Below are 69,489 nucleotides of genomic sequence, written 5' to 3' on the forward strand. Positions count from 1 at the left end.
AGAGCCAGAAGCATTATGAAAGGTCAGAACTGGAATCAGTACGAGAGGTCAGAGCCAGAATCAGTCTGAAAGGTCAGAGCCAGAAGCAGTATTAGACGTCAGAGCCGGAATCAGACTGAGAGGTCAGAGCCAGAATCAGTATGAGAGGTAAGAGCCAGAATCAGACTGAGAGGTCAGAGCCAGAATCCGTCTGAAAGATCAGAGCCAGAATCAGTATGAGAGGTCAGAGCCAGAATCAGTCTGAGAGGTCAGAGCCAGAATCAATATGAGAGCTCAGAGCCAGAATCAGTATGAGAGGTCAGAGCCAGAATTAGTGTGAGAGGTCAGAGCCGGAATTAGACTGAGAGGTCAGAGCCAGAATCAGTCTGAGAGGTCAGAGCCAGAATTAGTATGAAAGGTCAGAGCCAGAATTAGTAAGAGAGGTCATAGCCAGAATCAGACTGAGAGGTCAGAGCCAGAATCAGTGTGAAAGGTCAGAGCCAGAATCAGTATGAGAGGTCAGAACCAGAATTAGTATGAGAGGTCAGAGCCAGAATCAGTATGAGAGATCAGAGTCAGAATCAGTCTGAGTGGTCAGAGCCAGAATCAGTATGAGAGGTAAGAGCCAGAATCAGACTGAGAGGTCAGAGCCAGAATCAGTCTGAGAGGTCAGAGCCAGAATCAGTATGAGAGGTCAGAGCCAGAATAAGTATGAGAGGTCAGAGCCAGAATCAGTCTGAGAGGTCAAAGCCAGAAGAAGTTTGGGATGTCAGAGCCAGAAGCAGTCTGAGAGGTCAGAGTCAGAATCAGTATGAGAGGTCAGAGCCAGAATCAGTATGAGAGGTCAGAGCCAGAATCAGTCTGAGAGGTCAGAGCCAGAATCAGTGTGAGAGGTCAGAGCCAGAATCAGTAGGAGAGGTCAGAGCCAGAATCAGTATGAGAGGTCAGAGCCAGAATCAGTGTGAAAGGTCAGAGCCAAAATCAGTATGAGAGGTCAGAGCCAGAATCAGACTGAGAGGTTCGAGCTAGAATCGGTATGAGAGGTCAGAGTCAGAAGCGGTATGAGAGGTCAGAGCCAGAATCAGTATGAGAGGTCAGAGCCGGAATCAGACTAAGAGGTCAGAGCCGGAATCAGTATGAGAGGTTAGAGCCAGAATCAGTATGAGAGGACAGAACCAGAAGCAGTATGAAAGGTCAGAGCCGGAATCAGTATGAGAGGACAGAGCAAGAATCAGTATGTGAGATGAGTGCCAGAATCAGCATGAGAGGTCAGAGCCGGAATTAGTATGAGAGGTCAGAGCCAGAATCAGTCTGAGAGTTCGGAGCCAGAATCAGTCTGAGAGGTCAGAGCCAGAATCAGTCTGAGAGTTCGGAGCCAGAATCAGTCTGAGAGGTCAGAGCCAGAATCAGTATGAGAGGTCAGAGCGAAAATTAGTATGAGAGGTCAGAGCCAGAATCAGTCTGAGAGGTCAGAGCCAGAATAAGTCTGAGAGGTCAGAGCCAGAACCGGTATGAGAGGTCAGAGCCAGAAGCCGTATGAAAGGTCAGAGCCAGAATCAGTATGAGAGATCAGAGCCAGAATCAGTTCGAGAGTTCAGAGCCAGAATTAGTATAAGAGGTTAGAGCCAAGATCAGTCTGAGAGGTCAAAGCCAGAATCAGCCTGAGAGGTCAGAGCCAGAAGAAGTATGAGATGTCAGAGCCAGAAGCAGTCAGAGAGGTCAGAGATGGAATCAGTATGAGAGGTCAGAGCCGGAATCAGACTGAGAGGTCAGAGCCAGAATCAGTCGGAGAGGTCAGAGCGAGAATTAGTATGAGAGGTTAGAGCCAGGATCAGTCTGAGAGGTGAGAGCCAGAAGAAGTATGAGATGTCAGAGCCAGAATCAGTCTGAAAGGTCAGAGCCAGAAGCAGTATGAGACGTCAGAGCCAGAATCAGTCAGAGAGGTCAGAGCCAGAATTAGTATGAGAGGTTAGAGCCAGGATCAGTCTGAGAGGTCAAAGCCAGAATCGGTATAAGAGGTCAAAGCAAGAATCAGTCTGAGAGGTAAGAGACAGAATCAGTATGAGAGGTCAGAGCCAAAATCAGACTGAGAGGTCAGAGCCAGAATCAGTGTGAAAGGTCAGAGCCAGAATCAGTATGAGAGGTCAGAGCCAGAATCAGTATGAGAGGTCAGAGCCATAATCAGTCTTAGAGGTCAGAGCCAGAATCAGACTGAGAGGTCAGAGCCGGAATCAGTATGTTAGGTCAGAGCCAGAATCAGTATGAGAGGGCAGAGCCATAATCAGTCTTAGAGGTCAGAGCCAGAATCAGACTGAGAGGTCAGAGCCGGAATCAGTATGTTAGGTCAGAGCCAGAAGCAGTATGAGAGGTCAGAGCCAGAATCAGTATGAGAGGTCAGAGCCAGAATCAGTATGAGAGGTCAGAGCCAGAATCAGTCTGAGAGGTCAGAGCCAGAATCAGTATGAGAGGTCAGAGCCAGAATCAGTATGAGAGGTCAGAGCCAGAATCAGTATGAGAGGTCAGAGCCGGAATTAGACTGAGAGGTTAGAGCCGGAATCAGACTGAGAGGTCAGAGCCAGAATCAGTCTGAGAGGTCAGAGCCAGAATCAGTCTGAGAGGTCAGAGCCAGAATTAGTATGAAAGGTCAGAGCCAGAATTAGTAAGAGAGGTCAGAGCCAGAAATCAGTCTGAGAGGTCAGAGCCAGAAGAAGTATGAGATGTCAGAGCCAGAATCAGTATGAGATGTCAGAGCCAGTATCAGTATGAGAGATCAGAGCCAGAATCAGTATGAGAGGTCAGAGCCAGAATCAGTATGAGAGGTAAGAGCCAGAATCAGTCGAAGAAGTCAGAGCCGGAATCAGTATGAGAGGTCAGAGCCAGAATCAGTCTGAGAGGTCAGAGCCAGTATCAGTCTGAGAGGTCAGAGCCGGAATCAGTGTTAGAGGTCAGAGCCAGAATCAGTATGAGAGGGCAGAGCCAGAATCAGACTGAGAGGTCAGAGCCAGAATCAGACTGAGAGGTCAGAGCCAGAATTAGTGTGAAAGGTCAGAGCCAGAATCAGTATGAGAGGTCAGAACCAGAATCAGTATGAAAGGTCAGAGCCAGAATCAGTACGAGAGATCAGAGTCAGAATCAGTATGAGAGATCAGAGCCAGAATCAGTATGAGAGGTCAGAGCCAGAATCAGTCTGAAAGGTCAGAGCCAGAAGCAGTTTGAGACGTCAGAGCCAGAATCAGTGTGAAAGGTCAGAGCCAGAATCAGTATGAGAGGTCAGAGACAAAATCAGTATGAGAGGTCAGAGCCAGAATCAGACTGAGAGGTTCGAGCTAGAATCGGTATGAGAGGTCAGAGTCAGAAGCGGTATGAGAGGTCAGAGCCAGAATCAGTATGAGAGGACAGAGCCCGGAATCAGACTGAGAGGTCAGAGCCGGAATCAGACTGAAAGGTCAGAGCCGGAATCAGTATGAGAGGTCAGAGCTAGAATCAATATGAGAGGGCAGAGTCAGAATCAGTCTGAGAGGTCAGAGCCAGAATCAGTATGAGATGACAGAACCAGAAGCAGTATGAAAGGTCAGAGCCGGAATCAGTATGAGAGGACAGAGCAAGAATCAGTATGTGAGATGAGTGCCAGAATCAGTATGAGAGGTCAGAGCCGGAATTAGTATGAGAGGTCAGAGCCAGAATCAGTCTGAGAGGTCAGAGCCAGAATCAGTCTGAGAGTTCGGAGCCAGAATCAGTCTGAGAGGTCAGAGCCAGAATTAGTATGAGAGGTCAGAGCGAAAATTAGTATGAGAGGTCAGAGCCAGAATAAGTCTGAGAGGTCAGAGCCAGAATAAGTCTGAGAGGTCAGAGCCAGAACCGGTATGAGAGGTCAGAGCCAGAAGCCGTATGAAAGGTCAGAGCCAGAATCAGTATGAGAGGTTAGAGCCAGGATCAGTCTGAGAGGTCAGAGCCAGAAGAAGTATGAGATGTCAGAGCCAGAATCAGTCTAAAAGGTCAGAGCCAGAAGCAGTATTAGACGTCAGAGCCGGAATCAGACTGAGAGGTCTGAGCCAGAATCAGTATGAGAGGTAAGAGCCAGAATCAGACTGAGAGGTCAGAGCCAGAATCCGTCTGAAAGATCAGAGCCAGAATCAGTATGAGAGGTCAGAGCCAGAATCAGTCTGAGAGGTCAGAGCCAGAATCAATATGAGAGCTCAGAGCCAGAATCAGTATGAGAGGTCAGAGCCAGAATCAGTGTGAGAGGTCAGAGCCGGAATTAGACTGAGAGGTCAGAGCCAGAATCAGTCTGAGAGGTCAGAGCCAGAATCAGTATGAGAGGTCAGAGTCAGAATCAGTCTGAGAGGTCAGAGCCAGAATCAGTATGAGATGACAGAACCAGAAGCAGTATGAAAGGTCAGAGCCGGAATCAGTATGAGAGGACAGAGCAAGAATCAGTATGTGAGATGAGTGCCAGAATCAGTATGAGAGGTGAGAGCCGGAATTAGTATGAGAGGTCAGAGCCAGAATCAGTCTGAGAGGTCAGAGCCAGAATCAGTCTGAGAGTTCGGAGCCAGAATCAGTCTGAGAGGTCAGAGCCAGAATTAGTATGAGAGGTCAGAGCGAAAATTAGTATGAGAGGTCAGAGCCAGAATCAGTCTGAGAGGTCAGAGCCAGAATAAGTCTGAGAGGTCAGAGCCAGAACCGGTATGAGAGGTCAGAGCCAGAAGCCGTATGAAAGGTCAGAGCCAGAATCAGTATGAGAGATCAGAGCCAGAATCAGTATGAGAGTTCAGAGCCAGAATTAGTATAAGAGGTTAGAGCCAGGATCAGTCTGAGAGGTCAAAGCCAGAATCAGCCTGAGAGGTCAGAGCCAGAAGAAGTATGAGATGTCAGAGCCAGAAGCAGTCAGAGAGGTCAGAGATGGAATCAGTATGAGAGGTCAGAGCCGGAATCAGACTGAGAGGTCAGAGCCAGAATCAGTCGGAGAGGTCAGAGCCAGAATTAGTATGAGAGGTTAGAGCCAGGATCAGTCTGAGAGGTCAGAGCCAGAAGAAGTATGAGATGTCAGAGCCAGAATCAGTCTGAAAGGTCAGAGCCAGAAGCAGTATTAGACGTCAGAGCCAGAATCAGACTGAGAGGTCAGAGCCAGAATCAGTATGAGAGGTAAGAGCCAGAATCAGACTGAGAGGTCAGAGCCAGAATCCGTCTGAAAGATCAGAGCCAGAATCAGTATGAGAGGTCAGAGCCAGAATCAGTCTGAGAGGTCAGAGCCAGAATCAATATGAGAGCTCAGAGCCAGAATCAGTATGAGAGGTCAGAGCAAGAATCAGTGTGAGAGGTCAGAGCCGGAATTAGACTGAGAGGTCAGAGCCAGAATCAGTCTGAGAGGTCAGAGCCAGAATCAGTCTGAGAGGTCAGAGCCAGAATTAGTATGAAAGGTCAGAGCCAGAATTAGTAAGAGAGGTCAGAGCCAGAAATCAGTCTAAGAGGTCAGAGCCAGAAGAAGTATGAGATGTCAGAGCCAGAATCAGTATGAGAGATCAGAGCCAGAATCAGTATGAGAGGTCAAAGCTAGAATCAGTATGAGAGGTCAGAGCCAGAATCAGTTGGAGAAGTCAGAGCCGGAATCAGTCTGAGAGGTCAGAACCAGAATCAGTGTGAGAGGTCAGAGTCAGAATCAGTATGAGAGGTCAGAACCAGAATCAGTGTGAGAGGTCAGAGCCAGAATCAGTATGAGAGATCAGAGCCAGAATCAGTATGAGAGGTCAGAGCCAGAATCAGTGTGAAAGGTCAGAGCCAGAATCAGTATGAGAGGTAAGAGCCAGAATCAGTATGAGAGGTCAGAGCCATAATCAGTCTGAGAGGTCAGAGCCAGAATCAGACTGAGAGGTCAGAGCCAGAATCAGACTGAGAGGTCAGATCCGGAATCAGTATGTGATGTCAGAGCCAGAATCAGTATGAGAGGTCAGAGCCAGAATCAGTATGAGAGGTCAGAGCCAGAATCAGTATGAGAGGTCAAAGCTAGAATCAGTATGAGAGGTCAGAGCCAGAATCAGTCGGAGAAGTCAGAGCCGGAATCAGTCTGAGAGGTCAGAGCCAGTAAAAGTCTGAGAGGTCAGAGTAAGAAACAGTATGAGACGTCAGAGCCAGAAGCAGTCTGAGAGGTCAGAGCCAAAATCAGTCTAAGAGGTCAGAGCCAGAAGAAGTATGAGATGTCAGAGCCAGAATCAGTATGAGAGATCAGAGCCAGAAGAAGTCTGAGAGGTTAGAGCCTGAATCAGTATGAGAGATCAGAGCCAGAATCAGTATGAGAGGTCAGAACCAGAATCAGTGTGAGAGGTCAGAGCCAGAATCAGTATGAGAGATCAGAGCCAGAATCAGTATGAGAGGTCAGAGCCAGAATCAGTGTGAAAGGTCAGAGCCAGAATCAGTATGAGAGGTCAGAGCCAGAATCAGTATGAGAGGTCAGAGCCATAATCAGTCTGAGAGGTCAGAGCCAGAATCAGACTGAGAGGTCAGAGCCAGAATCAGACTGAGAGGTCAGATCCGGAATCAGTTTGTGATGTCAGAGACAGAATCAGTATGAGAGGTCAGAGCCAGAATCAGTATGAGAGGTCAGAGCCAGAATCAGTATGAGAGGTCAGAGCCAGAATCAGTCTGAGAGGTCAGGAACAGAATCAGTATGAGAGGTCAGAGCCAGAATCAGTATGAGAGGTCAGAGCCAGAATCAGTATGAGAGGTCAGAGCCGGAATTAGACTGAGAGGTTAGAGCCGGAATCAGACTGAGAGGTCAGAGCCAGAATCAGTCTGAGAGGTCAGAGTCAGAATTAGTATGAAAGGTCAGAGCCAGAATTAGTAAGAGAGGTCAGAGCCAGAAATCAGTCTGAGAGGTCAGAGCCAGAATCAGTATGAGAGATCAGAGCCAGAATCAGTATGAGAGGTCAGAGCCAGAATCAGTATGAGTGGTCAGAGCCAGAATCAGTCTGAGAGGTCAGAGCCAGTATCAGTCTGAGAGGTCAGAGCCAGAATCAGTGTTAGAGGTCAGAGCCAGAATCAGTATCAGAGGGCAGAGCCAGAATCAGACTGAGAGGTCAGAGCCAGAATCAGACTGAGAGGTCAGAGCCAGAATCAGTGTGAAAGGTCAGAGCCAGAATCAGTATGAGAGGTCAGAACCAGAATCAGTATGAGAGGTCAGAGCCAGAATCAGTATGAGAGATCAGAGTCAGAATCAGTATGAGAGATCTGAGCCAGAATCAGTATGAGAGGTCAGAGCCGGAATCAGTCTGAAAGGTCAGAGCCAGAAGCAGTTTGAGACGTCAGAGCCAGAATCAGACTGAGAGGTCAGAGCCAGAATCAGTCTGAGTGGTCAGAGCCAGAATCAGTATGAGAGGAAAGAGCCAGAATCAGTCTGAGAGGTAAGAGCTGGAATCAGACTGAGAGGTCAGAGCCAGAATTAGTATGAGAGGTTAGAGCCAGGATCATTCTGAGAGGTCAGAGCCAGAATCAGTATGAGAGGTCAGAGCCGGAATCAGACTGAGAGGTCAGAGCCAGAATTAGTATGAGAGGTTAGAGCTAGGATCAGTCTGAGAGGTCAAAGCCAGAATCAGTATGAGAGGTCAGAGCAAGAATCAGTCTGAGAGGTAAGAGCCAGAATTAGTATGAGAGGTCAGAGCCAGTATCTGTCTGAGAGGACAGAGCCAGAATCAGTCTGAGAGGTCAGAGCCAGAATCAGTCTGAGAGGTCAGAGCCAGAATCAGTCTGAGGTCAGAGCCAGAATCAGTCTGAGAGGTCAGAGCCAGAATCAGTCTGAGAGGTCAGAGCCAGAATCAGTCTGAGAGGTCAGAGCCAGAATCAGTGTGAGAGGTCAGAGCCAGAATCAGTATGAGAGGGCAGAGCCAGAATCAGTATGAGAGGTCATAGCCAGAATCAGACTGAGAGGTCAGAGCCAGAATCAGTGTGAAAGGTCAGAGCCAGAATCAGTATGAGAGGTCAGAACCAGAATCAGTATGAGAGGTCAGAGCCAGAATCAGTATGAGTGATCAGAGTCAGAATCAGTCTGAGTGGTCAGAGCCATAAGAAGTAAGAGAGGTAAGAGCCAGAATCAGACTGAGAGGTCAGAGCCAGAATCAGTCTGAGAGGTCAGAGCCAGAATCAGTATGAGAGGTCAGAGCCAGAATCAGTATGAGAGGTCAGAGCCAGAATCAGTATGAGAGGTCAGAGCCAGAATCAGTATGAGAGGTCAGAGCCAGAATCAGTATGAGAGGTCAGATCCAGAATCAGTCTGAGAGGTCAAAGCCAGAAGAAGTTTGAGATGTCAGAGCCAGAAGCAGTCTGAGAGGTTAGAGTCAGAATCAGTATGAGAGGTCAGAGCCAGAATCAGTATGAGAGGTCAGAGCCAGAATCAGTCTGAGAGGTCAGAGCCAGAATCAGTGTGAGAGGTCAGAGCCAGAATCAGTATGAGAGGTCAGAGCCAGAATCAAACTGAGAGGTCAGAGCCAGAATCAGTGTGAAAGGTCAGAGCCAGAATCAGTATGAGAGGTCAGAGCCTGAATCAGTATGAGAGGTCAGAGCCAGAATCAGACTGAGAGGTCCGAGCCAGAATCGGTATGAGAGGTCATAGCCAGAAGTGGTATGAGAGGTCAGAGCCAGAATAAGTCTGAGAGGTCAGAGCCCGGAATCAGACTGAGAGGTCAGAGCCGGAATCAGACTGAGAGGTCAGAGCTGGAATCAGTATGAGAGGTCAGAGCCGGAATCAGTATGAGAGGGCAGAGCCGGAATCAGTCTGAGAGGTCAGAGCCAGAATCAGTATGAGAGGACAGAACCAGAAGCAGTATGAAAGGTCAGAGCTGGAATCAGTATGAGAGGACAGAGTATGAATCAGTATGTGAGATCAGTGCCAGAATCAGTATGAGAGGTCAGAGCCGAAATCAGTATGAGAGGTCAGAACTGGAATCAGTACGAGAGGTCAGAGCCAGAATCAGTCTGAGAGGTCAGAGCCAGAACCGGTATGAGAGGTCAGAGCCAGAAGCATTATGAAAGGACAGAACTGGAATCAGTAAGAGAGGTCAGAGCCAGAATCAGTATGAGAGGTCAGAGCCAGAATCAGTCTGAGTGGTCAGAGCCGGAATCAGTCTGAAAGGTCAGAGCCAGAAGCAGTATGAGACGTCAGAGCCAGAATCAGACTGAGAGGTCAGAGCCAGAATCAGTCTGAGTGGTCAGAGCCAGAATCAGTATGAGAGGTCAGAGCCAGAATCAGTCTGAGTGGTCAGAGCCGGAATCAGTCTGAAAGGTCAGAGCCAGAAGCAGTATGAGACGTCAGAGCCAGAATCAGACTGAGAGGTCAGAGCCAGAATCAGTCTGAGTGGTCAGAGCCAGAATCAGTATGAGAGGTAAGAGCCAGAATCAGACTGAGAGGTCAGAGCCAGAATCAGTATGAGAGGTCAGAGCCAGAATCAGTATGAGAGGTCAGAGCCAGAATCAGTCTGAGAGGTCAGAGCCAGAATCAGTCTGAGAGGTCAGAGCCAGAATCAGTCTGAGAGGTCAGAGCCAGAATCATTATGAGAGATCAGTGCCAGTATCAGTATGAGAGGACAGAGCCAGAAGCAGTATGAAAGGTCAGAGCCGGAATCAGTATAAGAGGTCAGAGCCGGAATCAGACTGAGAGGTCAGAGCCAGAATCATTCTGAGAGGTCAGAGTCAGAATCAGTATGAGAGGTCAGATCCAGAATCAGTCTGAGAGGTCAGAGCAAGAATTAGTATGAGACGTCAGAGCTAGAAGAAGTCTGAGAGGTCAGAGCTAGAAGTAATATAAGAGGTTAGAGCCAGAATCAGTATGAGAGATCAGAGCCAGAATCAGCCTGAGAGGTCAGAGCCAGAATCAGACTGAGAGGTCAGAGCCAGAATCAGACTGAGAGGTCAGAGCCGGAATGAGTATGAGAGGGCAGAGCCGGAATCAGACTGAGACGTCAGAGCCAGAATCAGACTGAGAGGTCAGAGCCAGAATCAGTATGAGAGGGCAGAGCCAGAATCAGTCTGAGAGGTCAGAGACAGAATCAGTATGAGAGGTCAGAGCCGGAATCAGACTGAGAGGTCAGAGCCAGAATCAGTCGGAGAGGTCAGAGCCAGAATTAGTATGAGAGGTTAGAGCCAGGATCAGTCTGAGAGGTCAGAGCCAGAAGAAGTATGAGATGTCAGAGCCAGAATCAGTCTGAAAGGTCAGAGCCAGAAGCAGTATTAGACGTCAGAGCCAGAATCAGACTGAGAGGTCAGAGCCAGAATCAGTATGAGAGGTAAGAGCCAGAATCAGACTGAGAGGTCAGAGCCAGAATCCGTCTGAAAGATCAGAGCCAGAATCAGTATGAGAGGTCAGAGCCAGAATCAGTCTGAGAGGTCAGAGCCAGAATCAATATGAGAGCTCAGAGCCAGAATCAGTATGAGAGGTCAGAGCAAGAATCAGTGTGAGAGGTCAGAGCCGGAATTAGACTGAGAGGTCAGAGCCAGAATCAGTCTGAGAGGTCAGAGCCAGAATCAGTCTGAGAGGTCAGAGCCAGAATTAGTATGAAAGGTCAGAGCCAGAATTAGTAAGAGAGGTCAGAGCCAGAAATCAGTCTAAGAGGTCAGAGCCAGAAGAAGTATGAGATGTCAGAGCCAGAATCAGTATGAGAGATCAGAGCCAGAATCAGTATGAGAGGTCAAAGCTAGAATCAGTATGAGAGGTCAGAGCCAGAATCAGTTGGAGAAGTCAGAGCCGGAATCAGTCTGAGAGGTCAGAACCAGAATCAGTGTGAGAGGTCAGAGTCAGAATCAGTATGAGAGGTCAGAACCAGAATCAGTGTGAGAGGTCAGAGCCAGAATCAGTATGAGAGATCAGAGCCAGAATCAGTATGAGAGGTCAGAGCCAGAATCAGTGTGAAAGGTCAGAGCCAGAATCAGTATGAGAGGTAAGAGCCAGAATCAGTATGAGAGGTCAGAGCCATAATCAGTCTGAGAGGTCAGAGCCAGAATCAGACTGAGAGGTCAGAGCCAGAATCAGACTGAGAGGTCAGATCCGGAATCAGTATGTGATGTCAGAGCCAGAATCAGTATGAGAGGTCAGAGCCAGAATCAGTATGAGAGGTCAGAGCCAGAATCAGTATGAGAGGTCAAAGCTAGAATCAGTATGAGAGGTCAGAGCCAGAATCAGTCGGAGAAGTCAGAGCCGGAATCAGTCTGAGAGGTCAGAGCCAGTAAAAGTCTGAGAGGTCAGAGTAAGAAACAGTATGAGACGTCAGAGCCAGAAGCAGTCTGAGAGGTCAGAGCCAAAATCAGTCTAAGAGGTCAGAGCCAGAAGAAGTATGAGATGTCAGAGCCAGAATCAGTATGAGAGATCAGAGCCAGAAGAAGTCTGAGAGGTTAGAGCCTGAATCAGTATGAGAGATCAGAGCCAGAATCAGTATGAGAGGTCAGAACCAGAATCAGTGTGAGAGGTCAGAGCCAGAATCAGTATGAGAGATCAGAGCCAGAATCAGTATGAGAGGTCAGAGCCAGAATCAGTGTGAAAGGTCAGAGCCAGAATCAGTATGAGAGGTCAGAGCCAGAATCAGTATGAGAGGTCAGAGCCATAATCAGTCTGAGAGGTCAGAGCCAGAATCAGACTGAGAGGTCAGAGCCAGAATCAGACTGAGAGGTCAGATCCGGAATCAGTTTGTGATGTCAGAGACAGAATCAGTATGAGAGGTCAGAGCCAGAATCAGTATGAGAGGTCAGAGCCAGAATCAGTATGAGAGGTCAGAGCCAGAATCAGTCTGAGAGGTCAGGAACAGAATCAGTATGAGAGGTCAGAGCCAGAATCAGTATGAGAGGTCAGAGCCAGAATCAGTATGAGAGGTCAGAGCCGGAATTAGACTGAGAGGTTAGAGCCGGAATCAGACTGAGAGGTCAGAGCCAGAATCAGTCTGAGAGGTCAGAGTCAGAATTAGTATGAAAGGTCAGAGCCAGAATTAGTAAGAGAGGTCAGAGCCAGAAATCAGTCTGAGAGGTCAGAGCCAGAATCAGTATGAGAGATCAGAGCCAGAATCAGTATGAGAGGTCAGAGCCAGAATCAGTATGAGTGGTCAGAGCCAGAATCAGTCTGAGAGGTCAGAGCCAGTATCAGTCTGAGAGGTCAGAGCCAGAATCAGTGTTAGAGGTCAGAGCCAGAATCAGTATCAGAGGGCAGAGCCAGAATCAGACTGAGAGGTCAGAGCCAGAATCAGACTGAGAGGTCAGAGCCAGAATCAGTGTGAAAGGTCAGAGCCAGAATCAGTATGAGAGGTCAGAACCAGAATCAGTATGAGAGGTCAGAGCCAGAATCAGTATGAGAGATCAGAGTCAGAATCAGTATGAGAGATCTGAGCCAGAATCAGTATGAGAGGTCAGAGCCGGAATCAGTCTGAAAGGTCAGAGCCAGAAGCAGTTTGAGACGTCAGAGCCAGAATCAGACTGAGAGGTCAGAGCCAGAATCAGTCTGAGTGGTCAGAGCCAGAATCAGTATGAGAGGAAAGAGCCAGAATCAGTCTGAGAGGTAAGAGCTGGAATCAGACTGAGAGGTCAGAGCCAGAATTAGTATGAGAGGTTAGAGCCAGGATCATTCTGAGAGGTCAGAGCCAGAATCAGTATGAGAGGTCAGAGCCGGAATCAGACTGAGAGGTCAGAGCCAGAATTAGTATGAGAGGTTAGAGCTAGGATCAGTCTGAGAGGTCAAAGCCAGAATCAGTATGAGAGGTCAGAGCAAGAATCAGTCTGAGAGGTAAGAGCCAGAATTAGTATGAGAGGTCAGAGCCAGTATCTGTCTGAGAGGACAGAGCCAGAATCAGTCTGAGAGGTCAGAGCCAGAATCAGTCTGAGAGGTCAGAGCCAGAATCAGTCTGAGGTCAGAGCCAGAATCAGTCTGAGAGGTCAGAGCCAGAATCAGTCTGAGAGGTCAGAGCCAGAATCAGTCTGAGAGGTCAGAGCCAGAATCAGTGTGAGAGGTCAGAGCCAGAATCAGTATGAGAGGGCAGAGCCAGAATCAGTATGAGAGGTCATAGCCAGAATCAGACTGAGAGGTCAGAGCCAGAATCAGTGTGAAAGGTCAGAGCCAGAATCAGTATGAGAGGTCAGAACCAGAATCAGTATGAGAGGTCAGAGCCAGAATCAGTATGAGTGATCAGAGTCAGAATCAGTCTGAGTGGTCAGAGCCATAAGAAGTAAGAGAGGTAAGAGCCAGAATCAGACTGAGAGGTCAGAGCCAGAATCAGTCTGAGAGGTCAGAGCCAGAATCAGTATGAGAGGTCAGAGCCAGAATCAGTATGAGAGGTCAGAGCCAGAATCAGTATGAGAGGTCAGAGCCAGAATCAGTATGAGAGGTCAGAGCCAGAATCAGTATGAGAGGTCAGATCCAGAATCAGTCTGAGAGGTCAAAGCCAGAAGAAGTTTGAGATGTCAGAGCCAGAAGCAGTCTGAGAGGTTAGAGTCAGAATCAGTATGAGAGGTCAGAGCCAGAATCAGTATGAGAGGTCAGAGCCAGAATCAGTCTGAGAGGTCAGAGCCAGAATCAGTGTGAGAGGTCAGAGCCAGAATCAGTATGAGAGGTCAGAGCCAGAATCAAACTGAGAGGTCAGAGCCAGAATCAGTGTGAAAGGTCAGAGCCAGAATCAGTATGAGAGGTCAGAGCCTGAATCAGTATGAGAGGTCAGAGCCAGAATCAGACTGAGAGGTCCGAGCCAGAATCGGTATGAGAGGTCATAGCCAGAAGTGGTATGAGAGGTCAGAGCCAGAATAAGTCTGAGAGGTCAGAGCCCGGAATCAGACTGAGAGGTCAGAGCCGGAATCAGACTGAGAGGTCAGAGCTGGAATCAGTATGAGAGGTCAGAGCCGGAATCAGTATGAGAGGGCAGAGCCGGAATCAGTCTGAGAGGTCAGAGCCAGAATCAGTATGAGAGGACAGAACCAGAAGCAGTATGAAAGGTCAGAGCTGGAATCAGTATGAGAGGACAGAGTATGAATCAGTATGTGAGATCAGTGCCAGAATCAGTATGAGAGGTCAGAGCCGAAATCAGTATGAGAGGTCAGAACTGGAATCAGTACGAGAGGTCAGAGCCAGAATCAGTCTGAGAGGTCAGAGCCAGAACCGGTATGAGAGGTCAGAGCCAGAAGCATTATGAAAGGACAGAACTGGAATCAGTAAGAGAGGTCAGAGCCAGAATCAGTATGAGAGGTCAGAGCCAGAATCAGTCTGAGTGGTCAGAGCCGGAATCAGTCTGAAAGGTCAGAGCCAGAAGCAGTATGAGACGTCAGAGCCAGAATCAGACTGAGAGGTCAGAGCCAGAATCAGTCTGAGTGGTCAGAGCCAGAATCAGTATGAGAGGTCAGAGCCAGAATCAGTCTGAGTGGTCAGAGCCGGAATCAGTCTGAAAGGTCAGAGCCAGAAGCAGTATGAGACGTCAGAGCCAGAATCAGACTGAGAGGTCAGAGCCAGAATCAGTCTGAGTGGTCAGAGCCAGAATCAGTATGAGAGGTAAGAGCCAGAATCAGACTGAGAGGTCAGAGCCAGAATCAGTATGAGAGGTCAGAGCCAGAATCAGTATGAGAGGTCAGAGCCAGAATCAGTCTGAGAGGTCAGAGCCAGAATCAGTCTGAGAGGTCAGAGCCAGAATCAGTCTGAGAGGTCAGAGCCAGAATCATTATGAGAGATCAGTGCCAGTATCAGTATGAGAGGACAGAGCCAGAAGCAGTATGAAAGGTCAGAGCCGGAATCAGTATAAGAGGTCAGAGCCGGAATCAGACTGAGAGGTCAGAGCCAGAATCATTCTGAGAGGTCAGAGTCAGAATCAGTATGAGAGGTCAGATCCAGAATCAGTCTGAGAGGTCAGAGCAAGAATTAGTATGAGACGTCAGAGCTAGAAGAAGTCTGAGAGGTCAGAGCTAGAAGTAATATAAGAGGTTAGAGCCAGAATCAGTATGAGAGATCAGAGCCAGAATCAGCCTGAGAGGTCAGAGCCAGAATCAGACTGAGAGGTCAGAGCCAGAATCAGACTGAGAGGTCAGAGCCGGAATCAGTAGGAGAGGTCAGAGCCAGAATCAGACTGAGAGGTCAGAGCCAGAATCAGACTAAGAGGTCCGAGCCAGAATCGGTATGAGAGGTCAGAGCCAGAATCAGACTGAGAGGTCAGAGCCAGAATCAGACTAAGAGGTCCGAGCCAGAATCGGTATGAGAGGTCAGAGCCAGAATCAGACTGAGAGGTCAGAGCCAGAATCAGACTGAGAGGTCAGAGCCAGAATCAGACTGAGAGGTCAGAGCCGGAATCAGTATGAGTGGTCAGAGCCAGAATCAGTCTGAGTGGTCGGAGCCAGAATCAGTATGAGAGGTCAGAGCCAGAATCAGTATGAGAGGTCAGAGCCAGAATCAGACTGAGAGGTCAGAGCCAGAATCAGTGTGAGAGGTCAGAGCCGGAATCGGTATGAGAGGTCAGAGCCAGATTCAGTATGAGAGGTCAGAGCCAGAATCAGTCTGAGAGGTCAGAGCCAGAATCAGTATGAGAGGTCAGAGCCAGAATCAGAGTGACAGGTCAGAGCCAGAATCAGTGTGAAAGGTCAGAGCCAGAATCAGTATGAGAGGTCAGAGCCAGAATCAGTATGAGAGGTCAAAGCCAGAAGCAGTATGAGAGGTCAGAGCCAGTATCGGTATGAGAGGTCAGAGCCAGAATCAGTATGAGAGGTCAGAGCCCGGAATCAGACTGAGAGGTCAGAGCCGGAATCAGACTGAGAGGTCAGAGCCAGAATCAGACTGAGAGGTCAGAGCCAGAATCAGTATGAGAGGGCAGAGCCAGAATCAGTATGAGAGGTCAGAGCCGGAATCAGTATGAGAGGTCAGAGCCAGAATCAGTCTGAGAGGTCAGAGCCAGAATCAGTCTTAGAGTTCGGAGCCAGAATCAGTCTGAGAGGTCAGAACCAGAATCAGTATGAGAGGTCAGAGCCAGAATTAGTATGAGAGGTCAGAGCCAGAATCAGTCTGAGAGGTCAGAGCAAGAATTAGTATGAGACGTCAGAGCTAGAAGCAGTCTGAGAGGTCAGAGCCAGAAGCAATATAAGAGGTTAGAGCCAGAATCAGTCTGAGAGATCAGAGCCAGAATCAGTCTGAGAGGTCAGAGCCAGAATCAGACTGAGAGGTCAGAGCCAGAATTAGTATGAGAGGTTAGAGCTAGGATCAGTCTGAGAGGTCAGAGACGGAATCAGTAGGAGAGGTCAGAGCCAGTATCAGTCTGAGTGGTCAGAGCCAGAATCAGTATGAGAGGTCAGAGCCAGAATCAGTCTGAGAGGTCAGAGCCAGAATCAGTGTGAGAGGTCAGAGCCAGAATCAGTATGAGAGGTCAGAGCCAGAATCAAACTGAGAGGTCAGAGCCAGAATCAGTGTGAAAGGTCAGAGCCAGAATCAGTATGAGAGGTCAGAGCCTGAATCAGTATGAGAGGTCAGAGCCAGAATCAGACTGAGAGGTCCGAGCCAGAATCGGTATGAGAGGTCATAGCCAGAAGTGGTATGAGAGGTCAGAGCCAGAATAAGTCTGAGAGGTCAGAGCCCGGAATCAGACTGAGAGGTCAGAGCCGGAATCAGACTGAGAGGTCAGAGCTGGAATCAGTATGAGAGGTCAGAGCCGGAATGAGTATGAGAGGGCAGAGCCGGAATCAGACTGAGAGGTCAGAGCCAGAATCAGACTGAGAGGTCAGAGCCAGAATCAGTATGAGAGGGCAGAGCCAGAATCAGTCTGAGAGGTCAGAGACAGAATCAGTATGAGAGGACAGAACCAGAAGCAGTATGAGAGGTCAGAGCCGGAATCAGTATGAGAGGACAGAGCAAGAATCAGTATGTGAGATCAGAGCCAGAATCAGTATGAGAGGTCAGAGCCGGAATCAGTATGAGAGGTCAGAGCCAGAATCAGTCTGAGAGGTCAGAGCCAGAATCAGTCTTAGAGTTCGGAGCCAGAATCAGTCTGAGAGGTCAGAACCAGAATCAGTATGAGAGGTCAGAGCCAGAATTAGTATGAGAGGTCAGAGCCAGAATCAGTCTGAGAGGTCAGAGCAAGAATTAGTATGAGACGTCAGAGCTAGAAGCAGTCTGAGAGGTCAGAGCCAGAAGCAATATAAGAGGTTAGAGCCAGAATCAGTCTGAGAGATCAGAGCCAGAATCAGTCTGAGAGGTCAGAGCCAGAATCAGACTGAGAGGTCAGAGCCAGAATTAGTATGAGAGGTTAGAGCCAGAATCAGTCTGAGAGGTCAGAGCAAGAATTAGTATGAGACGTCAGAGCTAGAAGCAGTCTGAGAGGTCAGAGCCAGAAGCAATATAAGAGGTTAGAGCCAGAATCAGTCTGAGAGGTCAGAGCCAGAATCAGACTGAGAGGTCAGAGCCAGAATCAGACTGAGAGGTCAGAGCCGGAATCAGTAGGAGAGGTCAGAGCCAGAATCAGTCTGAGTGGTCAGAGCCAGAATCAGACTGAGAGGTCAGAGCCAGAATCAGTCTGAGAGGTCAGAGCCAGAATCAGTGTGAGAGGTCAGAGCCAGAATCAGTATGAGAGGTCAGAGCCAGAATCAAACTGAGAGGTCAGAGCCAGAATCAGTGTGAAAGGTCAGAGCCAGAATCAGTATGAGAGGTCAGAGCCTGAATCAGTATGAGAGGTCAGAGCCAGAAACAGACTGAGAGGTCCGAGCCAGAATCGGTATGAGAGGTCATAGCCAGAAGTGGTATGAGAGGTCAGAGCCAGAATAAGTCTGAGAGGTCAGAGCCCGGAATCAGACTGAGAGGTCAGAGCCGGAATCAGACTGAGAGGTCAGAGCTGGAATCAGTATGAGAGGTCAGAGCCGGAATCAGTATGAGAGGGCAGAGCCGGAATCAGTCTGAGAGGTCAGAGCCAGAATCAGTATGAGAGGACAGAACCAGAAGCAGTATGAAAGGTCAGAGCTGGAATCAGTATGAGAGGACAGAGTATGAATCAGTATGTGAGATCAGTGCCAGAATCAGTATGAGAGGTCAGAGCCGAAATCAGTATGAGAGGTCAGAACTGGAATCAGTACGAGAGGTCAGAGCCAGAATCAGTCTGAGAGGTCAGAGCCAGAACCGGTATGAGAGGTCAGAGCCAGAAGCATTATGAAAGGTCAGAACTGGAATCAGTACGAGAGGTCAGAGCCAGAATCAGTCTGAAAGGTCAGAGCCAGAAGCAGTATTAGACGTCAGAGCCGGAATCAGACTGAGAGGTCAGAGCCAGAATCAGTATGAGAGGTAAGAGCCAGAATCAGACTGAGAGGTCAGAGCCAGAATCCGTCTGAAAGATCAGAGCCAGAATCAGTATGAGAGGTCAGAGCCAGAATCAGTCTGAGAGGTCAGAGCCAGAATCAATATGAGAGCTCAGAGCCAGAATCAGTATGAGAGGTCAGAGCCAGAATCAGTGTGAGAGGTCAGAGCCGGAATTAGACTGAGAGGTCAGAGCCAGAATCAGTCTGAGAGGTCAGAGCCAGAATTGGTATGAAAGGTCAGAGCCAGAATTAGTAAGAGAGGTCAGAGCCAGAATCAGTATGAGAGGTCAGAGCCAGAATCAGTATGAGAGGTCAGAGTCAGAATCAGTCTGAGAGGTCAGGGCCAGAATCAGTATGAGATGACAGAACCAGAAGCAGTATGAAAGGTCAGAGCCGGAATCAGTATGAGAGGACAGAGCAAGAATCAGTATGTGAGATGAGTGCCAGAATCAGTATGAGAGGTGAGAGCCGGAATTAGTATGAGAGGTCAGAGCCAGAATCAGTCTGAGAGGTCAGAGCCAGAATCAGTCTGAGAGGTCAGAGCCAGAATTAGTATGAGAGGTCAGAGCGAAAATTAGTATGAGAGGTCAGAGCCAGAATCAGTCTGAGAGGTCAGAGCCAGAATAAGTCTGAGAGGTCAGAGCCAGAACCGGTATGAGAGGTCAGAGCCAGAAGCCGTATGAAAGGTCAGAGCCAGAATAAGTATGAGAGATCAGAGCCAGAATCAGTATGAGAGTTCAGAGCCAGAATTAGTATAAGAGGTTAGAGCCAGGATCAGTCTGAGAGGTCAAAGCCAGAATCAGCCTGAGAGGTCAGAGCCAGAAGAAGTATGAGATGTCAGAGCCAGAAGCAGTCAGAGAGGTCAGAGATGGAATCAGTATGAGAGGTCAGAGCCGGAATCAGACTGAGAGGTCAGAGCCAGAATCAGTCGGAGAGGTCAGAGCCAGAATTAGTATGAGAGGTTAGAGCCAGGATCAGTCTGAGAGGTCAGAGCCAGAAGAAGTATGAGATGTCAGAGCCAGAATCAGTCTGAAAGGTCAGAGCCAGAAGCAGTATTAGACGTCAGAGCCAGAATCAGACTGAGAGGTCAGAGCCAGAATCAGTATGAGAGGTAAGAGCCAGAATCCGACTGAGAGGTCAGAGCCAGAATCCGTCTGAAAGATCAGAGCCAGAATCAGTATGAGAGGTCAGAGCCAGAATCAGTCTGAGAGGTCAGAGCCAGAATCAATATGAGAGCTCAGAGCCAGAATCAGTATGAGAGGTCAGAGCAAGAATCAGTGTGAGAGGTCAGAGCCGGAATTAGACTGAGAGGTCAGAGCCAGAATCAGTCTGAGAGGTCAGAGCCAGAATCAGTCTGAGAGGTCAGAGCCAGAATTAGTATGAAAGGTCAGAGCCAGAATTAGTAAGAGAGGTCAGAGCCAGAAATCAGTCTAAGAGGTCAGAGCCAGAAGAAGTATGAGATGTCAGAGCCAGAATCAGTATGAGAGATCAGAGCCAGAATCAGTATGAGAGGTCAAAGCTAGAATCAGTATGAGAGGTCAGAGCCAGAATCAGTCGGAGAAGTCAGAGACGGAATCAGTCTGAGAGGTCAGAGCCAGTATCAGTCTGAGAGGTCAGAGTAAGAAACAGTATGAGACGTCAGAGCCAGAAGCAGTCTGAGAGGTCAGAGCCAAAATCAGTCTAAGAGGTCAGAGCCAGAAGAAGTATGAGATGTCAGAGCCAGAATCAGTATGAGAGATCAGAGCCAGAAGAAGTCTGAGAGGTTAGAGCCTGAATCAGTATTAGAGATCAGAGCCAGAATCAGTATGAGAGGTCAGAACCAGAATCAGTGTGAGAGGTCAGAGCCAGAATCAGTATGAGAGATCAGAGCCAGAATCAGTATGAGAGGTCAGAGCCAGAATCAGTGTGAAAGGTCAGAGCCAGAATCAGTATGAGAGGTAAGAGCCAGAATCAGTATGAGAGGTCAGAGCCATAATCAGTCTGAGAGGTCAGAGCCAGAATCAGACTGAGAGGTCAGAGCCAGAATCAGACTGAGAGGTCAGATCCGGAATCAGTATGTGATGTCAGAGCCAGAATCAGTATGAGAGGTCAGAGCCAGAATCAGTATGAGAGGTCAGAGCCAGAATCAGTATGAGAGGTCAGAGCCAGAATCAGTATGAGAGGTCAAAGCTAGAATCAGTATGAGAGGTCAGAGCCAGAATCAGTCGGAGAAGTCAGAGCCGGAATCAGTCTGAGAGGTCAGAGCCAGTATCAGTCTGAGAGGTCAGAGTAAGAAACAGTATGAGACGTCAGAGACAGAAGCAGTCTGAGAGGTCAGAGCCAAAATCAGTCTAAGAGGTCAGAGCCAGAAGAAGTATGAGATGTCAGAGCCAGAATCAGTATGAGAGATCAGAGCCATAATCAGTCTGAGAGGTCAGAGCCAGAATCAGACTGAGAGGTCAGAGCCAGAATCAGACTGAGAGGTCAGATCCGGAATCAGTTTGTGATGTCAGAGCCAGAATCAGTATGAGAGGTCAGAGCCAGAATCAGTATGAGAGGTCAGAGCCAGAATCAGTATGAGAGGTCAGAGCCAGAATCAGTCTGAGAGGTCAGGAACAGAATCAGTATGAGAGGTCAGAGCCAGAATCAGTATGAGAGGTCAGAGCCAGAATCAGTATGAGAGGTCAGAGCCGGAATTAGACTGAGAGGTTAGAGCCGGAATCAGACTGAGAGGTCAGAGCCAGAATCAGTCTGAGAGGTCAGAGTCAGAATTAGTATGAAAGGTCAGAGCCAGAATTAGTAAGAGAGGTCAGAGCCAGAAATCAGTCTGAGAGGTCAGAGCCAGAATCAGTATGAGAGATCAGAGCCAGAATCAGTATGAGAGGTCAGAGCCAGAATCAGTATGAGTGGTCAGAGCCAGAATCAGTCTGAGAGGTCAGAGCCAGTATCAGTCTGAGAGGTCAGAGCCAGAATCAGTGTTAGAGGTCAGAGCCAGAATCAGTATCAGAGGGCAGAGCCAGAATCAGACTGAGAGGTCAGAGCCAGAATCAGACTGAGAGGTCAGAGCCTGAATCAGTGTGAAAGGTCAGAGCCAGAATCAGTATGAGAGGTCAGAACCAGAATCAGTATGAGAGGTCAGAGCCAGAATCAGTATGAGAGATCAGAGTCAGAATCAGTATGAGAGATCTGAGCCAGAATCAGTATGAGAGGTCAGAGCCGGAATCAGTCTGAAAGGTCAGAGCCAGAAGCAGTTTGAGACGTCAGAGCCAGAATCAGACTGAAAGGTCAGAGCCAGAATCAGTCTGAGTGGTCAGAGCCAGAATCAGTATGAGAGGAAAGAGCCAGAATCAGTCTGAGAGGTAAGAGCTGGAATCAGACTGAGAGGTCAGAGCCAGAATTAGTATGAGAGGTTAGAGCCAGGATCATTCTGAGAGGTCAGAGCCAGAATCAGTATGAGAGGTCAGAGCCGGAATCAGACTGAGAGGTCAGAGCCAGAATTAGTATGAGAGGTTAGAGCTAGGATCAGTCTGAGAGGTCAAAGCCAGAATCAGTATGAGAGGTCAGAGCAAGAATCAGTCTGAGAGGTAAGAGCCAGAATTAGTATGAGAGGTCAGAGCCAGTATCTGTCTGAGAGGACAGAGCCAGAATCAGTCTGAGAGGTCAGAGCCAGAATCAGTCTGAGAGGTCAGAGCCAGAATCAGTCTGAGGTCAGAGCCAGAATCAGTCTGAGAGGTCAGAGCCAGAATCAGTATGAGAGGTCAGAGCCAGAATCAGTCTGAGAGGTCAGAGCCAGAATCAGTGTGAGAGGTCAGAGCCAGAATCAGTATGAGAGGGCAGAGCCAGAATCAGTATGAGAGGTCATAGCCAGAATCAGACTGAGAGGTCAGAGCCAGAATCAGTGTGAAAGGTCAGAGCCAGAATCAGTATGAGAGGTCAGAACCAGAATCAGTATGAGAGGTCAGAGCCAGAATCAGTATGAGTGATCAGAGTCAGAATCAGTCTGAGTGGTCAGAGCCATAAGAAGTAAGAGAGGTAAGAGCCAGAATCAGACTGAGAGGTCAGAGCCAGAATCAGTCTGAGAGGTCAGAGCCAGAATCAGTATGAGAGGTCAGAGCCAGAATCAGTATGAGAGGTCAGAGCCAGAATCAGTATGAGAGGTCAGAGCCAGAATCAGTATGAGAGGTCAGAGCCAGAATCAGTATGAGAGGTCAGATCCAGAATCAGTCTGAGAGGTCAAAGCCAAAAGAAGTTTGAGATGTCAGAGCCAGAAGCAGTCTGAGAGGTTAGAGTCAGAATCAGTATGAGAGGTCAGAGCCAGAATCAGTATGAGAGGTCAGAGCCAGAATCAGTCTGAGAGGTCAGAGCCAGAATCAGTGTGAGAGGTCAGAGCCAGAATCAGTATGAGAGGTCAGAGCCAGAATCAAACTGAGAGGTCAGAGCCAGAATCAGTGTGAAAGGTCAGAGCCAGAATCAGTATGAGAGGTCAGAGCCTGAATCAGTATGAGAGGTCAGAGCCAGAATCAGACTGAGAGGTCCGAGCCAGAATCGGTATGAGAGGTCATAGCCAGAAGTGGTATGAGAGGTCAGAGCCAGAATAAGTCTGAGAGGTCAGAGCCCGGAATCAGACTGAGAGGTCAGAGCCGGAATCAGACTGAGAGGTCAGAGCCGGAATCAGTATGAGAGGGCAGAGCCGGAATCAGTCTGAGAGGTCAGAGCCAGAATCAGTATGAGAGGACAGAACCAGAAGCAGTATGAAAGGTCAGAGCTGGAATCAGTATGAGAGGACAGAGTATGAATTAGTATGTGAGATCAGTGCCAGAATCAGTATGAGAGGTCAGAGCCGAAATCAGTATGAGAGGTCAGAACTGGAATCAGTACGAGAGGTCAGAGCCAGAATCAGTCTGAGAGGTCAGAGCCAGAACCGGTATGAGAGGTCAGAGCCAGAAGCATTATGAAAGGACAGAACTGGAATCAGTACGAGAGGTCAGAGCCAGAATCAGTATGAGAGGTCAGAGCCAGAATCAGTCTGAGTGGTCAGAGCCGGAATCAGTCTGAAAGGTCAGAGCCAGAAGCAGTATGAGACGTCAGAGCCAGAATCAGACTGAGAGGTCAGAGCCAGAATCAGTCTGAGTGGTCAGAGCCAGAATCAGTATGAGAGGTCAGAGCCAGAATCAGTCTGAGTGGTCAGAGCCGGAATCAGTCTGAAAGGTCAGAGCCAGAAGCAGTATGAGACGTCAGAGCCAGAATCAGACTGAGAGGTCAGAGCCAGAATCAGTCTGAGTGGTCAGAGCCAGAATCAGTATGAGAGGTAAGAGCCAGAATCAGACTGAGAGGTCAGAGCCAGAATCAGTATGAGAGGTCAGAGCCAGAATCAGTATGAGAGGTCAGAGCCAGAATCAGTCTGAGAGGTCAGAGCCAGAATCAGTCTGAGAGGTCAGAGCCAGAATCAGTCTGAGAGGTCAGAGCCAGAATCATTATGAGAGATCAGTGCCAGTATCAGTATGAGAGGACAGAGCCAGAAGCAGTATGAAAGGTCAGAGCCGGAATCAGTATAAGAGGTCAGAGCCGGAATCAGACTGAGAGGTCAGAGCCAGAATCATTCTGAGAGGTCAGAGTCAGAATCAGTATGAGAGGTCAGATCCAGAATCAGTCTGAGAGGTCAGAGCAAGAATTAGTATGAGACGTCAGAGCTAGAAGAAGTCTGAGAGGTCAGAGCTAGAAGTAATATAAGAGGTTAGAGCCAGAATCAGTATGAGAGATCAGAGCCAGAATCAGCCTGAGAGGTCAGAGCCAGAATCAGACTGAGAGGTCAGAGCCAGAATCAGACTGAGAGGTCAGAGCCGGAATCAGTAGGAGAGGTCAGAGCCAGAATCAGACTGAGAGGTCAGAGCCAGAATCAGACTAAGAGGTCCGAGCCAGAATCGGTATGAGAGGTCAGAGCCAGAATCAGACTGAGAGGTCAGAGCCAGAATCAGACTGAGAGGTCAGAGCCAGAATCAGACTGAGAGGTCAGAGCCGGAATCAGTATGAGTGGTCAGAGCCAGAATCAGTCTGAGTGGTCGGAGCCAGAATCAGTATGAGAGGTCAGAGCCAGAATCAGTATGAGAGGTCAGAGCCAGAATCAGACTGAGAGGTCAGAGCCAGAATCAGTGTGAGAGGTCAGAGCCGGAATCGGTATGAGAGGTCAGAGCCAGATTCAGTATGAGAGGTCAGAGCCAGAATCAGTCTGAGAGGTCAGAGCCAGAATCAGTATGAGAGGTCAGAGCCAGAATCAGAGTGACAGGTCAGAGCCAGAATCAGTGTGAAAGGTCCGAGCCAGAATCAGTATGAGAGGTCAGAGCCAGAATCAGTATGAGAGGTCAAAGCCAGAAGCAGTATGAGAGGTCAGAGCCAGTATCGGTATGAGAGGTCAGAGCCAGAATCAGTATGAGAGGTCAGAGCCCGGAATCAGACTGAGAGGTCAGAGCCGGAATCAGACTGAGAGGTCAGAGCCAGAATCAGACTGAGAGGTCAGAGCCAGAATCAGTATGAGAGGGCAAAGCCAGAATCAGTATGAGAGGTCAGAGCCGGAATCAGTATGAGAGGTCAGAGCCAGAATCAGTCTGAGAGGTCAGAGCCAGAATCAGTCTTAGAGTTCGGAGCCAGAATCAGTCTGAGAGGTCAGAACCAGAATCAGTATGAGAGGTCAGAGCCAGAATTAGTATGAGAGGTCAGAGCCAGAATCAGTCTGAGAGGTCAGAGCAAGAATTAGTATGAGACGTCAGAGCTAGAAGCAGTCTGAGAGGTCAGAGCCAGAAGCAATATAAGAGGTTAGAGCCAGAATCAGTCTGAGAGATCAGAGCCAGAATCAGTCTGAGAGGTCAGAGCCAGAATCAGACTGAGAGGTCAGAGCCAGAATTAGTATGAGAGGTTAGAGCTAGGATCAGTCTGAGAGGTCAGAGACGGAATCAGTAGGAGAGGTCAGAGCCAGTATCAGTCTGAGTGGTCAGAGCCAGAATCAGTATGAGAGGTCAGAGCCAGAATCAGTCTGAGAGGTCAGAGCCAGAATCAGTGTGAGAGGTCAGAGCCAGAATCAGTATGAGAGGTCAGAGCCAGAATCAAACTGAGAGGTCAGAGCCAGAATCAGTGTGAAAGGTCAGAGCCAGAATCAGTATGAGAGGTCAGAGCCTGAATCAGTATGAGAGGTCAGAGCCAGAATCAGACTGAGAGGTCCGAGCCAGAATCGGTATGAGAGGTCATAGCCAGAAGTGGTATGAGAGGTCAGAGCCAGAATAAGTCTGAGAGGTCAGAGCCCGGAATCAGACTGAGAGGTCAGAGCCGGAATCAGACTGAGAGGTCAGAGCTGGAATCAGTATGAGAGGTCAGAGCCGGAATGAGTATGAGAGGGCAGAGCCGGAATCAGACTGAGAGGTCAGAGCCAGAATCAGTCTGAGAGGTCAGAGCCAGAATTAGTATGAAAGGTCAGAGCCAGAATTAGTAAGAGAGGTCATAGCCAGAATCAGACTGAGAGGTCAGAGCCAGAATCAGTGTGAAAGGTCAGAGCCAGAATCAGTATGAGAGGTCAGAACCAGAATTAGTATGAGAGGTCAGAGCCAGAATCAGTATGAGAGATCAGAGTCAGAATCAGTCTGAGTGGTCAGAGCCAGAATCAGTATGAGAGGTAAGAGCCAGAATCAGACTGAGTGGTCAGAGCCAGAATCAGTCTGAGAGGTCAGAGCCAGAATCAGTATGAGAGGTCAGAGCCAGAATAAGTATGAGAGGTCAGAGCCAGAATCAGTCTGAGAGGTCAAAGCCAGAAGAAGTTTGGGATGTCAGAGCCAGAAGCAGTCTGAGAGGTCAGAGTCAGAATCAGTATGAGAGGTCAGAGCCAGAATCAGTACGAGAGGTCAGAGCCAGAATCAGTCTGAGAGGTCAGAGCCAGAATCAGTGTGAGAGGTCAGAGCCAGAATCAGTAGGAGAGGTCAGAGCCAGAATCAGTATGAGAGGTCAGAGCCAGAATCAGTGTGAAAGGTCAGAGCCAGAATCAGTATGAGAGGTCAGAGCCAAAATCAGTATGAGAGGTCAGAGCCAGAATCAGACTGAGAGGTTCGAGCTAGAATCGGTACGAGAGGTCAGAGTCAGAAGCGGTATGAGAGGTCAGAGCCAGAATCAGTATGAGAGGTCAGAGCCCGGAATCAGACTGAGAGGTCAGAGCCGGAATCAGACTAAGAGGTCAGAGCCGGAATCAGTATGAGAGGTTAGAGCCAGAATCAGTATGAGAGGACAGAACCAGAAGCAGTATGAAAGGTCAGAGCCGGAATCAGTATGAGAGGACAGAGCAAGAATCAGTATGTGAGATGAGTGCCAGAATCAGCATGAGAGGTCAGAGCCGGAATTAGTATGAGAGGTCAGAGCCAGAATCAGTCTGAGAGTTCGGAGCCAGAATCAGTCTGAGAGGTCAGAGCCAGAATCAGTCTGAGAGTTCGGAGCCAGAATCAGTCTGAGAGGTCAGAGCCAGAATCAGTATGAGAGGTCAGAGCGAAAATTAGTATGAGAGGTCAGAGCCAGAATCAGTCTGAGAGGTCAGAGCCAGAATAAGTCTGAGAGGTCAGAGCCAGAACCGGTATGAGAGGTCAGAGCCAGAAGCCGTATGAAAGGTCAGAGCCAGAATCAGTATGAGAGATCAGAGCCAGAATCAGTTTGAGAGTTCAGAGCCAGAATTAGTATAAGAGGTTAGAGCCAAGATCAGTCTGAGAGGTCAAAGCCAGAATCAGCCTGAGAGGTCAGAGCCAGAAGAAGTATGAGATGTCAGAGCCAGAAGCAGTCAGAGAGGTCAGAGATGGAATCAGTATGAGAGGTCAGAGCCGGAATCAGACCGAGAGGTCAGAGCCAGAATCAGTCGGAGAGGTCAGAGCGAGAATTAGTATGAGAGGTTAGAGCCAGGATCAGTCTGAGAGGTGAGAGCCAGAAGAAGTATGAGATGTCAGAGCCAGAATCAGTTTGAAAGGTCAGAGCCAGAAGCAGTATGAGACGTCAGAGCCAGAATCAGTCAGAGAGGTCAGAGCCAGAATTAGTATGAGAGGTTAGAGCCAGGATCAGTCTGAGAGGTCAAAGCCAGAATCGGTATAAGAGGTCAAAGCAAGAATCAGTCTGAGAGGTAAGAGACAGAATCAGTATGAGAGGTCAGAGCCAAAATCAGACTGAGAGGTCAGAGCCAAAATCAGTGTGAAAGGTCAGAGCCAGAATCAGTATGAGAGGTCAGAGCCAGAATCAGTATGAGAGGTCAGAGCCATAATCAGTCTTAGAGGTCAGAGCCAGAATCAGACTGAGAGGTCAGAGCCGGAATCAGTATGTTAGGTCAGAGCCAGAATCAGTATGAGAGGGCAGAGCCATAATCAGTCTTAGAGGTTAGAGCCAGAATCAGACTGAGAGGTCAGAGCCGGAATCAGTATGTTAGGTCAGAGCCAGAAGCAGTATGAGAGGTCAGAGCCAGAATCAGTATGAGAGGTCAGAGCCAGAATCAGTATGAGAGGTCAGAGCCAGAATCAGTCTGAGAGGTCAGAGCCAGAATCAGTATGAGAGGTCAGAGCCAGAATCAGTATGAGAGGTCAGAGCCAGAATCAGTATGAGAGGTCAGAGCCGGAATTAGACTGAGAGGTTAGAGCCGGAATCAGACTGAGAGGTCAGAGCCAGAATCAGTCTGAGAGGTCAGAGCCAGAATTAGTATGAAAGGTCAGAGCCAGAATTAGTAAGAGAGGTCAGAGCCAGAAATCAGTCTGAGAGGTCAGAGCCAGAAGAAGTATGAGATGTCAGAGCCAGAATCAGTATGAGAGGTCAGAGCCAGAATCAGTATGAGAGGTAAGAGCCAGAATCAGTCGAAGAAGTCAGAGCCGGAATCAGTATGAGAGGTCAGAGCCAGAATCAGTCTGAGAGGTCAGAGCCAGTATCAGTCTGAGAGGTCAGAGCCGGAATCAGTGTTAGAGGTCAGAGCCAGAATCAGTATGAGAGGGCAGAGCCAGAATCAGACTGAGAGGTCAGAGCCAGAATCAGACTGAGAGGTCAGAGCCAGAATTAGTGTGAAAGGTCAGAGCCAGAATCAGTATGAGAGGTCAGAACCAGAATCAGTATGAGAGGTCAGAGCCAGAATCAGTACGAGAGATCAGAGTCAGAATCAGTATGAGAGATCAGAGCCAGAATCAGTATGAGAGGTCAGAGCCAGAATCAGTCTGAAAGGTCAGAGCCAGAAGCAGTTTGAGACGTCAGAGCCAGAATCAGTGTGAAAGGTCAGAGCCAGAATCAGTATGAGAGGTCAGAGACAAAATCAGTATGAGAGGTCAGAGCCAGAATCAGACTGAGAGGTTCGAGCTAGAATCGGTATGAGAGGTCAGAGTCAGAAGCGGTATGAGAGGTCAGAGCCAGAATCAGTATGAGAGGTCAGAGCCCGGAATCAGACTGAGAGGTCAGAGCCGGAATCAGACTGAAAGGTCAGAGCCGGAATCAGTATGAGAGGTCAGAGCTAGAATCAATATGAGAGGGCAGAGTCAGAATCAGTCTGAGAGGTCAGAGCCAGAATCAGTATGAGATGACAGAACCAGAAGCAGTATGAAAGGTCAGAGCCGGAATCAGTATGAGAGGACAGAGCAAGAATCAGTATGTGAGATGAGTGCCAGAATCAGTATGAGAGGTCAGAGCCGGAATTAGTATGAGAGGTCAGAGCCAGAATCAGTCTGAGAGGTCAGAGCCAGAATCAGTCTGAGAGTTCGGAGCCAGAATCAGTCTGAGAGGTCAGAGCCAGAATTAGTATGAGAGGTCAGAGCGAAAATTAGTATGAGAGGTCAGAGCCAGAATAAGTCTGAGAGGTCAGAGCCAGAATAAGTCTGAGAGGTCAGAGCCAGAACCGGTATGAGAGGTCAGAGCCAGAAGCCGTATGAAAGGTCAGAGCCAGAATCAGTATGAGAGGTTAGAGCCAGGATCAGTCTGAGAGGTCAGAGCCAGAAGAAGTATGAGATGTCAGAGCCAGAATCAGTCTAAAAGGTCAGAGCCAGAAGCAGTATTAGACGTCAGAGCCGGAATCAGACTGAGAGGTCAGAGCCAGAATCAGTATGAGAGGTAAGAGCCAGAATCAGACTGAGAGGTCAGAGCCAGAATCCGTCTGAAAGATCAGAGCCAGAATCAGTATGAGAGGTCAGAGCCAGAATCAGTCTGAGAGGTCAGAGCCAGAATCAATATGAGAGCTCAGAGCCAGAATCAGTATGAGAGGTCAGAGCCAGAATCAGTGTGAGAGGTCAGAGCCGGAATTAGACTGAGAGGTCAGAGCCAGAATCAGTCTGAGAGGTCAGAGCCAGAATCAGTATGAGAGGTCAGAGTCAGAATCAGTCTGAGAGGTCAGAGCCAGAATCAGTATGAGATGACAGAACCAGAAGCAGTATGAAAGGTCAGAGCCGGAATCAGTATGAGAGGACAGAGCAAGAATCAGTATGTGAGATGAGTGCCAGAATCAGTATGAGAGGTGAGAGCCGGAATTAGTATGAGAGGTCAGAGCCAGAATCAGTCTGAGAGGTCAGAGCCAGAATCAGTCTGAGAGTTCGGAGCCAGAATCAGTCTGAGAGGTCAGAGCCAGAATTAGTATGAGAGGTCAGAGCGAAAATTAGTATGAGAGGTCAGAGCCAGAATCAGTTTGAGAGGTCAGAGCCAGAATAAGTCTGAGAGGTCAGAGCCAGAACCGGTATGAGAGGTCAGAGCCAGAAGCCGTATGAAAGGTCAGAGCCAGAATCAGTATGAGAGATCAGAGCCAGAATCAGTATGAGAGTTCAGAGCCAGAATTAGTATAAGAGGTTAGAGCCAGGATCAGTCTGAGAGGTCAAAGCCAGAATCAGCCTGAGAGGTCAGAGCCAGAAGAAGTATGAGATGTCAGAGCCAGAAGCAGTCAGAGAGGTCAGAGATGGAATCAGTATGAGAGGTCAGAGCCGGAATCAGACTGAGAGGTCAGAGCCAGAATCAGTCGGAGAGGTCAGAGCCAGAATTAGTATGAGAGGTTAGAGCCAGGATCAGTCTGAGAGGTCAGAGCCAGAAGAAGTATGAGATGTCAGAGCCAGAATCAGTCTGAAAGGTCAGAGCCAGAAGCAGTATTAGACGTCAGAGCCAGAATCAGACTGAGAGGTCAGAGCCAGAATCAGTATGAGAGGTAAGAGCCAGAATCAGACTGAGAGGTCAGAGCCAGAATCCGTCTGAAAGATCAGAGCCAGAATCAGTATGAGAGGTCAGAGCCAGAATCAGTCTGAGAGGTCAGAGCCAGAATCAATATGAGAGCTCAGAGCCAGAATCAGTATGAGAGGTCAGAGCAAGAATCAGTGTGAGAGGTCAGAGCCGGAATTAGACTGAGAGGTCAGAGCCAGAATCAGTCTGAGAGGTCAGAGCCAGAATCAGTCTGAGAGGTCAGAGCCAGAATTAGTATGAAAGGTCAGAGCCAGAATTAGTAAGAGAGGTCAGAGCCAGAAATCAGTCTAAGAGGTCAGAGCCAGAAGAAGTATGAGATGTCAGAGCCAGAATCAGTATGAGAGATCAGAGCCAGAATCAGTATGAGAGGTCAAAGCTAGAATCAGTATGAGAGGTCAGAGCCAGAATCAGTCGGAGAAGTCAGAGCCGGAATCGGTCTGAGAGGTCAGAGCCAGTATCAGTCTGAGAGGTCAGAGTAAGAAACAGTATGAGACGTCAGAGCCAGAAGCAGTCTGAGAGGTCAGAGCCAAAATCAGTCTAAGAGGTCAGAGCCAGAAGAAGTATGAGATGTCAGAGCCAGAATCAGTATGAGAGATCAGAGCCAGAAGAAGTCTGAGAGGTTAGAGCCTGAATCAGTATGAGAGATCAGAGCCAGAATCAGTATGAGAGGTCAGAACCAGAATCAGTGTGAGAGGTCAGAGCCAGAATCAGTATGAGAGATCAGAGCCAGAATCAGTATGAGAGGTCAGAGCCAGAATCAGTGTGAAAGGTCAGAGCCAGAATCAGTATGAGAGGTAAGAGCCAGAATCAGTATGAGAGGTCAGAGCCAGAATCAGTATGAGAGGTCAAAGCTAGAATCAGTATGAGAGGTCAGAGCCAGAATCAGTCGGAGAAGTCAGAGCCGGAATCGGTCTGAGAGGTCAGAGCCAGTATCAGTCTGAGAGGTCAGAGTAAGAAACAGTATGAGACGTCAGAGCCAGAAGCAGTCTGAGAGGTCAGAGCCAAAATCAGTCTAAGAGGTCAGAGCCAGAAGAAGTATGAGATGTCAGAGCCAGAATCAGTATGAGAGATCAGAGCCAGAAGAAGTCTGAGAGGTTAGAGCCTGAATCAGTATGAGAGATCAGAGCCAGAATCAGTATGAGAGGTCAGAACCAGAATCAGTGTGAGAGGTCAGAGCCAGAATCAGTATGAGAGATCAGAGCCAGAATCAGTATGAGAGGTCAGAGCCAGAATCAGTGTGAAAGGTCAGAGCCAGAATCAGTATGAGAGGTAAGAGCCAGAATCAGTATGAGAGGTCAGAGCCATAATCAGTCTGAGAGGTCAGAGCCAGAATCAGACTGAGAGGTCAGAGCCAGAATCAGACTGAGAGGTCAGATCCGGAATCAGTATGTGATGTCAGAGCCAGAATCAGTATGAGAGGTCAGAGCCAGAATCAGTATGAGAGGTCAGAGCCAGAATCAGTATGAGAGGTCAAAGCTAGAATCAGTATGAGAGGTCAGAGCCAGAATCAGTCGGAGAAGTCAGAGCCGGAATCAGTCTGAGAGGTCAGAGCCAGTATCAGTCTGAGAGGTCAGAGTAAGAAACAGTATGAGACGTCAGAGCCAGAAGCAGTCTGAGAGGTCAGAGCCAAAATCAGTCTAAGAGGTCAGAGCCAGAAGAAGTATGAGATGTCAGAGCCAGAATCAGTATGAGAGATCAGAGCCAGAAGAAGTCTGAGAGGTTAGAGCCTGAATCAGTATGAGAGATCAGAGCCAGAATCAGTATGAGAGGTCAGAACCAGAATCAGTGTGAGAGGTCAGAGCCAGAATCAGTATGAGAGATCAGAGCCAGAATCAGTATGAGAGGTCAGAGCCAGAATCAGTGTGAAAGGTCAGAGCCAGAATCAGTATGAGAGGTCAGAGCCAGAATCAGTATGAGAGGTCAGAGCCATAATCAGTCTGAGAGGTCAGAGCCAGAATCAGACTGAGAGGTCAGAGCCAGAATCAGACTGAGAGGTCAGATCCGGAATCAGTTTGTGATGTCAGAGCCAGAATCAGTATGAGAGGTCAGAGCCAGAATCAGTATGAGAGGTCAGAGCCAGAATCAGTATGAGAGGTCAGAGCCAGAATCAGTCTGAGAGGTCAGGAACAGAATCAGTATGAGAGGTCAGAGCCAGAATCAGTATGAGAGGTCAGAGCCAGAATCAGTATGAGAGGTCAGAGCCGGAATTAGACTGAGAGGTTAGAGCCGGAATCAGACTGAGAGGTCAGAGCCAGAATCAGTCTGAGAGGTCAGAGTCAGAATTAGTATGAAAGGTCAGAGCCAGAATTAGTAAGAGAGGTCAGAGCCAGAAATCAGTCTGAGAGGTCAGAGCCAGAATCAGTATGAGAGATCAGAGCCAGAATCAGTATGAGAGGTCAGAGCCAGAATCAGTATGAGTGGTCAGAGCCAGAATCAGTCTGAGAGGTCAGAGCCAGTATCAGTCTGAGAGGTCAGAGCCAGAATCAGTGTTAGAGGTCAGAGCCAGAATCAGTATCAGAGGGCAGAGCCAGAATCAGACTGAGAGGTCAGAGCCAGAATCAGACTGAGAGGTCAGAGCCAGAATCAGTGTGAAAGGTCAGAGCCAGAATTAGTATGAGAGGTCAGAACCAGAATCAGTATGAGAGGTCAGAGCCAGAATCAGTATGAGAGATCAGAGTCAGAATCAGTATGAGAGATCTGAGCCAGAATCAGTATGAGAGGTCAGAGCCGGAATCAGTCTGAAAGGTCAGAGCCAGAAGCAGTTTGAGACGTCAGAGCCAGAATCAGACTGAGAGGTCAGAGCCAGAATCATTCTGAGTGGTCAGAGCCAGAATCAGTATGAGAGGAAAGAGCCAGAATCAGTCTGAGAGGTAAGAGCTGGAATCAGACTGAGAGGTCAGAGCCAGAATTAGTATGAGAGGTTAGAGCCAGGATCATTCTGAGAGGTCAGAGCCAGAATCAGTATGAGAGGTCAGAGCCGGAATCAGACTGAGAGGTCAGAGCCAGAATTAGTATGAGAGGTTAGAGCTAGGATCAGTCTGAGAGGTCAAAGCCAGAATCAGTATGAGAGGTCAGAGCAAGAATCAGTCTGAGAGGTAAGAGCCAGAATTAGTATGAGAGGTCAGAGCCAGTATCTGTCTGAGAGGACAGAGCCAGAATCAGTCTGAGAGGTCAGAGCCAGAATCAGTCTGAGAGGTCAGAGCCAGAATCAGTCTGAGGTCAGAGCCAGAATCAGTCTGAGAGGTCAGAGCCAGAATCAGTCTGAGAGGTCAGAGCCAGAATCAGTCTGAGAGGTCAGAGCCAGAATCAGTGTGAGAGGTCAGAGCCAGAATCAGTATGAGAGGGCAGAGCCAGAATCAGTATGAGAGGTCATAGCCAGAATCAGACTGAGAGGTCAGAGCCAGAATCAGTGTGAAAGGTCAGAGCCAGAATCAGTATGAGAGGTCAGAACCAGAATCAGTATGAGAGGTCAGAGCTAGAATCAGTATGAGTGATCAGAGTCAGAATCAGTCTGAGTGGTCAGAGCCATAAGAAGTAAGAGAGGTAAGAGCCAGAATCAGACTGAGAGGTCAGAGCCAGAATCAGTCTGAGAGGTCAGAGCCAGAATCAGTATGAGAGGTCAGAGCCAGAATCAGTATGAGAGGTCAGAGCCAGAATCAGTATGAGAGGTCAGAGCCAGAATCAGTATGAGAGGTCAGAGCCAGAATCAGTATGAGAGGTCAGATCCAGAATCAGTCTGAGAGGTCAAAGCCAGAAGAAGTTTGAGATGTCAGAGCCAGAAGCAGTCTGAGAGGTTAGAGTCAGAATCAGTATGAGAGGTCAGAGCCAGAATCAGTATGAGAGGTCAGAGCCAGAATCAGTCTGAGAGGTCAGAGCCAGAATCAGTGTGAGAGGTCAGAGCCAGAATCAGTATGAGAGGTCAGAGCCAGAATCAAACTGAGAGGTCAGAGCCAGAATCAGTGTGAAAGGTCAGAGCCTGAATCAGTATGAGAGGTCAGAGCCAGAATCAGACTGAGAGGTCCGAGCCAGAATCGGTATGAGAGGTCATAGCCAGAAGTGGTATGAGAGGTCAGAGCCAGAATAAGTCTGAGAGGTCAGAGCCCGGAATCAGACTGAGAGGTCAGAGCCGGAATCAGACTGAGAGGTCAGAGCTGGAATCAGTATGAGAGGTCAGAGCCGGAATCAGTATGAGAGGGCAGAGCCGGAATCAGTCTGAGAGGTCAGAGCCAGAATCAGTATGAGAGGACAGAACCAGAAGCAGTATGAAAGGTCAGAGCTGGAATCAGTATGAGAGGACAGAGTATGAATCAGTATGTGAGATCAGTGCCAGAATCAGTATGAGAGGTCAGAGCCGAAATCAGTATGAGAGGTCAGAACTGGAATCAGTACGAGAGGTCAGAGCCAGAATCAGTCTGAGAGGTCAGAGCCAGAACCGGTATGAGAGGTCAGAGCCAGAAGCATTATGAAAGGACAGAACTGGAATCAGTACGAGAGGTCAGAGCCAGAATCAGTATGAGAGGTCAGAGCCAGAATCAGTCTGAGTGGTCAGAGCCGGAATCAGTCTGAAAGGTCAGAGCCAGAAGCAGTATGAGACGTCAGAGCCAGAATCAGACTGAGAGGTCAGAGCCAGAATCAGTCTGAGTGGTCAGAGCCAGAATCAGTATGAGAGGTCAGAGCCAGAATCAGTCTGAGTGGTCAGAGCCGGAATCAGTCTGAAAGGTCAGAGCCAGAAGCAGTATGAGACGTCAGAGCCAGAATCAGACTGAGAGGTCAGAGCCAGAATCAGTCTGAGTGGTCAGAGCCAGAATCAGTATGAGAGGTAAGAGCCAGAATCAGACTGAGAGGTCAGAGCCAGAATCAGTATGAGAGGTCAGAGCCAGAATCAGTATGAGAGGTCAGAGCCAGAATCAGTCTGAGAGGTCAGAGCCAGAATCAGTCTGAGAGGTCAGAGCCAGAATCAGTCTGAGAGGTCAGAGCCAGAATCATTATGAGAGATCAGTGCCAGTATTAGTATGAGAGGACAGAGCCAGAAGCAGTATGAAAGGTCAGAGCCGGAATCAGTATAAGAGGTCAGAGCCGGAATCAGACTGAGAGGTCAGAGCCAGAATCATTCTGAGAGGTCAGAGTCAGAATCAGTATGAGAGGTCAGATCCAGAATCAGTCTGAGAGGTCAGAGCAAGAATTAGTATGAGACGTCAGAGCTAGAAGAAGTCTGAGAGGTCAGAGCTAGAAGTAATATAAGAGGTTAGAGCCAGAATCAGTATGAGAGATCAGAGCCAGAATCAGCCTGAGAGGTCAGAGCCAGAATCAGACTGAGAGGTCAGAGCCAGAATCAGACTGAGAGGTCAGAGCCGGAATCAGTAGGAGAGGTCAGAGCCAGAATCAGACTGAGAGGTCAGAGCCAGAATCAGACTAAGAGGTCCGAGCCAGAATCGGTATGAGAGGTCAGAGCCAGAATCAGACTGAGAGGTCAGAGCCAGAATCAGACTGAGAGGTCAGAGCCAGAATCAGACTGAGAGGTCAGAGCCGGAATCAGTATGAGTGGTCAGAGCCAGAATCAGTCTGAGTGGTCGGAGCCAGAATCAGTATGAGAGGTCAGAGCCAGAATCAGTATGAGAGGTCAGAGCCAGAATCAGACTGAGAGGTCAGAGCCAGAATCAGTGTGAGAGGTCAGAGCCGGAATCGGTATGAGAGGTCAGAGCCAGATTCAGTATGAGAGGTCAGAGCCAGAATCAGTCTGAGAGGTCAGAGCCAGAATCAGTATGAGAGGTCAGAGCTAGAATCAGAGTGACAGGTCAGAGCCAGAATCAGTGTGAAAGGTCAGAGCCAGAATCAGTATGAGAGGTCAGAGCCAGAATCAGTATGAGAGGTCAAAGCCAGAAGCAGTATGAGAGGTCAGAGCCAGTACCGGTATGAGAGGTCAGAGCCAGAATCAGTATGAGAGGTCAGAGCCCGGAATCAGACTGAGAGGTCAGAGCCGGAATCAGACTGAGAGGTCAGAGCCAGAATCAGACTGAGAGGTCAGAGCCAGAATCAGTATGAGAGGGCAGAGCCAGAATCAGTATGAGAGGTCAGAGCCGGAATCAGTATGAGAGGTCAGAGCCAGAATCAGTCTGAGAGGTCAGAGCCAGAATCAGTCTTAGAGTTCGGAGCCAGAATCAGTCTGAGAGGTCAGAACCAGAATCAGTATGAGAGGTCAGAGCCAGAATTAGTATGAGAGGTCAGAGCCAGAATCAGTCTGAGAGGTCAGAGCAAGAATTAGTATGAGACGTCAGAGCTAGAAGCAGTCTGAGAGGTCAGAGCCAGAAGCAATATAAGAGATTAGAGCCAGAATCAGTCTGAGAGATCAGTGCCAGAATCAGTCTGAGAGGTCAGAGCCAGAATCAGACTGAGAGGTCAGAGCCAGAATTAGTATGAGAGGTTAGAGCTAGGATCAGTCTGAGAGGTCAGAGACGGAATCAGTAGGAGAGGTCAGAGCCAGTATCAGTCTGAGTGGTCAGAGCCAGAATCAGTATGAGAGGTCAGAGCCAGAATCAGTCTGAGAGGTCAGAGCCAGAATCAGTGTGAGAGGTCAGAGCCAGAATCAGTATGAGAGGTCAGAGCCAGAATCAAACTGAGAGGTCAGAGCCAGAATCAGTGTGAAAGGTCAGAGCCAGAATCAGTATGAGAGATCAGAGCCTGAATCAGTATGAGAGGTCAGAGCCAGAATCAGACTGAGAGGTCCGAGCCAGAATCGGTATGAGAGGTCATAGCCAGAAGTGGTATGAGAGGTCAGAGCCAGAATAAGTCTGAGAGGTCAGAGCCCGGAATCAGACTGAGAGGTCAGAGCCGGAATCAGACTGAGAGGTCAGAGCTGGAATCAGTATGAGAGGTCAGAGCCGGAATGAGTATGAGAGGGCAGAGCCGGAATCAGACTGAGAGGTCAGAGCCAGAATCAGACTGAGAGGTCAGAGCCAGAATCAGTATGAGAGGGCAGAGCCAGAATCAGTCTGAGAGGTCAGAGACAGAATCAGTATGAGAGGACAGAACCAGAAGTAGTATGAGAGGTCAGAGCCGGAATCAGTATGAGAGGACAGAGCAAGAATCAGTATGTGAGATCAGAGCCAGAATCAGTATGAGAGGTCAGAGCCGGAATCAGTATGAGAGGTCAGAGCCAGAATCAGTCTGAGAGGTCAGAGCCAGAATCAGTCTTAGAGTTCGGAGCCAGAATCAGTCTGAGAGGTCAGAACCAGAATCAGTATGAGAGGTCAGAGCCAGAATTAGTATGAGAGGTCAGAGCCAGAATCAGTCTGAGAGGTCAGAGCAAGAATTAGTATGAGACGTCAGAGCTAGAAGCAGTCTGAGAGGTCAGAGCCAGAAGCAATATAAGAGGTTAGAGCCAGAATCAGTCTGAGAGGTCAGAGCCAGAATCAGACTGAGAGGTCAGAGCCAGAATCAGACTGAGAGGTCAGAGCCGGAATCAGTAGGAGAGGTCAGAGCCAGAATCAGTCTGAGTGGTCAGAGCCAGAATCAGACTGAGAGGTCAGAGCCAGAATCAGTCTGAGAGGTCAGAGCCAGAATCAGTGTGAGAGGTCAGAGCCAGAATCAGTATGAGAGGTCAGAGCCAGAATCAAACTGAGAGGTCAGAGCCAGAATCAGTGTGAAAGGTCAGAGCCAGAATCAGTATGAGAGGTCAGAGCCTGAATCAGTATGAGAGGTCAGAGCCAGAAACAGACTGAGAGGTCCGAGCCAGAATCGGTATGAGAGGTCAGAGCCAGAAGTGGTATGAGAGGTCAGAGCCAGAATAAGTCTGAGAGGTCAGAGCCCGGAATCAGACTGAGAGGTCAGAGCCGGAATCAGACTGAGAGGTCAGAGCTGGAATCAGTATGAGAGGTCAGAGCCGGAATCAGTATGAGAGGGCAGAGCCGGAATCAGTCTGAGAGGTCAGAGCCAGAATCAGTATGAGAGGACAGAACCAGAAGCAGTATGAAAGGTCACAGCTGGAATCAGTATGAGGGGACAGAGTATGAATCAGTATGTGAGATCAGTGCCAGAATCAGTATGAGAGGTCAGAGCCGAAATCAGTATGAGAGGTCAGAACTGGAATCAGTACGAGAGGTCAGAGCCAGAATCAGTCTGAGAGGTCAGAGCCAGAACCGGTATGAGAGGTCAGAGCCAGAAGCATTATGAAAGGTCAGAACTGGAATCAGTACGAGAGGTCAGAGCCAGAATCAGTCTGAAAGGTCAGAGCCAGAAGCAGTATTAGACGTCAGAGCCGGAATCAGACTGAGAGGTCAGAGCCAGAATCAGTATGAGAGGTAAGAGCCAGAATCAGACTGAGAGGTCAGAGCCAGAATCCGTCTGAAAGATCAGAGCCAGAATCAGTATGAGAGGTCAGAGCCAGAATCAGTCTGAGAGGTCAGAGCCAGAATCAATATGAGAGCTCAGAGCCAGAATCAGTATGAGAGGTCAGAGCCAGAATTAGTGTGAGAGGTCAGAGCCGGAATTAGACTGAGAGGTCAAAGCCAGAATCAGTCTGAGAGGTCAGAGCCAGAATTAGTATGAAAGGTCAGAGCCAGAATTAGTAAGAGAGGTCATAGCCAGAATCAGACTGAGAGGTCAGAGCCAGAATCAGTGTGAAAGGTCAGAGCCAGAATCAGTATGAGAGGTCAGAGCCGGAATTAGACTGAGAGGTCAGAGCCAGAATCAGTCTGAGAGGTCAGAGCCAGAATTAGTATGAAAGGTCAGAGCCAGAATTAGTAAGAGAGGTCATAGCCAGAATCAGACTGAGAGGTCAGAGCCAGAATCAGTGTGAAAGGTCAGAGCCAGAATCAGTATGAGAGGTCAGAACCAGAATTAGTATGAGTGGTCAGAGCCAGAATCAGTATGAGAGGTAAGAGCCAGAATCAGACTGAGAGGTCAGAGCCAGAATCAGTCTGAGAGGTCAGAGCCAGAATCAGTATGAGAGGTCAGAGCCAGAATCAGTCTGAGAGGTCAAAGCCAGAAGAAGTTTGGGATGTCAGAGCCAGAAGCAGTCTGAGAGGTCAGAGTCAGAATCAGTATGAGAGGTCAGAGCCAGAATCAGTATGAGAGGTCAGAGCCAGAATCAGTGTGAGAGGTCAGAGCCAGAATCAGTGTGAGAGGTCAGAGCCAGAATCAGTAGGAGAGGTCAGAGCCAGAATCAGTATGAGAGGTCAGAGCCAGAATCAGTGTGAAAGGTCAGAGCCAGAATCAGTATGAGAGGTCAGAGCCAAAATCAGTATGAGAGGTCAGAGCCAGAATCAGACTGAGAGGTTCGAGCTAGAATCGGTATGAGAGGTCAGAGTCAGAAGCGGTATGAGAGGTCAGAGCCAGAATCAGTATGAGAGGTCAGAGCCCGGAATCAGACTGAGAGGTCAGAGCCGGAATCAGACTAAGAGGTCAGAGCCGGAATCAGTATGAGAGGTTAGAGCCAGAATCAGTATGAGAGGACAGAACCAGAAGCAGTATGAAAGGTCAGAGCCGGAATCAGTATGAGAGGACAGAGCAAGAATCAGTATGTGAGATGAGTGCCAGAATCAGCATGAGAGGTCAGAGCCGGAATTAGTATGAGAGGTCAGAGCCAGAATCAGTCTGAGAGTTCGGAGCCAGAATCAGTCTGAGAGGTCAGAGCCAGAATCAGTCTGAGAGTTCGGAGCCAGAATCAGTCTGAGAGGTCAGAGCCAGAATCAGTATGAGAGGTCAGAGCGAAAATTAGTATGAGAGGTCAGAGCCAGAATCAGTCTGAGAGGTCAGAGCCAGAATAAGTCTGAGAGGTCAGAGCCAGAACCGGTATGAGAGGTCAGAGCCAGAAGCCGTATGAAAGGTCAGAGCCAGAATCAGTATGAGAGATCAGAGCCAGAATCAGTTTGAGAGTTCAGAGCCAGAATTAGTATAAGAGGTTAGAGCCAAGATCAGTCTGAGAGGTCAAAGCCAGAATCAGCCTGAGAGGTCAGAGCCAGAAGAAGTATGAGATGTCAGAGCCAGAAGCAGTCAGAGAGGTCAGAGATGGAATCAGTATGAGAGGTCAGAGCCGGAATCAGACTGAGAGGTCAGAGCCAGAATCAGTCGGAGAGGTCAGAGCGAGAATTAGTATGAGAGGTTAGAGCCAGGATCAGTCTGAGAGGTGAGAGCCAGAAGAAGTATGAGATGTCAGAGCCAGAATCAGTCTGAAAGGTCAGAGCCAGAAGCAGTATGAGACGTCAGAGCCAGAATCAGTCAGAGAGGTCAGAGCCAGAATTAGTATGAGAGGTTAGAGCCAGGATCAGTCTGAGAGGTCAAAGCCAGAATCGGTATAAGAGGTCAAAGCAAGAATCAGTCTGAGAGGTAAGAGACAGAATCAGTATGAGAGGTCAGAGCCAAAATCAGACTGAGAGGTCAGAGCCAGAATCAGTGTGAAAGGTCAGAGCCAGAATCAGTATGAGAGGTCAGAGCCAGAATCAGTATGAGAGGTCAGAGCCATAATCAGTCTTAGAGGTCAGAGCCAGAATCAGACTGAGAGGTCAGAGCCGGAATCAGTATGTTAGGTCAGAGCCAGAATCAGTATGAGAGGGCAGAGCCATAATCAGTCTTAGAGGTCAGAGCCAGAATCAGACTGAGAGGTCAGAGCCGGAATCAGTATGTTAGGTCAGAGCCAGAAGCAGTATGAGAGGTCAGAGCCAGAATCAGTATGAGAGGTCAGAGCCAGAATCAGTATGAGAGGTCAGAGCCAGAATCAGTCTGAGAGGTCAGAGCCAGAATCAGTATGAGAGGTCAGAGCCAGAATCAGTATGAGAGGTCAGAGCCAGAATCAGTATGAGAGGTCAGAGCCGGAATTAGACTGAGAGGTTAGAGCCGGAATCAGACTGAGAGGTCAGAGCCAGAATCAGTCTGAGAGGACAGAGCCAGAATCAGTCTGAGAGGTCAGAGCCAGAATTAGTATGAAAGGTCAGAGCCAGAATTAGTAAGAGAGGTCAGAGCCAGAAATCAGTCTGAGAGGTCAGAGCCAGAAGAAGTATGAGATGTCAGAGCCAGAATCAGTATGAGATGTCAGAGCCAGTATCAGTATGAGAGATCAGAGCCAGAATCAGTATGAGAGGTCAGAGCCAGAATCAGTATGAGAGGTAAGAGCCAGAATCAGTCGAAGAAGTCAGAGCCGGAATCAGTATGAGAGGTCAGAGCCAGAATCAGTCTGAGAGGTCAGAGCCAGTATCAGTCTGAGAGGTCAGAGCCGGAATCAGTGTTAGAGGTCAGAGCCAGAATCAGTATGAGAGGGCAGAGCCAGAATCAGTATGAGAGGTCAGAGCGAAAATTAGTATGAGAGGTCAGAGCCAGAATCAGTCTGAGAGGTCAGAGCCAGAATAAGTCTGAGAGGTCAGAGCCAGAACCGGTATGAGAGGTCAGAGCCAGAAGCCGTATGAAAGGTCAGAGCCAGAATCAGTATGAGAGATCAGAGCCAGAATCAGTTTGAGAGTTCAGAGCCAGAATTAGTATAAGAGGTTAGAGCCAAGATCAGTCTGAGAGGTCAAAGCCAGAATCAGCCTGAGAGGTCAGAGCCAGAAGAAGTATGAGATGTCAGAGCCAGAAGCAGTCAGAGAGGTCAGAGATGGAATCAGTATGAGAGGTCAGAGCCGGAATCAGACTGAGAGGTCAGAGCCAGAATCAGTCGGAGAGGTCAGAGCGAGAATTAGTATGAGAGGTTAGAGCCAGGATCAGTCTGAGAGGTGAGAGCCCGGAATCAGACTGAGAGGTCAGAGCCGGAATCAGACTAAGAGGTCAGAGCCGGAATCAGTATGAGAGGTTAGAGCCAGAATCAGTATGAGAGGACAGAACCAGAAGCAGTATGAAAGGTCAGAGCCGGAATCAGTATGAGAGGACAGAGCAAGAATCAGTATGTGAGATGAGTGCCAGAATCAGCATGAGAGGTCAGAGCCGGAATTAGTATGAGAGGTCAGAGCCAGAATCAGTCTGAGAGTTCGGAGCCAGAATCAGTCTGAGAGGTCAGAGCCAGAATCAGTCTGAGAGTTCGGAGCCAGAATCAGTCTGAGAGGTCAGAGCCAGAATCAGTATGAGAGGTCAGAGCGAAAATTAGTATGAGAGGTCAGAGCCAGAATCAGTCTGAGAGGTCAGAGCCAGAATAAGTCTGAGAGGTCAGAGCCAGAACCGGTATGAGAGGTCAGAGCCAGAAGCCGTATGAAAGGTCAGAGCCAGAATCAGTATGAGAGATCAGAGCCAGAATCAGTTTGAGAGTTCAGAGCCAGAATTAGTATAAGAGGTTAGAGCCAAGATCAGTCTGAGAGGTCAAAGCCAGAATCAGCCTGAGAGGTCAGAGCCAGAAGAAGTATGAGATGTCAGAGCCAGAAGCAGTCAGAGAGGTCAGAGATGGAATCAGTATGAGAGGTCAGAGCCGGAATCAGACTGAGAGGTCAGAGCCAGAATCAGTCGGAGAGGTCAGAGCGAGAATTAGTATGAGAGGTTAGAGCCAGGATCAGTCTGAGAGGTGAGAGCCAGAAGAAGTATGAGATGTCAGAGCCAGAATCAGTCTGAAAGGTCAGAGCCAGAAGCAGTATGAGACGTCAGAGCCAGAATCAGTCAGAGAGGTCAGAGCCAGAATTAGTATGAGAGGTTAGAGCCAGGATCAGTCTGAGAGGTCAAAGCCAGAATCGGTATAAGAGGTCAAAGCAAGAATCAGTCTGAGAGGTAAGAGACAGAATCAGTATGAGAGGTCAGAGCCAAAATCAGACTGAGAGGTCAGAGCCAGAATCAGTGTGAAAGGTCAGAGCCAGAATCAGTATGAGAGGTCAGAGCCAGAATCAGTATGAGAGGTCAGAGCCATAATCAGTCTTAGAGGTCAGAGCCAGAATCAGACTGAGAGGTCAGAGCCGGAATCAGTATGTTAGGTCAGAGCCAGAATCAGTATGAGAGGGCAGAGCCATAATCAGTCTTAGAGGTCAGAGCCAGAATCAGACTGAGAGGTCAGAGCCGGAATCAGTATGTTAGGTCAGAGCCAGAAGCAGTATGAGAGGTCAGAGCCAGAATCAGTATGAGAGGTCAGAGCCAGAATCAGTATGAGAGGTCAGAGCCAGAATCAGTCTGAGAGGTCAGAGCCAGAATCAGTATGAGAGGTCAGAGCCAGAATCAGTATGAGAGGTCAGAGCCAGAATCAGTATGAGAGGTCAGAGCCGGAATTAGACTGAGAGGTTAGAGCCGGAATCAGACTGAGAGGTCAGAGCCAGAATCAGTCTGAGAGGACAGAGCCAGAATCAGTCTGAGAGGTCAGAGCCAGAATTAGTATGAAAGGTCAGAGCCAGAATTAGTAAGAGAGGTCAGAGCCAGAAATCAGTCTGAGAGGTCAGAGCCAGAAGAAGTATGAGATGTCAGAGCCAGAATCAGTATGAGATGTCAGAGCCAGTATCAGTATGAGAGATCAGAGCCAGAATCAGTATGAGAGGTCAGAGCCAGAATCAGTATGAGAGGTAAGAGCCAGAATCAGTCGAAGAAGTCAGAGCCGGAATCAGTATGAGAGGTCAGAGCCAGAATCAGTCTGAGAGGTCAGAGCCAGTATCAGTCTGAGAGGTCAGAGCCGGAATCAGTGTTAGAGGTCAGAGCCAGAATCAGTATGAGAGGGCAGAGCCAGAATCAGTATGAGAGGTCAGAGCGAAAATTAGTATGAGAGGTCAGAGCCAGAATCAGTCTGAGAGGTCAGAGCCAGAATAAGTCTGAGAGGTCAGAGCCAGAACCGGTATGAGAGGTCAGAGCCAGAAGCCGTATGAAAGGTCAGAGCCAGAATCAGTATGAGAGATCAGAGCCAGAATCAGTTTGAGAGTTCAGAGCCAGAATTAGTATAAGAGGTTAGAGCCAAGATCAGTCTGAGAGGTCAAAGCCAGAATCAGCCTGAGAGGTCAGAGCCAGAAGAAGTATGAGATGTCAGAGCCAGAAGCAGTCAGAGAGGTCAGAGATGGAATCAGTATGAGAGGTCAGAGCCGGAATCAGACTGAGAGGTCAGAGCCAGAATCAGTCGGAGAGGTCAGAGCGAGAATTAGTATGAGAGGTTAGAGCCAGGATCAGTCTGAGAGGTGAGAGCCAGAAGAAGTATGAGATGTCAGAGCCAGAATCAGTCTGAAAGGTCAGAGCCAGAAGCAGTATGAGACGTCAGAGCCAGAATCAGTCAGAGAGGTCAGAGCCAGAATTAGTATGAGAGGTTAGAGCCAGGATCAGTCTGAGAGGTCAAAGCCAGAATCGGTATAAGAGGTCAAAGCAAGAATCAGTCTGAGAGGTAAGAGACAGAATCAGTATGAGAGGTCAGAGCCAAAATCAGACTGAGAGGTCAGAGCCAGAATCAGTGTGAAAGGTCAGAGCCAGAATCAGTATGAGAGGTCAGAGCCAGAATCAGTATGAGAGGTCAGAGCCATAATCAGTCTTAGAGGTCAGAGCCAGAATCAGACTGAGAGGTCAGAGCCGGAATCAGTATGTTAGGTCAGAGCCAGAATCAGTATGAGAGGGCAGAGCCATAATCAGTCTTAGAGGTCAGAGCCAGAATCAGACTGAGAGGTCAGAGCCGGAATCAGTATGTTAGGTCAGAGCCAGAAGCAGTATGAGAGGTCAGAGCCAGAATCAGTATGAGAGGTCAGAGCCAGAATTAGTATGAGAGGTCAGAGCCAGAATCAGTCTGAGAGGTCAGAGCCAGAATCAGTATGAGAGGTCAGAGCCAGAATCAGTATGAGAGGTCAGAGCCAGAATCAGTATGAGAGGTCAGAGCCGGAATTAGACTGAGAGGTTAGAGCCGGAATCAGACTGAGAGGTCAGAGCCAGAATCAGTCTGAGAGGACAGAGCCAGAATCAGTCTGAGAGGTCAGAGCCAGAATTAGTATGAAAGGTCAGAGCCAGAATTAGTAAGAGAGGTCAGAGCCAGAAATCAGTCTGAGAGGTCAGAGCCAGAAGAAGTATGAGATGTCAGAGCCAGAATCAGTATGAGATGTCAGAGCCAGTATCAGTATGAGAGATCAGAGCCAGAATCAGTATGAGAGGTCAGAGCCAGAATCAGTATGAGAGGTAAGAGCCAGAATCAGTCGAAGAAGTCAGAGCCGGAATCAGTATGAGAGGTCAGAGCCAGAATCAGTCTGAGAGGTCAGAGCCAGTATCAGTCTGAGAGGTCAGAGCCGGAATCAGTGTTAGAGGTCAGAGCCAGAATCAGTATGAGAGGGCAGAGCCAGAATCAGACTGAGAGGTCAGAGCCAGAATCAGACTGAGAGGTCAGAGCCAGAATTAGTGTGAAAGGTCAGAGCCAGAATCAGTATGAGAGGTCAGAACCAGAATCAGTATGAGAGGTCAGAGCCAGAATCAGTACGAGAGATCAGAGTCAGAATCAGTATGAGAGATCAGAGCCATTATCAGTATGAGAGGTCAGAGCCAGAATCAGTCTGAAAGGTCAGAGCCAGAAGCAGTTTGAGACGTCAGAGCCAGAATCAGTGTGAAAGGTCAGAGCCAGAATCAGTATGAGAGGTCAGAGACAAAATCAGTATGAGAGGTCAGAGCCAGAATCAGACTGAGAGGTTCGAGCTAGAATCGGTATGAGAGGTCAGAGTCAGAAGCGGTATGAGAGGTCAGAGCCAGAATCAGTATGAGAGGTCAGAGCCCGGAATCAGACTGAGAGGTCAGAGCCGGAATCAGACTGAAAGGTCAGAGCCGGAATCAGTATGAGAGGTCAGAGCTAGAATCAATATGAGAGGGCAGAGTCAGAATCAGTCTGAGAGGTCAGAGCCAGAATCAGTATGAGATGACAGAACCAGAAGCAGTATGAAAGGTCAGAGCCGGAATCAGTATGAGAGGACAGAGCAAGAATCAGTATGTGAGATGAGTGCCAGAATCAGTATGAGAGGTCAGAGCCGGAATTAGTATGAGAGGTCAGAGCCAGAATCAGTCTGAGAGGTCAGAGCCAGAATCAGTCTGAGAGTTCGGAGCCAGAATCAGTCTGAGAGGTCAGAGCCAGAATTAGTATGAGAGGTCAGAGCGAAAATTAGTATGAGAGGTCAGAGCCAGAATAAGTCTGAGAGGTCAGAGCCAGAATAAGTCTGAGAGGTCAGAGCCAGAACCGGTATGAGAGGTCAGAGCCAGAAGCCGTATGAAAGGTCAGAGCCAGAATCAGTATGAGAGGTTAGAGCCAGGATCAGTCTGAGAGGTCAGAGCCAGAAGAAGTATGAGATGTCAGAGCCAGAATCAGTCTAAAAGGTCAGAGCCAGAAGCAGTATTAGACGTCAGAGCCGGAATCAGACTGAGAGGTCAGAGCCAGAATCAGTATGAGAGGTAAGAGCCAGAATCAGACTGAGAGGTCAGAGCCAGAATCCGTCTGAAAGATCAGAGCCAGAATCAGTATGAGAGGTCAGAGCCAGAATCAGTCTGAGAGGTCAGAGCCAGAATCAATATGAGAGCTCAGAGCCAGAATCAGTATGAGAGGTCAGAGCCAGAATCAGTGTGAGAGGTCAGAGCCGGAATTAGACTGAGAGGTCAGAGCCAGAATCAGTCTGAGAGGTCAGAGCCAGAATCAGTATGAGAGGTCAGAGTCAGAATCAGTCTGAGAGGTCAGAGCCAGAATCAGTATGAGATGACAGAACCAGAAGCAGTATGAAAGGTCAGAGCCGGAATCAGTATGAGAGGACAGAGCAAGAATCAGTATGTGAGATGAGTGCCAGAATCAGTATGAGAGGTGAGAGCCGGAATTAGTATGAGAGGTCAGAGCCAGAATCAGTCTGAGAGGTCAGAGCCAGAATCAGTCTGAGAGTTCGGAGCCAGAATCAGTCTGAGAGGTCAGAGCCAGAATTAGTATGAGAGGTCAGAGCGAAAATTAGTATGAGAGGTCAGAGCCAGAATCAGTCTGAGAGGTCAGAGCCAGAATAAGTCTGAGAGGTCAGAGCCAGAACCGGTATGAGAGGTCAGAGCCAGAAGCCGTATGAAAGGTCAGAGCCAGAATCAGTATGAGAGATCAGAGCCAGAATCAGTATGAGAGTTCAGAGCCAGAATTAGTATAAGAGGTTAGAGCCAGGATCAGTCTGAGAGGTCAAAGCCAGAATCAGCCTGAGAGGTCAGAGCCAGAAGAAGTATGAGATGTCAGAGCCAGAAGCAGTCAGAGAGGTCAGAGATGGAATCAGTATGAGAGGTCAGAGCCGGAATCAGACTGAGAGGTCAGAGCCAGAATCAGTCGGAGAGGTCAGAGCCAGAATTAGTATGAGAGGTTAGAGCCAGGATCAGTCTGAGAGGTCAGAGCCAGAAGAAGTATGAGATGTCAGAGCCAGAATCAGTCTGAAAGGTCAGAGCCAGAAGCAGTATTAGACGTCAGAGCCAGAATCAGACTGAGAGGTCAGAGCCAGAATCAGTATGAGAGGTAAGAGCCAGAATCAGACTGAGAGGTCAGAGCCAGAATCCGTCTGAAAGATCAGAGCCAGAATCAGTATGAGAGGTCAGAGCCAGAATCAGTCTGAGAGGTCAGAGCCAGAATCAATATGAGAGCTCAGAGCCAGAATCAGTATGAGAGGTCAGAGCAAGAATCAGTGTGAGAGGTCAGAGCCGGAATTAGACTGAGAGGTCAGAGCCAGAATCAGTCTGAGAGGTCAGAGCCAGAATCAGTCTGAGAGGTCAGAGCCAGAATTAGTATGAAAGGTCAGAGCCAGAATTAGTAAGAGAGGTCAGAGCCAGAAATCAGTCTAAGAGGTCAGAGCCAGAAGAAGTATGAGATGTCAGAGCCAGAATCAGTATGAGAGATCAGAGCCAGAATCAGTATGAGAGGTCAAAGCTAGAATCAGTATGAGAGGTCAGAGCCAGAATCAGTCGGAGAAGTCAGAGCCGGAATCAGTCTGAGAGGTCAGAGCCAGTATCAGTCTGAGAGGTCAGAGTAAGAAACAGTATGAGACGTCAGAGCCAGAAGCAGTCTGAGAGGTCAGAGCCAAAATCAGTCTAAGAGGTCAGAGCCAGAAGAAGTATGAGATGTCAGAGCCAGAATCAGTATGAGAGATCAGAGCCAGAAGAAGTCTGAGAGGTTAGAGCCTGAATCAGTATGAGAGATCAGAGCCAGAATCAGTATGAGAGGTCAGAACCAGAATCAGTGTGAGAGGTCAGAGCCAGAATCAGTATGAGAGATCAGAGCCAGAATCAGTATGAGAGGTCAGAGCCAGAATCAGTGTGAAAGGTCAGAGCCAGAATCAGTATGAGAGGTAAGAGCCAGAATCAGTATGAGAGGTCAGAGCCATAATCAGTCTGAGAGGTCAGAGCCAGAATCAGACTGAGAGGTCAGAGCCAGAATCAGACTGAGAGGTCAGATCCGGAATCAGTATGTGATGTCAGAGCCAGAATCAGTATGAGAGGTCAGAGCCAGAATCAGTATGAGAGGTCAGAGCCAGAATCAGTATGAGAGGTCAAAGCTAGAATCAGTATGAGAGGTCAGAGCCAGAATCAGTCGGAGAAGTCAGAGCCGGAATCAGTCTGAGAGGTCAGAGCCAGTATCAGTCTGAGAGGTCAGAGTAAGAAACAGTATGAGACGTCAGAGTCAGAAGCAGTCTGAGAGGTCAGAGCCAAAATCAGTCTAAGAGGTCAGAGCCAGAAGAAGTATGAGATGTCAGAGCCAGAATCAGTATGAGAGATCAGAGCCAGAAGAAGTCTGAGAGGTTAGAGCCTGAATCAGTATGAGAGATCAGAGCCAGAATCAGTATGAGAGGTCAGAACCAGAATCAGTGTGAGAGGTCAGAGCCAGAATCAGTATGAGAGATCAGAGCCAGAATCAGTATGAGAGGTCAGAGCCAGAATCAGTGTGAAAGGTCAGAGCCAGAATCAGTATGAGAGGTCAGAGCCAGAATCAGTATGAGAGGTCAGAGCCATAATCAGTCTGAGAGGTCAGAGCCAGAATCAGACTGAGAGGTCAGAGCCAGAATCAGACTGAGAGGTCAGATCCGGAATCAGTTTGTGATGTCAGAGCCAGAATCAGTATGAGAGGTCAGAGCCAGAATCAGTATGAGAGGTCAGAGCCAGAATCAGTATGAGCGGTCAGAGCCAGAATCAGTCTGAGAGGTCAGGAACAGAATCAGTATGAGAGGTCAGAGCCAGAATCAGTATGAGAGGTCAGAGCCAGAATCAGTATGAGAGGTCAGAGCCGGAATTAGACTGAGAGGTTAGAGCCGGAATCAGACTGAGAGGTCAGAGCCAGAATCAGTCTGAGAGGTCAGAGTCAGAATTAGTATGAAAGGTCAGAGCCAGAATTAGTAAGAGAGGTCAGAGCCAGAAACCAGTCTGAGAGGTCAGAGCCAGAATCAGTATGAGAGATCAGAGCCAGAATCAGTATGAGAGGTCAGAGCCAGAATCAGTATGAGTGGTCAGAGCCAGAATCAGTCTGAGAGGTCAGAGCCAGTATCAGTCTGAGAGGTCAGAGCCAGAATCAGTGTTAGAGGTCAGAGCCAGAATCAGTATCAGAGGGCAGAGCCAGAATCAGACTGAGAGGTCAGAGCCAGAATCAGACTGAGAGGTCAGAGCCAGAATCAGTGTGAAAGGTCAGAGCCAGAATCAGTATGAGAGGTCAGAACCAGAATCAGTATGAGAGGTCAGAGCCAGAATCAGTATGAGAGATCAGAGTCAGAATCAGTATGAGAGATCTGAGCCAGAATCAGTATGAGAGGTCAGAGCCGGAATCAGTCTGAAAGGTCAGAGCCAGAAGCAGTTTGAGACGTCAGAGCCAGAATCAGACTGAGAGGTCAGAGCCAGAATCAGTCTGAGTGGTCAGAGCCAGAATCAGTATGAGAGGAAAGAGCCAGAATCAGTCTGAGAGGTAAGAGCTGGAATCAGACTGAGAGGTCAGAGCCAGAATTAGTATGAGAGGTTAGAGCCAGGATCATTCTGAGAGGTCAGAGCCAGAATCAGTATGAGAGGTCAGAGCCGGAATCAGACTGAGAGGTCAGAGCCAGAATTAGTATGAGAGGTTAGAGCTAGGATCAGTCTGAGAGGTCAAAGCCAGAATCAGTATGAGAGGTCAGAGCAAGAATCAGTCTGAGAGGTAAGAGCCAGAATTAGTATGAGAGGTCAGAGCCAGTATCTGTCTGAGAGGACAGAGCCAGAATCAGTCTGAGAGGTCAGAGCCAGAATCAGTCTGAGAGGTCAGAGCCAGAATCAGTCTGAGGTCAGAGCCAGAATCAGTCTGAGAGGTCAGAGCCAGAATCAGTCTGAGAGGTCAGAGCCAGAATCAGTCTGAGAGGTCAGAGCCAGAATCAGTGTGAGAGGTCAGAGCCAGAATCAGTATGAGAGGGCAGAGCCAGAATCAGTATGAGAGGTCATAGCCAGAATCAGACTGAGAGGTCAGAGCCAGAATCAGTGTGAAAGGTCAGAGCCAGAATCAGTATGAGAGGTCAGAACCAGAATCAGTATGAGAGGTCAGAGCCAGAATCAGTATGAGTGATCAGAGTCAGAATCAGTCTGAGTGGTCAGAGCCATAAGAAGTAAGAGAGGTAAGAGCCAGAATCAGACTGAGAGGTCAGAGCCAGAATCAGTCTGAGAGGTCAGAGCCAGAATCAGTATGAGAGGTCAGAGCCAGAATCAGTATGAGAGGTCAGAGCCAGAATCAGTATGAGAGGTCAGAGCCAGAATCAGTATGAGAGGTCAGAGCCAGAATCAGTATGAGAGGTCAGATCCAGAATCAGTCTGAGAGGTCAAAGCCAGAAGAAGTTTGAGATGTCAGAGCCAGAAGCAGTCTGAGAGGTTAGAGTCAGAATCAGTATGAGAGGTCAGAGCCAGAATCAGTATGAGAGGTCAGAGCCAGAATCAGTCTGAGAGGTCAGAGCCAGAATCAGTGTGAGAGGTCAGAGCCAGAATCAGTATGAGAGGTCAGAGCCAGAATCAAACTGAGAGGTCAGAGCCAGAATCAGTGTGAAAGGTCAGAGCCAGAATCAGTATGAGAGGTCAGAGCCTGAATCAGTATGAGAGGTCAGAGCCAGAATCAGACTGAGAGGTCCGAGCCAGAATCGGTATGAGAGGTCATAGCCAGAAGTGGTATGAGAGGTCAGAGCCAGAATAAGTCTGAGAGGTCAGAGCCCGGAATCAGACTGAGAGGTCAGAGCCGGAATCAGACTGAGAGGTCAGAGCTGGAATCAGTATGAGAGGTCAGAGCCGGAATCAGTATGAGAGGGCAGAGCCGGAATCAGTCTGAGAGGTCAGAGCCAGAATCAGTATGAGAGGACAGAACCAGAAGCAGTATGAAAGGTCAGAGCTGGAATCAGTATGAGAGGACAGAGTATGAATCAGTATGTGAGATCAGTGCCAGAATCAGTATGAGAGGTCAGAGCCGAAATCAGTATGAGAGGTCAGAACTGGAATCAGTACGAGAGGTCAGAGCCAGAATCAGTCTGAGAGGTCAGAGCCAGAACCGGTATGAGAGGTCAGAGCCAGAAGCATTATGAAAGGACAGAACTGGAATCAGTACGAGAGGTCAGAGCCAGAATCAGTATGAGAGGTCAGAGCCAGAATCAGTCTGAGTGGTCAGAGCCGGAATCAGTCTGAAAGGTCAGAGCCAGAAGCAGTATGAGACGTCAGAGCCAGAATCAGACTGAGAGGTCAGAGCCAGAATCAGTCTGAGTGGTCAGAGCCAGAATCAGTATGAGAGGTCAGAGCCAGAATCAGTCTGAGTGGTCAGAGCCGGAATCAGTCTGAAAGGTCAGAGCCAGAAGCAGTATGAGACGTCAGAGCCAGAATCAGACTGAGAGGTCAGAGCCAGAATCAGTCTGAGTGGTCAGAGCCAGAATCAGTATGAGAGGTAAGAGCCAGAATCAGACTGAGAGGTCAGAGCCAGAATCAGTATGAGAGGTCAGAGCCAGAATCAGTATGAGAGGTCAGAGCCAGAATCAGTCTGAGAGGTCAGAGCCAGAATCAGTCTGAGAGGTCAGAGCCAGAATCAGTCTGAGAGGTCAGAGCCAGAATAATTATGAGAGATCAGTGCCAGTATCAGTATGAGAGGACAGAGCCAGAAGCAGTATGAAAGGTCAGAGCCGGAATCAGTATAAGAGGTCAGAGCCGGAATCAGACTGAGAGGTCAGAGCCAGAATCATTCTGAGAGGTCAGAGTCAGAATCAGTATGAGAGGTCAGATCCAGAATCAGTCTGAGAGGTCAGAGCAAGAATTAGTATGAGACGTCAGAGCTAGAAGAAGTCTGAGAGGTCAGAGCTAGAAGTAATATAAGAGGTTAGAGCCAGAATCAGTATGAGAGATCAGAGCCAGAATCAGCCTGAGAGGTCAGAGCCAGAATCAGACTGAGAGGTCAGAGCCAGAATCAGACTGAGAGGTCAGAGCCGGAATCAGTAGGAGAGGTCAGAGCCAGAATCAGACTGAGAGGTCAGAGCCAGAATCAGACTAAGAGGTCCGAGCCAGAATCAGACTGAGAGGTCAGAGCCAGAATCAGACTGAGAGGTCAGAGCCAGAATCAGACTGAGAGGTCAGAGCCAGAATCAGTCTGAGTGGTCGGAGCCAGAATCAGTATGAGAGGTCAGAGCCAGAATCAGTATGAGAGGTCAGAGCCAGAATCAGACTGAGAGGTCAGAGCCAGAATCAGTGTGAGAGGTCAGAGCCGGAATCGGTATGAGAGGTCAGAGCCAGATTCAGTATGAGAGGTCAGAGCCAGAATCAGTCTGAGAGGTCAGAGCCAGAATCAGTATGAGAGGTCAGAGCCAGAATCAGAGTGACAGGTCAGAGCCAGAATCAGTGTGAAAGGTCAGGGCCAGAATCAGTATGAGAGGTCAGAGCCAGAATCAGTATGAGAGGTCAAAGCCAGAAGCAGTATGAGAGGTCAGAGCCAGTATCGGTATGAGAGGTCAGAGCCAGAATCAGTATGAGAGGTCAGAGCCCGGAATCAGACTGAGAGGTCAGAGCCGGAATCAGACTGAGAGGTCAGAGCCAGAATCAGACTGAGAGGTCAGAGCCAGAATCAGTATGAGAGGGCAGAGCCAGAATCAGTATGAGAGGTCAGAGCCGGAATCAGTATGAGAGGTCAGAGCCAGAATCAGTCTGAGAGGTCAGAGCCAGAATCAGTCTTAGAGTTCGGAGCCAGAATCAGTCTGAGAGGTCAGAACCAGAATCAGTATGAGAGGTCAGAGCCAGAATTAGTATGAGAGGTCAGAGCCAGAATCAGTCTGAGAGGTCAGAGCAAGAATTAGTATGAGACGTCAGAGCTAGAAGCAGTCTGAGAGGTCAATGCCAGAAGCAATATAAGAGGTTAGAGCCAGAATCAGTCTGAGAGATCAGAGCCAGAATCAGTCTGAGAGGTCAGAGCCAGAATCAGACTGAGAGGTCAGAGCCAGAATTAGTATGAGAGGTTAGAGCTAGGATCAGTCTGAGAGGTCAGAGCCGGAATCAGTAGGAGAGGTCAGAGCCAGAATCAGTCTGAGTGGTCAGAGCCAGAATCAGTATGAGAGGTCAGAGCCAGAATCAGTCTGAGAGGTCAGAGCCAGAATCAGTGTGAGAGGTCAGAGCCAGAATCAGTATGAGAGGTCAGAGCCAGAATCAAACTGAGAGGTCAGAGCCAGAATCAGTGTGAAAGGTCAGAGCCAGAATCAGTATGAGAGGTCAGAGCCTGAATCAGTATGAGAGGTCAGAGCCAGAATCAGACTGAGAGGTCCGAGCCAGAATCGGTATGAGAGGTCATAGCCAGAAGTGGTATGAGAGGTCAGAGCCAGAATAAGTCTGAGAGGTCAGAGCCCGGAATCAGACTGAGAGGTCAGAGCCGGAATCAGACTGAGAGGTCAGAGCTGGAATCAGTATGAGAGGTCAGAGCCGGAATGAGTATGAGAGGGCAGAGCCGGAATCAGACTGAGAGGTCAGAGCCAGAATCAGACTGAGAGGTCAGAGCCAGAATCAGTATGAGAGGGCAGAGCCAGAATCAGTCTGAGAGGTCAGAGACAGAATCAGTATGAGAGGACAGAACCAGAAGCAGTATGAGAGGTCAGAGCCGGAATCAGTATGAGAGGACAGAGCAAGAATCAGTATGTGAGATCAGAGCCAGAATCAGTATGAGAGGTCAGAGCCGGAATCAGTATGAGAGGTCAGAGCCAGAATCAGTCTGAGAGGTCAGAGCCAGAATCAGTCTTAGAGTTCGGAGCCAGAATCAGTCTGAGAGGTCAGAACCAGAATCAGTATGAGAGGTCAGAGCCAGAATTAGTATGAGAGGTCAGAGCCAGAATCAGTCTGAGAGGTCAGAGCAAGAATTAGTATGAGAGATCAGAGCCAGAAGAAGTCTGAGAGGTTAGAGCCTGAATCAGTATGAGAGATCAGAGCCAGAATCAGTATGAGAGGTCAGAACCAGAATCAGTGTGAGAGGTCAGAGCCAGAATCAGTGTGAAAGGTCAGAGCCAGAATCAGTATGAGAGGTCAGAGCTAGAATCAGTATGAGAGGTCAGAGCCATAATCAGTCTGAGAGGTCAGAGCCAGAATCAGACTGAGAGGTCAGAGCCAGAATCAGACTGAGAGGTCAGATCCGGAATCAGTTTGTGATGTCAGAGCCAGAATCAGTATGAGAGGTCAGAGCCAGAATCAGTATGAGAGGTCAGAGCCAGAATCAGTATGAGCGGTCAGAGCCAGAATCAGTCTGAGAGGTCAGGAACAGAATCAGTATGAGAGGTCAGAGCCAGAATCAGTATGAGAGGTCAGAGCCAGAATCAGTATGAGAGGTCAGAGCCGGAATTAGACTGAGAGGTTAGAGCCGGAATCAGACTGAGAGGTCAGAGCCAGAATCAGTCTGAGAGGTCAGAGTCAGAATTAGTATGAAAGGTCAGAGCCAGAATTAGTAAGAGAGGTCAGAGCCAGAAATCAGTCTGAGAGGTCAGAGCCAGAATCAGTATGAGAGATCAGAGCCAGAATCAGTATGAGAGGTCAGAGCCAGAATCAGTATGAGTGGTCAGAGCCAGAATCAGTCTGAGAGGTCAGAGCCAGTATCAGTCTGAGAGGTCAGAGCCAGAATCAGTGTTAGAGGTCAGAGCCAGAATCAGTATCAGAGGGCAGAGCCAGAATCAGACTGAGAGGTCAGAGCCAGAATCAGACTGAGAGGTCAGAGCCAGAATCAGTGTGAAAGGTCAGAGCCAGAATCAGTATGAGAGGTCAGAACCAGAATCAGTATGAGAGGTCAGAGCCAGAATCAGTATGAGAGATCAGAGTCAGAATCAGTATGAGAGATCTGAGCCAGAATCAGTATGAGAGGTCAGAGCCGGAATCAGTCTGAAAGGTCAGAGCCAGAAGCAGTTTGAGACGTCAGAGCCAGAATCAGACTGAGAGGTCAGAGCCAGAATCAGTCTGAGTGGTCAGAGCCAGAATCAGTATGAGAGGAAAGAGCCAGAATCAGTCTGAGAGGTAAGAGCTGGAATCAGACTGAGAGGTCAGAGCCAGAATTAGTATGAGAGGTTAGAGCCAGGATCATTCTGAGAGGTCAGAGCCAGAATCAGTATGAGAGGTCAGAGCCGGAATCAGACTGAGAGGTCAGAGCCAGAATTAGTATGAGAGGTTAGAGCTAGGATCAGTCTGAGAGGTCAAAGCCAGAATCAGTATGAGAGGTCAGAGCAAGAATCAGTCTGAGAGGTAAGAGCCAGAATTAGTATGAGAGGTCAGAGCCAGTATCTGTCTGAGAGGACAGAGCCAGAATCAGTCTGAGAGGTCAGAGCCAGAATCAGTCTGAGAGGTCAGAGCCAGAATCAGTCTGAGGTCAGAGCCAGAATCAGTCTGAGAGGTCAGAGCCAGAATCAGTCTGAGAGGTCAGAGCCAGAATCAGTCTGAGAGGTCAGAGCCAGAATCAGTGTGAGAGGTCAGAGCCAGAATCAGTATGAGAGGGCAGAGCCAGAATCAGTATGAGAGGTCATAGCCAGAATCAGACTGAGAGGTCAGAGCCAGAATCAGTGTGAAAGGTCAGAGCCAGAATCAGTATGAGAGGTCAGAACCAGAATCAGTATGAGAGGTCAGAGCCAGAATCAGTATGAGTGATCAGAGTCAGAATCAGTCTGAGTGGTCAGAGCCATAAGAAGTAAGAGAGGTAAGAGCCAGAATCAGACTGAGAGGTCAGAGCCAGAATCAGTCTGAGAGGTCAGAGCCAGAATCAGTATGAGAGGTCAGAGCCAGAATCAGTATGAGAGGTCAGAGCCAGAATCAGTATGAGAGGTCAGATCCAGAATCAGTCTGAGAGGTCAAAGCCAGAAGAAGTTTGAGATGTCAGAGCCAGAAGCAGTCTGAGAGGTTAGAGTCAGAATCAGTATGAGAGGTCAGAGCCAGAATCAGTATGAGAGGTCAGAGCCAGAATCAGTCTGAGAGGTCAGAGCCAGAATTAGTGTGAGAGGTCAGAGCCAGAATCAGTATGAGAGGTCAGAGCCAGAATCAAACTGAGAGGTCAGAGCCAGAATCAGTGTGAAAGGTCAGAGCCAGAATCAGTATGAGAGGTCAGAGCCTGAATCAGTATGAGAGGTCAGAGCCAGAATCAGACTGAGAGGTCCGAGCCAGAATCGGTATGAGAGGTCATAGCCAGAAGTGGTATGAGAGGTCAGAGCCAGAATAAGTCTGAGAGGTCAGAGCCCGGAATCAGACTGAGAGGTCAGAGCCGGAATCAGACTGAGAGGTCAGAGCCGGAATCAGTATGAGAGGTCAGAGCCGGAATCAGTATGAGAGGGCAGAGCCGGAATCAGTCTGAGAGGTCAGAGCCAGAATCAGTATGAGAGGACAGAACCAGAAGCAGTATGAAAGGTCAGAGCTGGAATCAGTATGAGAGGACAGAGTATGAATCAGTATGTGAGATCAGTGCCAGAATCAGTATGAGAGGTCAGAGCCGAAATCAGTATGAGAGGTCAGAACTGGAATCAGTACGAGAGGTCAGAGCCAGAATCAGTCTGAGAGGTCAGAGCCAGAACCGGTATGAGAGGTCAGAGCCAGAAGCATTATGAAAGGACAGAACTGGAATCAGTACGAGAGGTCAGAGCCAGAATCAGTATGAGAGGTCAGAGCCAGAATCAGTCTGAGTGGTCAGAGCCGGAATCAGTCTGAAAGGTCAGAGCCAGAAGCAGTATGAGACGTCAGAGCCAGAATCAGACTGAGAGGTCAGAGCCAGAATCAGTCTGAGTGGTCAGAGCCAGAATCAGTATGAGAGGTCAGAGCCAGAATCAGTCTGAGTGGTCAGAGCCGGAATCAGTCTGAAAGGTCAGAGCCAGAAGCAGTATGAGACGTCAGAGCCAGAATCAGACTGAGAGGTCAGAGCCAGAATCAGTCTGAGTGGTCAGAGCCAGAATCAGTATGAGAGGTAAGAGCCAGAATCAGACTGAGAGGTCAGAGCCAGAATCAGTATGAGAGGTCAGAGCCAGAATCAGTATGAGAGGTCAGAGCCAGAATCAGTCTGAGAGGTCAGAGCCAGAATCAGTCTGAGAGGTCAGAGCCAGAATCAGTCTGAGAGGTCAGAGCCAGAATAATTATGAGAGATCAGTGCCAGTATCAGTATGAGAGGACAGAGCCAGAAGCAGTATGAAAGGTCAGAGCCGGAATCAGTATAAGAGGTCAGAGCCGGAATCAGACTGAGAGGTCAGAGCCAGAATCATTCTGAGAGGTCAGAGTCAGAATCAGTATGAGAGGTCAGATCCAGAATCAGTCTGAGAGGTCAGAGCAAGAATTAGTATGAGACGTCAGAGCTAGAAGAAGTCTGAGAGGTCAGAGCTAGAAGTAATATAAGAGGTTAGAGCCAGAATCAGTATGAGAGATCAGAGCCAGAATCAGCCTGAGAGGTCAGAGCCAGAATCAGACTGAGAGGTCAGAGCCAGAATCAGACTGAGAGGTCAGAGCCGGAATCAGTAGGAGAGGTCAGAGCCAGAATCAGACTGAGAGGTCAGAGCCAGAATCAGACTAAGAGGTCCGAGCCAGAATCGGTATGAGAGGTCAGAGCCAGAATCAGACTGAGAGGTCAGAGCCAGAATCAGACTGAGAGGTCAGAGCCAGAATCAGACTGAGAGGTTAGAGCCGGAATCAGTATGAGTGGTCAGAGCCAGAATCAGTCTGAGTGGTCGGAGCCAGAATCAGTATGAGAGGTCAGAGCCAGAATCAGTATGAGAGGTCAGAGCCAGAATCAGACTGAGAGGTCAGAGCCAGAATCAGTGTGAGAGGTCAGAGCCGGAATCGGTATGAGAGGTCAGAGCCAGATTCAGTATGAGAGGTCAGAGCCAGAATCAGTCTGAGAGGTCAGAGCCAGAATCAGTATGAGAGGTCAGAGCCAGAATCAGAGTGACAGGTCAGAGCCAGAATCAGTGTGAAAGGTCAGAGCCAGAATCAGTATGAGAGGTCAGAGCCAGAATCAGTATGAGAGGTCAAAGCCAGAAGCAGTATGAGAGGTCAGAGCCAGTATCGGTATGAGAGGTCAGAGCCAGAATCAGTATGAGAGGTCAGAGCCCGGAATCAGACTGAGAGGTCAGAGCCGGAATCAGACTGAGAGGTCAGAGCCAGAATCAGACTGAGAGGTCAGAGCCAGAATCAGTATGAGAGGGCAGTGCCAGAATCAGTATGAGAGGTCAGAGCCGGAATCAGTATGAGAGGTCAGAGCCAGAATCAGTCTGAGAGGTCAGAGCCAGAATCAGTCTTAGAGTTCGGAGCCAGAATCAGTCTGAGAGGTCAGAACCAGAATCAGTATGAGAGGTCAGAGCCAGAATTAGTATGAGAGGTCAGAGCCAGAATCAGTCTGAGAGGTCAGAGCAAGAATTAGTATGAGACGTCAGAGCTAGAAGCAGTCTGAGAGGTCAGAGCCAGAAGCAATATAAGAGGTTAGAGCCAGAATCAGTCTGAGAGATCAGAGCCAGAATCAGTCTGAGAGGTCAGAGCCAGAATCAGACTGAGAGGTCAGAGCCAGAATTAGTATGAGAGGTTAGAGCTAGGATCAGTCTGAGAGGTCAGAGCCGGAATCAGTAGGAGAGGTCAGAGCCAGAATCAGTCTGAGTGGTCAGAGCCAGAATCAGTATGAGAGGTCAGAGCCAGAATCAGTCTGAGAGGTCAGAGCCAGAATCAGTGTGAGAGGTCAGAGCCAGAATCAGTATGAGAGGTCAGAGCCAGAATCAAACTGAGAGGTCAGAGCCAGAATCAGTGTGAAAGGTCAGAGCCAGAATCAGTATGAGAGGTCAGAGCCTGAATCAGTATGAGAGGTCAGAGCCAGAATCAGACTGAGAGGTCCGAGCCAGAATCGGTATGAGAGGTCATAGCCAGAAGTGGTATGAGAGGTCAGAGCCAGAATAAGTCTGAGAGGTCAGAGCCCGGAATCAGACTGAGAGGTCAGAGCCGGAATCAGACTGAGAGGTCAGAGCTGGAATCAGTATGAGAGGTCAGAGCCGGAATGAGTATGAGAGGGCAGAGCCGGAATCAGACTGAGAGGTCAGAGCCAGAATCAGACTGAGAGGTCAGAGCCAGAATCAGTATGAGAGGGCAGAGCCAGAATCAGTCTGAGAGGTCAGAGACAGAATCAGTATGAGGGGACAGAACCAGAAGCAGTATGAGAGGTCAGAGCCGGAATCAGTATGAGAGGACAGAGCAAGAATCAGTATGTGAGATCAGAGCCAGAATCAGTATGAGAGGTCAGAGCCGGAATCAGTATGAGAGGTCAGAGCCAGAATCAGTCTGAGAGGTCAGAGCCAGAATCAGTCTTAGAGTTCGGAGCCAGAATCAGTCTGAGAGGTCAGAACCAGAATCAGTATGAGAGGTCAGAGCCAGAATTAGTATGAGAGGTCAGAGCCAGAATCAGTCTGAGAGGTCAGAGCAAGAATTAGTATGAGACGTCAGAGCTAGAAGCAGTCTGAGAGGTCAGAGCCAGAAGCAATATAAGAGGTTAGAGCCAGAATCAGTCTGAGAGGTCAGAGCCAGAATCAGACTGAGAGGTCAGAGCCAGAATCAGACTGAGAGGTCAGAGCCGGAATCAGTAGGAGAGGTCAGAGCCAGAATCAGTCTGAGTGGTCAGAGCCAGAATCAGACTGAGAGGTCAGAGCCAGAATCAGTCTGAGAGGTCAGAGCCAGAATCAGTGTGAGAGGTCAGAGCCAGAATCAGTATGAGAGGTCAGAGCCAGAATCAAACTGAGAGGTCAGAGCCAGAATCAGTGTGAAAGGTCAGAGCCAGAATCAGTATGAGAGGTCAGAGCCTGAATCAGTATGAGAGGTCAGAGCCAGAAACAGACTGAGAGGTCCGAGCCAGAATCGGTATGAGAGGTCATAGCCAGAAGTGGTATGAGAGGTCAGAGCCAGAATAAGTCTGAGAGGTCAGAGCCCGGAATCAGACTGAGAGGTCAGAGCCGGAATCAGACTGAGAGGTCAGAGCTGGAATCAGTATGAGAGGTCAGAGCCGGAATCAGTATGAGAGGGCAGAGCCGGAATCAGTCTGAGAGGTCAGAGCCAGAATCAGTATGAGAGGACAGAACCAGAAGCAGTATGAAAGGTCAGAGCTGGAATCAGTATGAGAGGACAGAGTATGAATCAGTATGTGAGATCAGTGCCAGAATCAGTATGAGAGGTCAGAGCCGAAATCAGTATGAGAGGTCAGAACTGGAATCAGTACGAGAGGTCAGAGCCAGAATCAGTCTGAAAGGTCAGAGCCAGAACCGGTATGAGAGGTCAGAGCCAGAAGCATTATGAAAGGTCAGAACTGGAATCAGTACGAGAGGTCAGAGCCAGAATCAGTCTGAAAGGTCAGAGCCAGAAGCAGTATTAGACGTCAGAGCCGGAATCAGACTGAGAGGTCAGAGCCAGAATCAGTATGAGAGGTAAGAGCCAGAATCAGACTGAGAGGTCAGAGCCAGAATCCGTCTGAAAGATCAGAGCCAGAATCAGTATGAGAGGTCAGAGCCAGAATCAGTCTGAGAGGTCAGAGCCAGAATCAATATGAGAGCTCAAAGCCAGAATCAGTATGAGAGGTCAGAGCCAGAATCAGTGTGATAGGTCAGAGCCGGAATTAGACTGAGAGGTCAGAGCCAGAATCAGTCTGAGAGGTCAGAGCCAGAATTGGTATGAAAGGTCAGAGCCAGAATTAGTAAGAGAGGTCAGAGCCAGAATCAGTATGAGAGGTCAGAGCCAGAATCAGTATGAGAGGTCAGAGTCAGAATCAGTCTGAGAGGTCAGGGCCAGAATCAGTATGAGATGACAGAACCAGAAGCAGTATGAAAGGTCAGAGCCGGAATCAGTATGAGAGGACAGAGCAAGAATCAGTATGTGAGATGAGTGCCAGAATCAGTATGAGAGGTGAGAGCCGGAATTAGTATGAGAGGTCAGAGCCAGAATCAGTCTGAGAGGTCAGAGCCAGAATCAGTCTGAGAGGTCAGAGCCAGAATTAGTATGAGAGGTCAGAGCGAAAATTAGTATGAGAGGTCAGAGCCAGAATCAGTCTGAGAGGTCAGAGCCAGAATAAGTCTGAGAGGTCAGAGCCAGAACCGGTATGAGAGGTCAGAGCCAGAAGCCGTATGAAAGGTCAGAGCCAGAATCAGTATGAGAGATCAGAGCCAGAATCAGTATGAGAGTTCAGAGCCAGAATTAGTATAAGAGGTTAGAGCCAGGATCAGTCTGAGAGGTCAAAGCCAGAATCAGCCTGAGAGGTCAGAGCCAGAAGAAGTATGAGATGTCAGAGCCAGAAGCAGTCAGAGAGGTCAGAGATGGAATCAGTATGAGAGGTCAGAGCCGGAATCAGACTGAGAGGTCAGAGCCAGAATCAGTCGAAGAGGTCAGAGCCAGAATTAGTATGAGAGGTTAGAGCCAGGATCAGTCTGAGAGGTCAGAGCCAGAAGAAGTATGAGATGTCAGAGCCAGAATCAGTCTGAAAGGTCAGAGCCAGAAGCAGTATTAGACGTCAGAGCCAGAATCAGACTGAGAGGTCAGAGCCAGAATCAGTATGAGAGGTAAGAGCCAGAATCAGACTGAGAGGTCAGAGCCACAATCCGTATGAAAGATCAGAGCCAGAATCAGTATGAGAGGTCAGAGCCAGAATCAGTCTGAGAGGTCAGAGCCAGAATCAATATGAGAGCTCAGAGCCAGAATCAGTATGAGAGGTCAGAGCAAGAATCAGTGTGAGAGGTCAGAGCCGGAATTAGACTGAGAGGTCAGAGCCAGAATCAGTCTGAGAGGTCAGAGCCAGAATCAGTCTGAGAGGTCAGAGCCAGAATTAGTATGAAAGGTCAGAGCCAGAATTAGTAAGAGAGGTCAGAGCCAGAAATCAGTCTAAGAGGTCAGAGCCAGAAGAAGTATGAGATGTCAGAGCCAGAATCAGTATCAGAGATCAGAGCCAGAATCAGTATGAGAGGTCAAAGCTAGAATCAGTATGAGAGGTCAGAGCCAGAATCAGTCGGAGAAGTCAGAGACGGAATCAGTCTGAGAGGTCAGAGCCAGTATCAGTCTGAGAGGTCAGAGTAAGAAACAGTATGAGACGTCAGAGCCAGAAGCAGTCTGAGAGGTCAGAGCCAAAATCAGTCTAAGAGGTCAGAGCCAGAAGAAGTATGAGATGTCAGAGCCAGAATCAGTATGAGAGATCAGAGCCAGAAGAAGTCTGAGAGGTTAGAGCCTGAATCAGTATGAGAGATCAGAGCCAGAATCAGTATGAGAGGTCAGAACCAGAATCAGTGTGAGAGGTCAGAGCCAGAATCAGTATGAGAGATCAGAGCCAGAATCAGTATGAGAGGTCAGAGCCAGAATCAGTGTGAAAGGTCAGAGCCAGAATCAGTATGAGAGGTAAGAGCCAGAATCAGTATGAGAGGTCAGAGCCATAATCAGTCTGAGAGGTCAGAGCCAGAATCAGACTGAGAGGTCAGAGCCAGAATCAGACTGAGAGGTCAGATCCGGAATCAGTATGTGATGTCAGAGCCAGAATCAGTATGAGAGGTCAGAGCCAGAATCAGTATGAGAGGTCAGAGCCAGAATCAGTATGAGAGGTCAAAGCTAGAATCAGTATGAGAGGTCAGAGCCAGAATCAGTCGGAGAAGTCAGAGCCGGAATCAGTCTGAGAGGTCAGAGCCAGTATCAGTCTGAGAGGTCAGAGTAAGAAACAGTATGAGACGTCAGAGACAGAAGCAGTCTGAGAGGTCAGAGCCAAAATCAGTCTAAGAGGTCAGAGCCAGAAGAAGTATGAGATGTCAGAGCCAGAATCAGTATGAGAGATCAGAGCCAGAAGAAGTCTGAGAGGTTAGAGCCTGAATCAGTATGAGAGATCAGAGCCAGAATCAGTATGAGAGGTCAGAACCAGAATCAGTGTGAGAGGTCAGAGCCAGAATCAGTATGAGAGATCAGAGCCAGAATCAGTATGAGAGGTCAGAGCCAGAATCAGTGTGAAAGGTCAGAGCCAGAATCAGTATGAGAGGTCAGAGCCAGAATCAGTATGAGAGGTCAGAGCCATAATCAGTCTGAGAAGTCAGAGCCAGAATCAGACTGAGAGGTCAGAGCCAGAATCAGACTGAGAGGTCAGATCCGGAATCAGTTTGTGATGTCAGAGCCAGAATCAGTATGAGAGGTCAGAGCCAGAATCAGTATGAGAGGTCAGAGCCAGAATCAGTCTGAGAGGTCAGGAACAGAATCAGTATGAGAGGTCAGAGCCAGAATCAGTATGAGAGGTCAGAGCCAGAATCAGTATGAGAGGTCAGAGCCGGAATTAGACTGAGAGGTTAGAGCCGGAATCAGACTGAGAGGTCAGAGCCAGAATCAGTCTGAGAGGTCAGAGTCAGAATTAGTATGAAAGGTCAGAGCCAGAATTAGTAAGAGAGGTCAGAGCCAGAAATCAGTCTGAGAGGTCAGAGCCAGAATCAGTATGAGAGATCAGAGCCAGAATAAGTATGAGAGGTCAGAGCCAGAATCAGTATGAGTGGTCAGAGCCAGTATCAGTCTGAGAGGTCAGAGCCAGAATCAGTGTTAGAGGTCAGAGCCAGAATCAGTATCAGAGGGCAGAGCCAGAATCAGACTGAGAGGTCAGAGCCAGAATCAGACTGAGAGGTCAGAGCCAGAATCAGTGTGAAAGGTCAGAGCCAGAATCAGTATGAGAGGTCAGAACCAGAATCAGTATGAGAGGTCAGAGCCAGAATCAGTATGAGAGATCAGAGTCAGAATCAGTATGAGAGATCTGAGCCAGAATCAGTATGAGAGGTCAGAGCCGGAATCAGTCTGAAAGGTCAGAGCCAGAAGCAGTTTGAGACGTCAGAGCCAGAATCAGACTGAGAGGTCAGAGCCAGAATCAGTCTGAGTGGTCAGAGCCAGAATCAGTATGAGAGGAAAGAGCCAGAATCAGTCTGAGAGGTAAGAGCTGGAATCAGACTGAGAGGTCAGAGCCAGAATTAGTATGAGAGGTTAGAGCCAGGATCATTCTGAGAGGTCAGAGCCAGAATCAGTATGAGAGGTCAGAGCCGGAATCAGACTGAGAGGTCAGAGCCAGAATTAGTATGAGAGGTTAGAGCTAGGATCAGTCTGAGAGGTCAAAGCCAGAATCAGTATGAGAGGTCAGAGCAAGAATCAGTCTGAGAGGTAAGAGCCAGAATTAGTATGAGAGGTCAGAGCCAGAATCTGTCTGAGAGGACAGAGCCAGAATCAGTCTGAGAGGTCAGAGCCAGAATCAGTCTGAGAGGTCAGAGCCAGAATCAGTCTGAGGTCAGAGCCAGAATCAGTCTGAGAGGTCAGAGCCAGAATCAGTATGAGAGGTCAGAGCCAGAATCAGTCTGAGAGGTCAGAGCCAGAATCAGTGTGAGAGGTCAGAGCCAGAATCAGTATGAGAGGGCAGAGCCAGAATCAGTATGAGAGGTCATAGCCAGAATCAGACTGAGAGGTCAGAGCCAGAATCAGTGTGAAAGGTCAGAGCCAGAATCAGTATGAGAGGTCAGAACCAGAATCAGTATGAGAGGTCAGAGCCAGAATCAGTATGAGTGATCAGAGTCAGAATCAGTCTGAGTGGTCAGAGCCATAAGAAGTAAGAGAGGTAAGAGCCAGAATCAGACTGAGAGGTCAGAGCCAGAATCAGTCTGAGAGGTCAGAGCCAGAATCAGTATGAGAGGTCAGAGCCAGAATCAGTATGAGAGGTCAGAGCCAGAATCAGTATGAGAGGTCAGAGCCAGAATCAGTATGAGAGGTCAGAGCCAGAATCAGTATGAGAGGTCAGAGCCAGAATCAGTCTGAGAGGTCAAAGCAAGAAGAAGTTTGAGATGTCAGAGCCAGAAGCAGTCTGAGAGGTTAGAGTCAGAATCAGTATGAGAGGTCAGAGCCAGAATCAGTATGAGAGGTCAGAGCCAGAATCAGTCTGAGAGGTCAGAGCCAGAATCAGTGTGAGAGGTCAGAGCCAGAATCAGTATGAGAGGTCAGAGCCAGAATCAAACTGAGAGGTCAGAGCCAGAATCAGTATGAGAGGTCAGAGCCTGAATCAGTATGAGAGGTCAGAGCCAGAATCAGACTGAGAGGTCCGAGCCAGAATCGGTATGAGAGGTCATAGCCAGAAGTGGTATGAGAGGTCAGAGCCAGAATAAGTCTGAGAGGTCAGAGCCCGGAATCAGACTGAGAGGTCAGAGCCGGAATCAGACTGAGAGGTCAGAGCCGGAATCAGTATGAGAGGTCAGAGCCGGAATCAGTATGAGTGGGCAGAGCCGGAATCAGTCTGAGAGGTCAGAGCCAGAATCAGTATGAGAGGACAGAACCAGAAGCAGTATGAAAGGTCAGAGCTGGAATCAGTATGAGAGGACAGAGTATGAATCAGTATGTGAGATCAGTGCCAGAATCAGTATGAGAGGTCAGAGCCGAAATCAGTATGAGAGGTCAGAACTGGAATCAGTACGAGAGGTCAGAGCCAGAATCAGTCTGAGAGGTCAGAGCCAGAACCGGTATGAGAGGTCAGAGCCAGAAGCATTATGAAAGGACAGAACTGGAATCAGTACGAGAGGTCAGAGCCAGAATCAGTATGAGAGGTCAGAGCCAGAATCAGTCTGAGTGGTCAGAGCCGGAATCAGTCTGACAGGTCAGAGCCAGAAGCAGTATGAGACGTCAGAGCCAGAATCAGACTGAGAGGTCAGAGCCAGAATCAGTCTGAGTGGTCAGAGCCGGAATCAGTCTGAAAGGTCAGAGCCAGAAGCAGTATGAGACGTCAGAGCCAGAATCAGACTGAGAGGTCAGAGCCAGAATCAGTCTGAGTGGTCAGAGCCAGAATCAGTATGAGAGGTAAGAGCCAGAATCAGACTGAGAGGTCAGAGCCAGAATCAGTATGAGAGGTCAGAGCCAGAATCAGTATGAGAGGTCAGAGCCAGAATCAGTCTGAGAGGTCAGAGCCAGAATCAGTCTGAGAGGTCAGAGCCAGAATCATTATGAGAGATCAGTGCCAGTATCAGTATGAGAGGACAGAGCCAGAAGCAGTATGAAAGGTCAGAGCCGGAATCAGTATAAGAGGTCAGAGCCGGAATCAGACTGAGAGGTCAGAGCCAGAATCATTCTGAGAGGTCAGAGTCAGAATCAGTATGAGAGGTCAGATCCAGAATCAGTCTGAGAGGTCAGAGCAAGAATTAGTATGAGACGTCAGAGCTAGAAGAAGTCTGAGAGGTCAGAGCTAGAAGTAATATAAGAGGTTAGAGCCAGAATCAGTATGAGAGATCAGAGCCAGAATCAGCCTGAGAGGTCAGAGCCAGAATCAGACTGAGAGGTCAGAGCCAGAATCAGACTGAGAGGTCAGAGCCGGAATCAGTAGGAGAGGTCAGAGCCAGAATCAGACTGAGAGGTCAGAGCCAGAATCAGACTAAGAGGTCCGAGCCAGAATCGGTATGAGAGGTCAGAGCCAGAATCAGACTGAGAGGTCAGAGCCAGAATCAGACTGAGAGGTCAGAGCCAGAATCAGACTGAGAGGTCAGAGCCGGAATCAGTATGAGTGGTCAGAGCCAGAATCAGTCTGAGTGGTCGGAGCCAGAATCAGTATGAGAGGTCAGAGCCAGAATCAGTATGAGAGGTCAGAGCCAGAATCAGACTGAGAGGTCAGAGCCAGAATCAGTGTGAGAGGTCAGAGCCGGAATCGGTATGAGAGGTCAGAGCCAGATTCAGTATGAGAGGTCAGAGCCAGAATCAGTCTGAGAGGTCAGAGCCAGAATCAGTATGAGAGGTCAGAGCCAGAATCAGAGTGACAGGTCAGAGCCAGAATCAGTGTGAAAGGTCAGAGCCAGAATCAGTATGAGAGGTCAGAGCCAGAATCAGTATGAGAGGTCAAAGCCAGAAGCAGTATGAGAGGTCAGAGCCAGTATCGGTATGAGAGGTCAGAGCCAGAATCAGTATGAGAGGTCAGAGCCCGGAATCAGACTGAGAGGTCAGAGCCGGAATCAGACTGAGAGGTCAGAGCCAGAATCAGACTGAGAGGTCAGAGCCAGAATCAGTATGAGAGGGCAGAGCCAGAATCAGTATGAGAGGTCAGAGCCGGAATCAGTATGAGAGGTCAGAGCCAGAATCAGTCTGAGAGGTCAGAGCCAGAATCAGTCTTAGAGTTCGGAGCCAGAATCAGTCTGAGAGGTCAGAACCAGAATCAGTATGAGAGGTCAGAGCCAGAATTAGTATGAGAGGTCAGAGCCAGAATCAGTCTGAGAGGTCAGAGCAAGAATTAGTATGAGACGTCAGAGCTAGAAGCAGTCTGAGAGGTCAGAGCCAGAAGCAATATAAGAGGTTAGAGCCAGAATCAGTCTGAGAGATCAGAGCCAGAATCAGTCTGAGAGGTCAGAGCCAGAATCAGACTGAGAGGTCAGAGCCAGAATTAGTATGAGAGGTTAGAGCTAGGATCAGTCTGAGAGGTCAGAGCCGGAATCAGTAGGAGAGGTCAGAGCCAGAATCAGTCTGAGTGGTCAGAGCCAGAATCAGTATGAGAGGTCAGAGCCAGAATCAGTCTGAGAGGTCAGAGCCAGAATCAGTGTGAGAGGTCAGAGCCAGAATCAGTATGAGAGGTCAGAGCCAGAATCAAACTGAGAGGTCAGAGCCAGAATCAGTGTGAAAGGTCAGAGCCAGAATCAGTATGAGAGGTCAGAGCCTGAATCAGTATGAGAGGTCAGAGCCAGAATCAGACTGAGAGGTCCGAGCCAGAATCGGTATGAGAGGTCATAGCCAGAAGTGGTATGAGAGGTCAGAGCCAGAATAAGTCTGAGAGGTCAGAGCCCGGAATCAGACTGAGAGGTCAGAGCCGGAATCAGACTGAGAGGTCAGAGCTGGAATCAGTATGAGAGGTCAGAGCCGGAATGAGTATGAGAGGGCAGAGCCGGAATCAGACTGAGAGGTCAGAGCCAGAATCAGACTGAGAGGTCAGAGCCAGAATCAGTATGAGAGGGCAGAGCCAGAATCAGTCTGAGAGGTCAGAGACAGAATCAGTATGAGAGGACAGAACCAGAAGCAGTATGAGAGGTCAGAGCCGGAATCAGTATGAGAGGACAGAGCAAGAATCAGTATGTGAGATCAGAGCCAGAATCAGTATGAGAGGTCAGAGCCGGAATCAGTATGAGAGGTCAGAGCCAGAATCAGTCTGAGAGGTCAGAGCCAGAATCAGTCTTAGAGTTCGGAGCCAGAATCAGTCTGAGAGGTCAGAACCAGAATCAGTATAAGAGGTCAGAGCCGGAATCAGACTGAGAGGTCAGAGCCAGAATCATTCTGAGAGGTCAGAGTCAGAATCAGTATGAGAGGTCAGATCCAGAATCAGTCTGAGAGGTCAGAGCAAGAATTAGTATGAGACGTCAGAGCTAGAAGAAGTCTGAGAGGTCAGAGCTAGAAGTAATATAAGAGGTTAGAGCCAGAATCAGTATGAGAGATCAGAGCCAGAATCAGCCTGAGAGGTCAGAGCCAGAATCAGACTGAGAGGTCAGAGCCAGAATCAGACTGAGAGGTCAGAGCCGGAATGAGTATGAGAGGGCAGAGCCGGAATCAGACTGAGACGTCAGAGCCAGAATCAGACTGAGAGGTCAGAGCCAGAATCAGTATGAGAGGGCAGAGCCAGAATCAGTCTGAGAGGTCAGAGACAGAATCAGTATGAGAGGACAGAACCAGAAGCAGTATGAGAGGTCAGAGCCGGAATCAGTATGAGAGGACAGAGCAAGAATCAGTATGTGAGATCAGAGCCAGAATCAGTATGAGAGGTCAGAGCCG

Source organism: Leptodactylus fuscus, chromosome 5, assembly GCF_031893055.1.
Source record: "Leptodactylus fuscus isolate aLepFus1 chromosome 5, aLepFus1.hap2, whole genome shotgun sequence".
Classification (NCBI taxonomy): domain Eukaryota; kingdom Metazoa; phylum Chordata; class Amphibia; order Anura; family Leptodactylidae; genus Leptodactylus; species Leptodactylus fuscus.